The sequence below is a fragment of the Perognathus longimembris genome, chromosome 5, assembly GCF_023159225.1.
Source record: "Perognathus longimembris pacificus isolate PPM17 chromosome 5, ASM2315922v1, whole genome shotgun sequence".
NCBI classification, from domain to species: domain Eukaryota; kingdom Metazoa; phylum Chordata; class Mammalia; order Rodentia; family Heteromyidae; genus Perognathus; species Perognathus longimembris.
The window spans coordinates 87942668-88014559 of record NC_063165.1 but is presented as its reverse complement, the minus strand read 5'-3'; the positions used below and the strand labels follow the sequence as shown (position 1 = coordinate 88014559).

The following is a 71892-nucleotide window of genomic DNA, read 5'->3' as shown; positions in this document are numbered from 1 at the left end:
TTCAAGCCACTTTCCTACAGTGGGCCATACTTCATGATACTACACTCAAAATTCCAAGTGTATTTACTCCATGTTATCATCAGAAATTATACACATTTTGGCCTCAAAGTACTTACTGTCAGACGAAATCAACAGGCAACAAAGGATGGGTATGCCGGAACTACTCCACAGGGAAGCGGGATCCTATGTAGGCGACAGGGAAAGAACAAAACACAAATTCACACAGAAGCTCCTTACTAGAAAACTTGAATAAAACCGGTCTTAAGGAACTGACTGGGTTATATAAAAGGGGAGAGGTTCAGTTTTTGGTTGCTTGCCTGGGTTGTGGGAGGCCATGAAGCCCAACAGATTTTAAATTCTCACAAAAGAGATCTAAATGCCTTGGTAGGATGAAGACAATGTGTGTTAGACCTACGTAATCAAAATAAAAAAATTTCCACGCAGCCCCTCAGCCCCTTGCACACAATCACAGTGCAGGACATGACCACAAGCGGAAATGAATGCATAGCAAAGACTCAGAGGCTTGGGCAGGGGACTAGGGTCACTGAAGTGGTTCTGATCGGAACCAACTTATCAAGCAGTAAAAGATAGGCTGCTCTTCCTCACACATGCCTTCACTTCCTTCTCCAGGACCCAGGATGGATATGAAAGTATAAATGAAAACTTCACGCAGACTTGAACAGAGCCCAGGGGCCTGGGCAATGCGTGAGTTCTCAAGAGCGGGTTCGAATGTGGGCCATCCGCACTGCTCTACCTTGGGCTATAGAGACAGAACCTCTCTTCACGATTCCAAGATTCCTGGCTCTACACATTCTATGAAGACACTGTGCATTTTCTCTTCCAAATGCCTACAACTGAGGAATAAAAAAAACCAGGGTTAAGACCTGAGGTACCTGCCTAGCTTGTGGATGGGCCAAGAACACGATAGCACTGGAACTCACCAAAAAGACAGTGAGATACTTTTGTATGCCTAATAAATGTGGCTCACTCCTGTCATCCTAGCTACTCCGGAGGCTGAGACAAGAGGATCCCTGTTCAAAGGCAGCTCCGGCAGGAAAGTCCATAAGACTCTTATCTACAATGGCACAGTAGAAAACAAGAAATGGTGCTGTGGCTCAGGTGGTGGAGCACTACTCTTCAACTGAATGCCTCAAGGACAGAACACAGACACAGAGTTCAGGACCCACATCAGTCAAAGAAATGATTTGAAAAAAATAAAATTTTAAAAAATTATTATAAGACATAAACGATAAAAACAAAAATCGTTTATTTTTGGGGGGCCAATCCTGGCGCTTGAACTCAGGGTCTAGGCACTGTCCCTGAGCTTCTTTTGCTCAAGGGGAGTACTCTACCACTTGAGCCACAACACCACTTCCATTTTTTGCTGTGTATGTGGTACTGAGGAATCAAACACAGGGTTTCATGAATTCTGGCAAGCACCCTGCCATGAAGCCACATTCTCAACCACAAGAATCCTTTTGTGCTTGTCCGGGTTCTTGAACTCAGGCATGAGCACTCTACAACTTGAGACACAGTTTTCAGCTTCTACTAGGGGTTTGTTGTTGTTGAACGGTGATAAAGAGCCTGATGGTCTTTCCTAACAGGGCTGGATTCAAACTGCAATCAACAGTGATGCCAACTTCAGAATGGTTTTGAATGGCTGTCACGTCTTCAAGGGAGGTGGTGTCATTCATGCCACTTTCCTACATTGGGCCATACTTCCAGATACTACACTCAAAACTCCAAGTGTATTTACTCCATGTTTTCATCTGATATTAGACACATTTTGCACTCAAAGTACTTACAGTCAGAAGAAATCAACAGTCAACAAAGGATGGGCATGCTGGAACTACTTCACAGGGAAGGAGGATCCTATATAGGCGACAGGGGAAGAACGAAACAGTCACACAGAAGCTCCTTACTAGAAAACTTGAATAAAACTGGTCTTAAGGAACTGACTGGGTTATATTAAAGGAGAGAGGTTCAGTGTTGGATTGTTTGCCTGGGCTGTGGGAGGCCCTGAAGCACAATAAAATTTAAATTCACCCACCCAAGGGAAATATAAATGCCTTGGTACGCTGAAGAAAATGTGTGTTAGACCTACGTAATCAAAATAAAAAAATTTCCACACAGCCCCTCATCCCCTTGCACACAGTCACAGAGCAGGACATGACCAAAAGCAGAACTGAATGCATAGCAAAGAGTCAGAGGCCCGGGCAGGGGACTAGGGTCACTGAAGTTGTTCGATCGGAACCAACTTATCGAGCAGTAAAAGATTGGCTGCCATTCCTCACCCATGCCTTCAACTCCTTCTCCAGTACCCAGGATATGTTAATTAATATAAATTATATTAAAAGTATAAATTAAAAGTTGATACAGGGGCTGGGGATATGGCCTAGTGCCAAGAGCGCTTGCCTCGTATACATGATGCCCTGGATTCAATTCCCCAGCACCACATGTAGAGAAAACGGCCATAGGTGGCGCAGTGGCTCAAGTGGCAGAGAGCTAGCCTTGAGCAAAAAGAAGCCAGGGACGGTGCTCAGGACCTGAGTCCAAGACCCAGGACTGTCCAAAAAAAAAAAAAAAAAAACAACAAAGAAAAAAAGTTGATACAGTCTTGAACAGAGGCCAAGGTCCTGGGCAAGGCATGAGTTCACCAGAGCAGGTTCTAATGGGGTTCATCCACATTGTTCAACCTTAGACTATAGAGCCAGAGCCTCTATTCATGATTCCAAGCTTCCAGGCTGTACACATTTTATTCAGACACCCTGTGCATTATCTCCCTAAAATGCCTACAGAGGATGGAAATCATGAAAACAAAAGGTTGCATAAAAACAACAATGGCTAAAAGCTGAGGTACCTTGCCTAGCTTGTGGAAGGCTCTGGAACACAATACCAGTGGAATTCGCCCCCAAAAAAGTGAAATGCTTTTGTATGCCTAAAAAAATGTGGCTCACTCCTGTCATCCTAACTACTCAGGAGGCTGGGACAAGAGGATCTCCTGTCATCCTAACTACTCAGGAGGCTGGGACAAGAGGATCCAGGTTAAAAGGCAACTCAGGCTGGAAAGTTCATAAGACTGTTATCTCCAAAGGCCCACTAGAAAACCTGAAGTAGCGCTGTGGCTCAAGTGGCAGAGCAGCCTAGCGTGCAGATGAGGAGCTCAAAGACAGCCCCTGGGCCCAGAGTTCAATCACCACAGCCGGCAAAGAATAATATTTAAAGTGAATAACACACTAGGGTGTATTAAGACCTACAAATACAATGATAAAATTAACACCTTTTTGGTTGTTGTTGGTGGTGTTGGTTTTGTTTTTGCCAGTCGTGGAGCTTGAACTCAGGGTCTGGGCACTGTTCCTGAGCTTCTTTTGACGAAGGCTAGCTAATACACTTACCACTAGAGCCACAGCCCTACTTCCTGCTTCCTCTGTGTATCTGATGAATCCAACAGGGTTTCATTAGTGCTAGGCGAGCAACCTACCACTGAGCCACATTCTCAGCCCCATAAAATCTTTTGGGGCTGGTCCTGGGGCTTGCATGGGCACTCTACCACTTTGAGCCACAGCTCTGCTTCTACTGGAGGCTTCTTTATGATTGTTAATTGTCGATAAAGACCATCATGGACTTTCCTACCGGGGCTGGATTCGAACTACAATCGACAGATCTTGGCCTCCCGAGTACATAGGATTACAGACATATGGAAAAAACACTTTCCACACATTCCCTCCACTCTAAATTCCGTGCCCTATTCAATACTGGGGTCGAGGCCTATGTTCTCCAAACCAAGATTTGTTGTGGTCCACCGAGCTACATTGGACTGGACACCTAGATCCAACACCTACCATTCCAATGGTCAGCACTTAGGCCTCTCCTTTGTAGAGTGGGATCAGGAGCATGTGTGATGGGAGAAACTAGAAAAAGGCCATTTAGACCATGCTTTCTGCTCTTGCCTTCTGATACATCCATCCAGCTCCTAAGGAGACGGATCTCAGGCCAGGCCTGGGGGCAGTGATGGTCCACTGAGACCACCAAGGGACATGACTCAGAATAAAGGTCCTTGCCTGGCTGACAAGGCATGCTCCAAGAGGTAGACAAAATACCGTGGTATGCCAAGTATAATGTGGAATGCACAAGAGAGGCAGGCCGAACTTCTGCACACCGTTTCACAAATACCCCCTCACCCATGCCCTGAGCGTGCCTAGACTGGAAGCACCATCTAGAGTCTCTGCAGTGACTGGGAGCTACATCCAGAAGCCTGGTTTGGGCCTGTTATAATGTAAATTATTGAAGAAACCACAGTTTTAAGGGTTCAAATCTTCAAGTGTTTATTAGAATGCTAGCAGTCTACGGGCAGCCAATTGTTACAAAGGCCTGCTGGCCCCCAATATATTTATCAATGTTAGGAAACAGGCCAGAGAGGAAAGAAGAAACAAAAAACTACACTAACAAACCAATTCAGCCACAAGAGCTGATTTGGGACACCATGATGACCAGAGATGAGACAGGAGACAGGACACAGGATGCCAACATGGAGATGTATGGTAAGGTGTAGTGGCACCGGTGCTTGTCGGGGCCTAAATAAGGTAAAGTCAGGGGACAGGCTATCAGGAAGCTGCTATTCCCAAGCCCTGGACTGAAATGGTCTAGTCACCGATAAGGTATGTGCTCACACCTGTCTCCAGGAATTCAAGCACAACCAACACCTGACGGTCAGAATTCCCTCCCTCCACCAGGAAGACAAGATGCCATACCCTACAGTTCAACGTGCGGCCATGATGATACCGGAGAGACCTGACCTCCTTAGTTCAGGGCTTAGACACACTGAAGCCATTACAGGAAGGGCACAAATGAACAAACGAGAGAGGAAGGCCACACTTCTACACACACAACCACAAGCACCCCACACCCATGTTCTGGTCCTGCATAGTGTGAAAGTGCCAGGTAAAAGCTTGACAATGACCGGGAGCCTGCTACGGAGGCCTGGTTTGGGGACTGGCCTCACCCAAGCCACGGCACGGGAAGCAGGCCGTTATTTCTCCACACTGTCCCTCACCTGTATCGATGCCCTGGGCCTACTGAGACTGAAAGCGCCACCTAAAAGCAACCTCCCGAAGCCTGGCTTAGGGACTGGCCTCACCAAAGCCACTTCATGAAGGACACAAACAGATACAGAGAGGCAGGCCGGAAGGCAGGCAATATATACCGACACCCATGCCACGGGCCTGACCAGACTGAGATGAACGGGAGCCAGCTCCACGAGACTGGTTTGAGCCCTAGCCTCACCGAAGGACTGACTAGGCTCAACGAAACCAACAAGTAGGCAGGCCACGCTCCTCCACACACTTTCACAAACACCCCACAACCATGGCCTGGGCCTGCCGAGACTAAAAGCCCGGTAAACGCTCGGCACTGACTGTGAGGCGGCTCTGGAGGCCTGGTTTGAGGCGTAGCCTCACCAGAGCCGCTTGAGGAAGGGCCCAAAGCCGCAAACAGGACTGCCAGGCTGCGCTTCTCCACACACATTCATTCACGAGCACCCCACACCCATGCCGTGGGCCCCACCTGCCAGGAAGCTCGGCTTAGCTCTGCTTGTCTTCTGGAGTTGCCTCAAGGTCAGCTCGGTGCACCTCGGTCCGTCCTTCTCCACACAAGCGGCACCTGCAAACGCGGTCCTCCATGCTTCCCCACACAGCAAAGCGCCTGCTGCATGATGGCTGGAAGTGGCGCTGTGGCTCAAGTGGCAGAGTGCTATCCTTCAGCAAAAAGCAGCCGGGGACAGTGCTCAGGATCGTAGTTCAAGGCCTAACACTGGGGAAAAAAAAGGGGCAGATTCAGTCACAGAACTGCACACAGGGGATTTACTCTAGAAACTGCAGTATTCCTTCAATGGTTTGGAAAGCAGGACAAGACCTGGAACACACCATGCCCTTGCAACACCCAAGGGAATGTGGCCTCTAATGCACCTTGCTTCCTTCCAATCTGCTGGACTTCAGAGCTGTGAAAGAAGATCTCTATAGCTCTCAGTGTGCAGTTCCTTTTCATGACTGCCCTAGGAAAATAACACATTAAGGTTTTGTTCTGTCTACACTCTTTCCCTACCATGGGTGCATCCCTCCCTCAATGTCCCCCAGTATGGTGTGGTGGGAAGCAGGGACCAACACAGGACACAGGTAATGCCAGGGGGTCATTTAAGTCTGTCTGCCATCCCCGGCCTAAGCTCTAAATCTCAGGGGCAGTGGGAAAAGAAAGACAAGTAAGAGTTGTAACTTTCTGAAGCCGGTGAACCTCTACCCTGACGAACAGAGCTTGGTCATCTATACTGTGGAAGAGCCAAGACATCCCTTGTGAGGTCACTTGGAAATGTGACTCAGGAAGATGCATAAAAAGGCTGTTTCAACTAGTCATTGCATCTCACCTGTGTCCTCCGAGCCAGGGCTGGGCTTTTAAAGGGGGGGATCCTGAAACTGGATGTGTATCCACACCCTTCTTAAAGAGACATGTGGGGGGAAAGGGAGGAAAGAGGCTTAAGGGTCGCGACCCTTCCCCACAGAACTGAGGGTTGATGAAAGGCTCCTACTCCATCCACATAAGGGATTCTGTACAGTGTGCAAATGACCTTCTCAGGAGGCACAGTCCCACCGACACTCAGCAACAGAGGCATTGACCCACTTTCCTCAATGTGGACACGAAGCAACTGGCAAGGTCAAAGAGAGCCTGCAGCATGACAAGAATGGGAGAGAGAAAAATGAGCTTTGACTCTCCAAGCACTCTACACTTTTGACGGTGGCCAGCTTCCTCACAAGTAGCGCTTTGATGGGTGCCTGGGCTACGATGGATAGAGGAAAGAGCACGGGCCTGGAATGGGCCTGGGGTTCACCGTGTATAACACAGACAGATGGCACTCACCCCAGCAGCCTAAAACGCAGTACTCGATGCTGCCTCCCTGACTCTGGAGGAGCCGGCCTGGTGGTAAAAAATGGATACAGTCCGCCTTGGGCAGGCAGCCAGAGAGCTTCCCACCTCCCCCAGCCCACCCACCACCTTACCTGCCCTCTGCTGCCAACACATCATCCTCTGTACTCAGAACCCCTCGGCGGGCAGGCCCAGTGCCTTCCTCCTCATCCAGGCCAGAGGAATGCCAGGAGTGCACTGGCTGTAGGTAAGCAGTGTGATGGCACCCCAGGTTCCTGGCCAATTGCTCGAAAAAAGGCATTTTAGAGGCTGTGTCAACCCTGGCCAGGCATGAAGCAGAAGACAGGTTTTTGTTAACGCTTTGGCCGACATGCTGGGAAACCAGTCTGAATACAGCAGCCTGCTCTTCTCTAGGAAGCTCTTGTCATGTCTGTCCAAATCCACTACTCAAGTGTCACCGATACCCCCAAGACTATATATCCCTCAAAAGATGTCAGTCTGGTCTCAGTCCAGAAACCGGAGTCCCTTCAAGTCCCGCTCTGCTCCCCAGCCCTAGCGCAGCAGTCCGTACCTGGGTGCGAACGTTCACAGGTGCCAAAGACGAGGAAGACCTCGGATGAAGAGCTGCCCTCGGCCGTCTAGAAGCGGCAACAGAAAGTGGACACCTATGCCAGTATACACAGAGGACGGGAAACAAAGTCAGGATACTTCTGTGGAGGCACATGAGGCCCTGCCACTGTCGGGGATAATCTGAGAACCAGAGTGAATAAATGAAAGTTTTAGTGTTCCAATTAGAACCGCTTCTAAAACCTGGTGCTGACTCCATGCTAGAGGGCTGGACCCCCACAAAAAAAAAAAAGGAAGCCGGTCCCTTGTGGTACCAGCACCACCACCGAATGCTCTCCACAGACTGAACCGTCCATCACTGTACAGCTATTGAGAGGAGAACCATACATGACCAGACCACACCCTAGCATATGCCATATTACCATAAGGAAGAGTAAAGGGCCCTGAAACATGAGGCCACAGTCCACGGGAAACCACAACCCGCCCTCACCTATCTAGGTTGTTCCGAGGCATTTCTGAGAGTACAGATGGGCTTCGTTCAAAGCTAGGACCCTTGTCTTAAGCTTTAAAATTTACACTTACACAAAAGTACTCTAAAGTAGGCCTTCCAGAGAGAGGAAATGCACTTCTTTACCTAATAAGTGGGAGACACCAGATGAAGACAAATACGTGGGGAAAAAGCAGAGCTAGTAAACCAAGACCCTGGGGAGGATCTTGAGCCCACTCACAAACTGTAAACCCTACCCTATCTCATACCCCATACCAAAACACAAATCCAAACTGTACCCATGACCCTACACTCACATGTACCCTAACTGTAATACACCTTCAAGCCAACCCAACCCTACACCTACCCCTACCCCATACCCAAACATGGATCCCCATCCTGCACACTAACCTAGCCAGTACTCATACCCTAGCGTGCTCCACCTACCACCACTCCTTACAGACATCGACAACCGACCCCTTAACCACAGTCCTACTGTTAGATATGTGTACGTTATCTGAGAAGCTACATACTGAAGGATGGAGTCCTGGAGTGTTTATATGAAAATTAGCCGTCTGCAGGCAGCCAGCCAAGGCCTGCAGCCCACACAGACCCTGGACACTGTCGGGAAACAGGCCAGAGAAGGAAGAAAGAACAAAAACATACAGGCAAACCAGTTCTCTCTACCATCTTTGAGGGCTGGGTTAGGGTTGCTGCATTAGGCACAGTTATTATGTGTGTTTAGCTAATGAAAACTATCAACTAAGGCATAGGATTGCTGATTGGCTTAGGGTATGTATTAGGGCATGGTTATCCTAATCAAATTTTAATCCTAACATTAACACCAAGCCCTACGCCTGAAGCCTAACCGAAATCTCGCCTATCTTGCCAAAGTGCATTTTCAACAACATGTGGTTTAGACAGCTGTTGACTCACCAAAAGCAGACGTCCCGTTCACCCCCTTTCCATGTCATTCTCCGTTTTCCGAGCACACAGACGGCCGGGAGTCCTTCGTTGGTCTTCGCTCCTCCCCAGCTCGTGGTTCGGCGGTGCTGCCTTCGTGGCTGCGCCGGGACCCCCAGCCAGGCCAGGGCCGCCTTCTGTGCGGGCAGAAGGGAGAGGAGCTGCGGCCGGCGCTTGGAGGCGGAGGAGCGCGGCTCGGGGCGGCGCCGGCCTTGGGCTCCGCCCCGGGAGAGCCGGGCGGGTAGAGGAGGCGCGCGCGCACCTGCCGGCCCCGGGCGGGGAGGGGCGGCGCCCGGCGCCCAGAGGCCTCCGGTCCCCGGGCGGTGCGCGCACTCGGCCGTGCCCCGCCCGGCCCCGAGCGGGGTCTGCCCCGTCCGCAGACGCGTGTGCCCGACTCTCAGGCGGGCGTCTCGGGTGGGTCTGGGCCAGCACCCCGAGCCTGCGCCCCGGAACCGGGAGGACCCGGACTCGGTGCGGCGCGCGCCGCCACACACGTCCGTGCCGGCGGCTCGGGGACGCGCGGACACCGGGGAGCCGGGAAAGGGGGCTGGAAGCACGGCGAGGGGAGGGCAGATCTACCCCGGTCTGGGTGGCGATAGGGGCGGGGGTCGCCCCCTCCAGACCCGGGTCCCCACGCCCCGCCCGGCCGCGCCCGCAGTGCCAATGCGAGGTCGGCGAGGCTGCGGGTGAACACCCGTGGACTCCGCGGGAGAAGCCGCGGCGGCTCCGTGTGGGCTTCCCACCTGGAGTTCAGAGCCTCCGTGAAGAGTTAGGAGCCCCAGACAGTCACCGCCCGGAAGTTGCAGACCCCGCTAAGGAGGGGAACCTCCGCCTCCCGTCACCGCGCATTCCTTACCTGATGGCTTAGCTGTGTAGCGCGGGGAGCGGGAAAGGCGGGCGCCACGCCGACTCCGGACGGAGAGGAGAGCTTTTTCCGCAGACCGGCGCGCAAGCTCGCGGCGCACGCGGCGGGACCGAGAGCGAGCCGTACCGCGGGAGGCCTCCTATAGGGCCCGGATGTGACCTCAGGGGCGGGGAGGCCACCGCCCCCAGGTGTGCGGGTCACCTAGGTAACCTGGCGGAGACAGCCAGGTGCGGCATCGATCAGCACGTAGCCCTCGGGGGAGGAGCTTACAACAGTGAACTGATCATTGATTAACACGTAGTAACTTTGACCGACTTTTATGAAAATCAGGGGAAAACAAATATTAATACACGTGGTGAAGAAGATGGGTTGGTAATAGATAAAGAAATAAGAATCACCATGGAGAGCAGAGACTCTTTCCATTGTCAGTGACAGCCTAGAAAGCAAAGCCTCATGCAGGCATTGCTCTTCCAAGACAGGAAGGCTTGGCCTTCAGAAGACATGTCTTGTTCAGAAACATCCACAGCATCTCTCCATGGTGCTGAGTATATTTATGGTTGGAATTTTGGGGTGGTGGGTGGGGGGACTGTTAGTTCTCGAATCTGTTAATGGTTTCAAATTATCATTTACAGCACACAAAACTATCTGAGTTGTAGAAATCCGTTATCATTGGGAATGTATATAAAAAGGAAAGACAGTTAGGTTAGTTTTGATTAAGAGCTGTCAGCTGAACCTTGCAGTTTTCTACAGCTGTTTTGCTTCACAGTTGTTTACCCAGCTACATACCCTTCAAGTCAGCCAATAACAGATAGAATAACATATCACCAGGCACACTACTACATTACCAAGGACAATACCCTGCAATGAGTGATTCAGTTTCTGGAAAATTACCAGAAGCAGTAGTAGAAAGTCATTCACAGAACAAGTGTGGTAAAGCTGGGAAGGATATTTACCTTTAATTATCAAGGCCAGGCTGCAACAATGTATTCAGGTTTTTCAGGTTTTCATTGACTAATTTCCAAACTATTCCATCTTCATGAGCAGTACAAGGTTTCTGAATCAAAACACAAACCTATCTGAATAAACCAGAGCAAGAGAATGCTTACACAGAGAGGAAACTTAGTATTACAATGAAAAGCTGCAAATGACTGCTCCAGTATGCAACAATGGAAACTGTATTTTTATCATAATTATGAAAGATATGTGTACAGGGGTTACATTTGCGTAAGTCAGGTACAGAGCACACTAGCTGATTTCTTTTTAATACTATTCAGAACTTTTTTTGTTTGTGCATTGCATGGTTTGGAGTGAAAAACCTCAGAGACAGTGCCCAGGCCCAGAGTTCAAGACACCTGGCCACCACCAACAACAATAAAAGGTGATGTTTGTCTCTCTGAACCAGACTTCACTTACCATACTTTTTCGAGTTCTGTTTTCCTGCAATTGGATATAACATTTTTCTTTATAGCAGGTGAGTAAACTTCGTATCTCTCTATCCATCGGTTCACAAATCCATTATTTTCTTGCCACATTGATCCATTGCAGTGCATATGGTCTAGTTAAATGCCTCGGCTGTCAGGAGTAGTGCGGTAAAGAGTATGCACATTCAAGTGTCTTTACCATGTCCTTACTTGTAATGACTAGGTAGATGACCCAAAGTGCTATCAGTATGTCATAGGGTAGTTCTATGTTAAGTGTTTTGAGTGATCTTAAAAGTGACCTCCAGTGTGATTTCACCAGTTTATATCCCCTCCAACAGTGAATCTGGGTTCATTTTTGCCCCAGAATCCCCACCAAGTTTTTTTAGAGTTCATTTTCTCTATGCTGCCTAATCTAAGTGGGGTGAGATGCAATGTAAATATAGTTTTTTATCTAATTAAATTGTATTGTAAAGGTGATGTGCAGATGAGTAACAGTTATGTAATGTTATATACAGCAATACAATGATTGCATTCCTTTTCTAACAGTGTTACTCCATCTTCAATTTTTTCACACCAAATGAAGATTTCATTTGCCTTTTTTGGTGGGGATAGGGATGGTGAATACTTTCTTATGTTAAGAGGCCATTCTCAATTTTTCTTCTGATTAGTCTCCAGCCCTTTTTCCAGTTATTCTAGGGTAATTAGTGGGTGGGCTAGCTCCTTGTATTTTCTCGATATTAGACTATTATGAATTGGTAAAGATCCCCCATGCTGTCTGCTGCCTTTTCTGCTTAGTAACTATGTTTTTTGCTGTGAATTAACTTTTTAGTTTGATGCAATCTCCTTTGCATGTTTCATTAACAATTTGTTGAGCCACAAAGCCCTGCCCAGAAAGTTCCTGTGTGTGTGTGTGTGTGTGTGTGTGTGTGTGTCTGTGTGTGCTGTGTGCCACTCCTGAGGAAAACACTGATGTCTTAGGCACTATCTCTGAGTTTCTCTCTTCAAGGATAGTGAACAGTAGTTACCAAAACAGTTCTTCAGCTGTCTGATTTCTGACAACCTGCCCTGCTACATGGAGTATTTGGTGGCATGAGTGGGATAGCAGTGCTTGTTTCTCTTTGGCCAGCATGGCCATTTCTCAGAGCTTGTGCAGGCACAAGGTTACAGGCACAGAGTGGGGCCTGGCAGGCTTTAAGATAGCTTTGTTTAAGGAATGTACAGTTTAGCAGTCACAGCACAAGCAAGGTAGTTCTTACAGTTCAACACAAACAGAAAGTCAGCTATGGTTTAAAAGTGGAGTCAATGCATCCTAAAAGTAAGAATCACCTTCACTATGCAGGACAAAGTGGTAAATATTTTTTTGACACATACATGTAATTCCATTTCTGAAGATATAAATTTCATACTCTTGTTGGAGGGGGAACGAAGGACGAGGTAACAAACAGTAAAAGAAATGCCTAAGGTATGAAACTGTAACCTGTCTATAATTCAGTTAGACAACAGAAACTTACAATAGAAAAAGGAAAAAAAATTATACTGTCACCAACAGTAAAATTTAACATATTCCAGTACTTCAAAAATTGCCTAGAACTTTCACTACCATAGGTATACCTGATTAAGTGACAACATGATTAGTGAGAGTATAAAATAGCTCTGTAACATGTAAAGGTAAAAATAAATAATAACAAAATGAAAACATCTTGATAATTCAGCATGAGGTGTACACTGGTCCACCCCCCCACCCACATCCAGGTCCTTGGGCTTTGTTTTTTGATCGTTGTGGGGCACAAACTCAGGGCCTGGTCACAGTCCATGAGCCTCTTTGAGTTCAAGGGGAGCCTTCTACACTTGAGCCACAGCAGGAGTACACAGGCGGCCGGGCTGAGCAGCCCGCCGCTCGGAGCAGCACCCATCCATTTGGAGGATGCCGTGACAAAGCACCCCAGGAATCGGGTAGGCCCCACCCCCGCCCCGAGCAGCACGCGTGGGAAACTCGACCCCCCTTCTGACAGCCCTGCCTGCACTACCCCTGGTCCCCCTGCAACCCTGCCTGCACTAACCTCGGTGCCCCCTCACCCCTCCTCCCCTTCCCCACACTAAAAGTCAAATGTGGTTGGAAGGTCAGGTGTGCGGTGAATGAAACCGAGCGACGGCCGAGGCCTAGGGTGAGGCGCCCCCCGGACCGGCCCGCCTCCCGGAAAGGCCCCCCGGACCAGGCACCTGGCACCAAGGAAATGAACGACCCCCCGGACAGGCCCGCCCCCCGGACTGGACACCTGGCACCAAGGAAATGCACGCCCCCCCACGGACCAGCCCGCCCCCCCCCACCGGCCACCTGGCACCAAGGAAATGCACGCCCCCCATGACCGGCCCGCCCCCCATGACCGGCCCGCCCCCCATGACCGGCCCGCCCCCCCTACCGGCCCGCCGCCCAGCCCCCCTAGCCTGGAGAAGGCCGCAGCCTCGGACCCGCACCTGCAACGCTTCAGACCAGCATGGGGAACCGCGGGTCCTATGCTGTGGACAAGGCGGAGAGGGAAGAACGGCGCCGACGCTTGGTGGGGATCACGGCCTACTACCGGATCCGGCCGCCGAGGCCCGGCACCGGGAACCTCGCCGCAGAGTCGGACTCTCCGCCGCCGCCGCCGCCGCCGCCGCCAACACCGACGCCTCCGGGACAGGATAGCAGGTAGGGGAGCGCGCGCTGCACCCCCAAACACAACCCTAAATGCCACGGCGGGCACCCATCGACTCCTAGGGCCTGCACTCACCCCGGCCCATCCTTGACCCCTGACCCCTGACCTCACACATCCAGGCCCCACTGTGGCCTGCCTGGCTCCACACGGCCCCTCCTTGACCCCTGACCCCTGCCCGCACACATCCAGGCCCCGCTGCGGCCAGCCGTGCACGGAGCGGGGAGCCCGCGGCCCCTTTGGCCGGCCCGGACCTGTCACACCTGTCACTCGGCCGGCCATGGCAGACAAAACCTCAGGCTCCCTTCAACGAACCCTGCTCGCACAGACACTCACACCCCTTCTTCTGCCGGCCCCCCTTCCACCCTGCCCGCACAGACCCCGGCCCCACCTCGACCCCTGCCCCCACAGATCCTCGCCACGCTGCGCCCAGCCCGGCACGGAGGGAGAGGCCCAGGGCCGCTTCGGCCAGCCACGCCTGGAGGGACAAGTGGACGGCGCTTCGTCCTGCCGGACCCGGAGGGCTGTGAGAACGAGCAATGGCATGAGCGGCTAGAGGAGACAGCGACCGGCTGCCGCTGGAGACAGGACCCGCCACAACTGCCGAGACGCTGGCACCCCCGACCCCTGCCCGCACAAACCCCGGCCACCCTCCAAAACCCTCGACCCATGTCACGCGTACCCCCAGCCCCCCCACCCATGACCACCTATGCCTTCACGAACCCTGGCCCCCTCCTTTGCCTACCCACGCCTGCCTCACAAACCCTCCCCCCCTTCATACGTCCCTTCCTGCAGTGACCCTCACACACCATCACATAACACCCCCCCAACAACACCTCCTGCTTCACAATAAAACTGAAGTGAACGAAAGCTCGCGTCTCAATAACTGATACCTAGTGACTGAAAACACGGGATTTATCAGCCAGATATCAGCCGCGTGACAAAACACACACCCATCTTCAGTTGCGTAGTTCCAAAGTGACTGCATTGTAGAAGGCCACTGTGAGCATCAGGTGACCCTCTATGGGAAAGCTATGGGTAACGTGAGGGGCCGCTGTGGGGTTCCCATCCTTACAGATGAGATGGGCATCCCAAGTGCCTTCCCAGCCTGGAGACATTTCAGGGAAGCAGCCGGACAGTGTGGCACAGCCAATGGTGCTCAGGCACTCAGCAATGACAAGCAGTGCCTTCGGTGGCAGGGGACCTCAAGGATGTCAGGGCAGGAAGGAACTTCAGAAGAGAAGAAGCAGGGCACCGAGGCCGGGAAGGTACATAATCGAGAACATCCCGCAATACCAGGAGAAGGCAACCGTCACTGTGTTGGATTTTCACATGTCCTTCTCTTCCCTTCACCCATTACGGAAAACAGGACTCTAAACTGTCCTCTGCTTGACAGAGAAAATAACAGAACAAGATGCAACAGTGTTTCCTGTCTAGCCTTGGGATCTGGAATGAGACACAGAGAACACTTTGCTTTGGTAGCCAGTGGGGATTCAGGACAGTAAGGAGATAGGCCTATTTTAAGGCTCCATGAAGGGTAGGCATATAAGCTGACACAGGGAGGCATTGGGTATCAGTATGTCAGGGGGACAGATTTAACTCCCTTTATTAACAGCTTCAGGGGTGACCACAGGTTTGAATGACTAAGGGTATTCGTGACTAATCTCCAAGGAGAGAGCGAATGTACGCACTGGTGCAGGTGGGGCCATGCTGCGTGCTAAGTCCGAGCCAGTGCCGTCCATCACCAGTGTGCCATCCATCACCAGCTTCACTAACAGTCTGAGGCACTTGCAGGGATGTGAGAAAAACAATCCAAACTTTATTTTCCACAATCAACGACGACATATGTTAACAATTGCGGAGGAATCTCTAGGCTGACACATTTCTCAGGCATGGCCCCTGGAGCAGCTCACGCTGTTCCTCTAGGACGCCCTTCACGTGTCAGCAATGTCAAACGGAGCTGACCTCGGCACACCCAGGGGCCTACTACATGTAGAGCCCAGGGCCATACTCCCAAACGGCAGGCAGGCTATGGAGTGTTTGTGTAATGTAAAGCAAACTACTTGGGAGGCATATTATCTCTCCAACCAAACAATAATGTGTCAGTACTGCTTCCTGCGGCTTCACGCATACTGCGAGAAAGCACAGCATATTTAGCGAGAGAGAAAGACAAGGTTGTTTCCCATCTCTGTAATAACATAGAAGCTATCAGAAAACAATTTCTATGTGCTCCCTCCACTCATCTTCCTGGCCTGCTCTGTGGGGCCAGCAAGATTCAGCTCTTCCCCCCCTTAAGGTCACACTGTGATCCGATCATAGGCTGGGTGGCTCCACAGAAGCCCTGCGGGGTGAAGGTCTGGACCCTCAGAGGAGTCTGGCTGTCTCCAGCCTCTCTTCGAGTCTTTCTTGAGCACTCTCCATACTAGACTCTCTTTCTCCCATTACACTAGAATGTTTTCCCTGAATAAAGCAGTGGCTTCTAATTTTTTAAATATATACATCTAGTCATAGCCCTCTCTGTCTTCTCGGTAACAGCCCAAACAGAGCACGGTGCTGTCTTCAGAAAATGACTCTGTCCTTGGCTTCCTTCTCCTGACACCTGCTGCAGCTGTTTTCCTCATCAACATGGCCCCTTTAGTGCTTTCTTATTTCTGCTATAAAATTTGCCATCACTTCAGTCTCTACTCTTACAGGTCTTCAGATCTTAATGTTAGAATGGGTATAACTGGGAAACATGTATGTGTCGATAACATTAATCTTTTCCACAAAGTTCCGGGGAAGAAGTGGCATCTTGGTCTTTCTTACTTTCTGAAGCTGCTCATGCTCCAAGCCTTACACTTCTTCCCTAAAGCTGATAAAACCAAAACCATGCCTGGGAACTTCACTTTCATTGTTTCTGATACCTTTTCTTCTTCCTAGAAGGGCTTTGGGAATGAAAAAGATCCATAAACCAGCTCCCATCTCAAGGTCCATCCTTAATCACATGGGCAATCACCCTTTGACATAAAACATCGATTCATACCTTTGAGGATTAAAACATGATTTTATTTGAGCCATTGTTATGCTAACCACAGTCTTCCCTCTGACCTACCAAAATTGACATGCAAAATACATTCACTTCACCCCAACATCAATAAAGGGATAACATGCTACAGTGGAAAGTAAAATTACACACAAATTGCATTTATATCTCATCAGGTAGGGAGATGAGAAGAAGTTCAAGGATAACCTGGGCTACATAGGATCAAATGAGAGAAGGAGAAAAAGGGAGAAAGAAGAGGAGGAGGAAGAGGAGGAGGAGGAGGAGGAGGAGGAGGAGGAGGAAGAGGAGGAGGAGAAAGAGGATTCCAATCTCATCATGTCATCTGACAGATAAAGCTGTGGGTATGATCCATCACACTGCCCAGTTCCTTCACAATCATAAGCCTATAAAAAAAACACAGATACAAGCTATCTACTACAAAGATGTGATGTCAAAAATGACATATGCGTCCAAGCCCATGGATTGTGACCAGTGTAGTGTGCTTTAATGGACAGTGAGTAGTTCTGAACAGAAGGTACAGTGGTAGCACTATCTTCTTCTCTTCCTCTTGTAGTAATGGCCATTCAAAAGAAAGGACGAAGAAGACAGGAAGTTTCCAAAAGACTATTACACGTGCAAAAAACACAGTGAATTTCTACAACGTTGAGAATGCTGGGGTCATTAACTACACAGCATTATCGCACCGATAGCTGACCGATAGACAATTGGGTGTCATAATTTGGGAAACGGCAACTTTTTCTTATATGGTTGCTTTTTAAACAAGATAACAAAGACTCTTACAGTAGTTTAGGACACAATAAAGGGACAACAATGCAATGCCAAGAACTTTCAGAGTAAAATATAGTAGGCGTGCATTTCAAATTTTTAATGCAATTGATAAAGGATCTAAACAGAAGTTAAGGCTAAAAACGAATGAGCAACTTTTCATAAGAATTGAAAGAAAATATGGGTGGGGAGGGGACTGGGGATATGGCCTAGTGTCAAGACTGCTTCCCTCGTATACATGAAGCCATGGGTTCGGTTACACAGCAACACATATACATAAAATAGACAGAAGTCACGCTGTGGCTTCACTGACAGAGTGGTAGCCTTGAGTTAAAAAAAGGGGGGGGGGGCAGTGCTCAGACCCTGAGTTCAAGACCCAGGACTTTTTCATTTTTCCATTAAGACATTACAGTCTGCTGCCTTACACGGAAAGCCTGAGGGCATGACCCAGACCTCTGCCAAGCCTTCCTGGTTGGTATGGGTATATTTGGTGCCTCGGGGCCTTTTTTCAAGCTCTGACAATGAGAGGACACATGAGAAATCACTGGGAGGACACAACTAACATGGATGTCACGTCCCTGCTTCTCTATAGAGAGGGGATGGGGTGTGGGTATGGGGAGACCATGGCTCAGAGACATTGCAATGGCAGTGGACAGATGAGGAGGAGGGGATTAAGAGGTGCTTGACCTACCACCCTGCTTAAAGCCACCTGTGGGGGAGGAGGGATTCCCTTCTAGACAGCTTCAATCTGGCTCCTGAGCCACCAGAAGGGACAGCCAAAAGTAGGACAGTGCCTGTTTGTCCTCCACCCATGCATCAGGCCTCAAAGCCAAGACCAGCTTTTGCTTCTTTGGCTCTCTAAAGCTTGGCTCTCAAAGGCTGGCTCCCCCTGTTCACACACAAGAAAGTGTATTTCCATCTTGCAGAAAAATGGGAAAATGAGCTTGGCCTCAGGACGACCAAGTATGGCATGGGGTCCAAAGATGGCCTAAGGATGTGGCCAGAGTGCATCTACTGTTGACGACTGGCACTGTGCACAGCACTGCACGAACCCTGGCACACAACCAGTCAACATGTGGCACGCCTCACGGATGTGCCCTCCACCCCCCCAAAGGCATGGCTCCCGGACGTGAATAACAGCACCGGCGGATGTGCACGACCCCACACAAAGTCCCACCTCCTGGACGTGAATAACAGCACCGGCGGATGTGCACGACCCCACACAAAGTCCCACCTCCCGGACGTGAATAACAGCACCGGCGGATGTGCACGACCCCACACAAAGGCCCACCTCCCGGACGTGAATAACAGCACCGGCGGATGTGCACGACCCCACACAAAGGCCCACCTCCCGGACGTGAATAACAGCACCGGTGGATGTGCACGACCCCACACCAAGGCCCACCTCCCGGACGTGAATAACAGCACCGGCGGATGTGCCCAACCCCCACCCCCCAAGCACCGGCCCCCGGACATGCCCGCCCCACGGACGGAACATGACAGGGCCTTTCCTGAGATCCCTGAAATGCACGCCCCCCAGGGATGTGGCCGCCCCCGACGCCCGTCATACTTAAAAGCACCTTGGAGCATCCGATGCCCATCACACCGACAAGCCCCTTGCAGAATCAAGCCTCTTGGACATTCACGATGGCCCTTCGTCCGTCAACGCACGGGAGGAGAGACGCTCAACCATCCGTAGCCGGTACAGCAGAGAGAGACGAAGACCGTGCCTCGTCCGGCACCGCGACGAAAAACCCTTGGAGATACACCATGGCACTCACTCCATTCACGCGCGGAAGGAGAGATCCTCACCATTCCGCAGCCACAATGGGCCTTCTTCCGTCCGCAGCCACGATGTCCCTTTGTCCGTCTGCGGATGGAAGGACAGACACTCAACACTCATCAGCCACAATGGCCATTCTTCAGACCGTAGTCAAGAATGCCCTTGGTGCGACCACGCACAGATGGAGAGACCCTCACCCATGCACAGCCGGTACCGCAGAGAGAGACCACGACCCTGCCGCGTCTGGCCCCGTGGTGAGAAACCCTCCCGAACCTGCCTCCTCGGAAACGCAGGGAGAGAGCACCGTGGCCCCGCCGGCACCCCGCCGCAGGCATACTTACCAGGTCCTGCGTCGGGCGCAGTGGAAGAGAGACTCCCTCCGAGGCTGCTGGACCTTGCCCGTCGCCAGGGAAACCTGGGAAGACGAGGAACTGGAGAAAGCCTGGCTCGACACCTGCCGGTACGTACAAGCTCGTAGGCGTGAGAACGGCGCCCCAGGGCCGGCACCGGCACCTCCAGAGCCGGCCACACCCCGCCTCACGGAGCACCCCGGCCCAGCTGCCGGCCCAGCTGCCGCGCCACCGCCGCCGCCGCCGCCGCCGGCGTATTCGTGCCTGCTTTGTCAGCCGCTTCCCAGAACGCGAGAGCCGCCGCCGCCGCCGCCGCCGCCGGCAGATTCGAGCCTGCGCGGTCAGCCGCTTCCCAGAACGCGAGAGCCGCCGCCGCCGGCGGATTCGAGCCTGCGCGGTCAGCCGCTTCCCAGAACGCGAGAGCCGCCGCCGCCGCCGCCGGCAGATTCGAGCATGCGCGGTCAGCCGCTTCCCAGAACGCGAGAGTCGCCGCCGCCGCCGGCGGATTCGAGCCTGCGCAGTCAGCCGCTTCCCAGAACGCGAGAGTCGCCGCCGCCGCCGGCGGATTCGAGCCTGCGCAGTCAGCCGCTTCCCAGAACGCGAGAGTCGCCGCCGCCGCTGCCGCCGGCGGATTCGAGCCTGCGCGGTCAGCCGCTTCACAGAACGCGAGAGCCGCCGCCACCGCTGCCGCCGCCACTGCCGCCGCCACCGTCACCTCCGCCGCCGCCGCCGCCACCGCCGCCGCCGCCGCTGCCGCCGCAGACGCTGCACCTGCCAACACTGTCGGCGGCGTGGAGGCGCGATCGGCCCCTTCCAAGGACGAGAGACAGTGCCGCCGTGCGCTGGTGCTTCACCATCAACAACTACACGGCCGGCGATGAGGACCGGGTAAGGGCACTGAGAGATGATAGCAAATACCTGGTCTGCGGCCGGGAGGTCGGACGCAACGGAACACGCCACCTTCAGGGCTTCGTCAACCTGCGGAGGAAGATGCGCTTCCAGCAGGTGCGCGACCTGCTTGGCGGCCGCGCTCACGTGGAGCCCGCGCGTGGCGACGACTGCAGCAACCGAGACTACTGCTGCAAGGGTGGGGACGTGCTGATCGAGCACGGCACGCCACACAAGCGCGGCATGCGCACGGACCTCACGCGGGCGGTCCAGGTACTCCGTGACACGGGCAGCCTGCGGCGGGTCGCCGACGAACAACCAGAGTCCTTCGTGCGCCACTGGCGCGGATTGCGGGAGCTGAACCTGATGTGGAATGAGCAGACCGCGGCGCGTACGTGGAAGACCCAGACGGTCGTGTACGTGGGCCCTCCCGGCACCGGCAAGACACGAACCGTGCACGAGATGGCACCCACGGCCTACTGGAAGCCACGCGGCAAGTGGTGGGACGGCTACTGCGCGCAGCAGGACGTCATCCTTGACGACTTCTACGGCTGGCTACACATGGACGACCTGCTGCGCCTCTGTGACCGCTACCCGCTGCGCGTCGAGACCAAGGGGGGCACGGTGAACTTCCTGGCCACGCGGATCCTCATCACCAGCAACGCCCTCCCTAGCGAATGGTACAGCGAGGAGCATCCACACCGGGAGGCGCTGTACCGTCGCATCACCGAGCTGCACGTCTGGGACGGCGATTCTTTTGTCTCGCCTCCCCCCCGACACCTGTGGCCCCATCGTCTTAATTACTAAGACGCGGCCGGCCGTGGGATAGAGCCCGTTGCTTTGTTACCGTCTCTCAAACCATTCTCAGTTCATTCAGTATTCTACAGTCATTCTTCTACTCTCCGTGTGCTTCGTACTGGACGGGGTGGAGGCGGCAGAGGGCGGGGGAGGACGGACAAGAGGGACGGGCAGGGGCATTTCCACAACATACCTTCCTTTTTCAAGACTTTAAGGCATCAATAGAAACACAGCATGACATTCCAAATACAGTTGTGGTAGAGATTACAGGAAGTTCGGTTAATAAGTCAGTGTTGATATTACAATGCTGTGAGCAAGTACTGGACAGATAAAGGATGGAAGATAGGTATTGGAGGTCATGGGTACAGATGTTTGCGGTCCTTGCAGATGCCTGCTCCGTTAATGCAAGCGTGTCAGAGGGCACAGTACCGTGTAGCAAGAGTTAATGGCACGGCAGATTTGTTTACCACATGTTTTCCGTGAAACAAGAGCCAACGAGTACATAGGTATGCATTTAAAACTGGTGCCTTCATTGACCGACAGCTTACAGACTGACCTCACCTTCTACAAGCATAACGGCTGGTAAGTCGTCAGTGGGTGGACCCATTCATTACATGACCACTCTTACCACCCAAGCACCTCTCGACTGCCACCAATCACAGGAAAGTAAAAATGACACCTTGCCGGTCTGCAGTACGCATACATCATCAATATATGACCGAAAAATTTGACATTCTTTCTTAGCAGGGGAATACAGCAGAAGGCAACCATACAACCAAGAGTCCGTGTTGGTTTTGGCATCTATTAATGTTTAGGGAAATGGATGTTAATAAAGTGCTAGTTTCCTAGGAGGGGGAAGAAGAAGTACTATTTCTGTCTGTGCAATAAAATACTTGGTTACTGTGAAATTTTTATGTCCTCGAGCAATACTTAATATGTCAATGGCTTGATAATTACGGGGTTGCAGACTGTTAGTGAATTAGTTCACCTACCGATCTATTGACTGCGCCCATGCCATCACAACTTAGCCGAGTCACAGCAGAACGGAAAATAATAAACAGCAGGGGTATGACGGAGCGATTGTGTTGGTCGTGGCCTGAGTACTCACTAATCCATCGAAATGTCTTCTTCAAGGGAAACGTGTGGGTACCCTTCAAGACAGCCAGTAACACATAAAACCGCATTTCACAATGCACACAACTGCATTCCCAAGGACAATCCCATGCACTGGTCCTGGGATCTGACAACCTGCCCTATTAGGTGGAGTATTTGGTGGCCTGAGTGGGCTCACAGTGCTTGTGTGTCTTTGGACAGCATGAGTGGGCTCACAGTGCTTGTGTGTCTTTGGACAGCATGGCCATTTCTCAGATCTTGTGCAGGCCCAAGGTTACAGGCACAGAGTGTGGCCTGGCAGCCTTTAAGATAGCTTTGTTTAAGGAATGTACAGTTTAGCATTCACAGCACAAACAAGGCAGTTCTTACAGTTCAACACAAACCAAAAGACGCTTATGGTTTCAAAATAGAATCAATGCAGCATGAAACTAAAATACACCTTCACTATTCAGGACAAAGTGGTAAATATTGTTTTGACACCGACATTTACTTCCACTTTGCTGGAAGTAATTCCCTGAACATTTTTGAGGATACAAATTTCATACTGTTGGTGGAGGACCGAGGGACGAGGTGACAAACAGTACAAGAAATGTGTCCACGGGGCTGGGGATATAGCCTAGTGGCAAGAGTGCCTGCCTCGGATACACGAGGCCCTAGGTTCGATTCCCCAGCACCACATATACAGAAAACGGCCAGAAGCGGCGCTGTGGCTCAAGTGGCAGAGTGCTAGCCTTGAGCGGGAAGAAGCCAGGGACAGTGCTCAGGCCCTGAGTCCAAGGCCCAGGACTGGCCAAAAAAAAAAAAAAAAAAAAAATGTGTCCAATGCCTAAGGTATGAAACTGTAACCTGTCTGTAATTATGTTAGACAATAAAAACTTACAATAGAAAAAGGAAAAAAGTTCATACTGTCCCCAACAGTAAAATTGGACATATTCCAGTACTACAAACATTATCTAGAACTTTCAATAGCAAAGGTATACCTGATTAAGTAACAACATGATTAGTGGAAGTATAAAATAGCTGTTTAACATCTAAAACTCAAAATAAATAACAACAAAACAAAAACATTTTGATAATAAAGCATGAAGTGTATACTGGTACACACACACACACACACACACACACACACACACACACACACATCCAGGTCCTTGGCCTTCGGTGTTTGAGTGTTGTGTGGCTCAAAATAAGGGACGGGTCACAGTCCATGAGCCTCTTTGAGATCAAGGGTAGCCTTCTACGCTTGAGCCACAGCACCACTTCTGTATTTTTCAGGGTAGTTTATTGGAGACAGCAGTATCAAGGGCAATTCTTCAACAAGCTGGCATGTCACCTGGATCCTCAGAGCTCAGCCTACTGAGTAACCAAGATTACAGGCGTGAGCCACCAGCGCTAGAGTTACACTGTAAGTGCAGTGTGAGGCACTAGAAACGAGAGCAATCGCATTTGAATTTTAGCAACCCTGTTCAGTGAGCAGAAAGATTATTTCGGTTCACATCTTAGGAAAGTAGGTCATTCTTTAGTTAGACAGTCGTCACTCGGATCCTCTTTCTGTGGAATTCATTGTTCTTCTGAATTCTCAATCACTGTGACTATTATTATCAATTCATTGTTTGATTTGACAGTGATTCCAATATTTCATTTTCTTTCATAAAGTTTTTTTCTGTGGTAATTGCACTTCAACTCTGACCTTGGGTGCTGTCCCTAAACTCTTCGGCTCAAGGCTAGTGCTCTACTATTAAAGCCACAGTGACACTTGCAGCTTTCTGGGGGTTAACTGGAGATAACAGTATCCAGGACTTTCCTGCCAGTGCTGGCTTTGAACTGTGTTCCTCAGATCTCAACTTCCTGAGTAGGTAGGATTACAGGTGGCACCCACCAGCCACAGCTCATGTTGTTTTTTTTTTATTTTGGCCAGTCCAGGGGCTTGAACTCAGGGCCTGAGCACTGTCCCTGGCTTGCTTTTGCTCAAGGCTAGCACTGTACCACTTGAGCCACAGCGCCACTTCTGGCCATTCTCTGTATATGTGGTGCTGGGGAATCGAACCCAGGGCCTCATGTATATAAGGCAGGCACTCTTGCCACTAGGCCATATCCCCAGCCTCACAGCTCATGTTTTTAATAATTCTTTTGTTTGAAGTTTGTTCCTCACTCCTCCTCCTCCTCCTCCTCCTCCTCCTCCTCCTCCTCCTCCTCCAAGCCTGTCCTTTGCCTTGAACTCAAGGCTTTGGTTCTGTCGCTGAGCGTCTCTTGCTCAAGGCTTCCGACCACTTGAGACACAGCTCCACATGTAGCATTTTTGGTGAGTAGTTTAAAGGAGAAGAGTCTCATGTGCTTTCCTGCCCTTGCTGGCTTATAGGATTATACATGAGACACCAGCCCCCCAGCCTCTATTTCCTCTTTCTCTGCAGTATATGTTCCATCCACAAACGTCTGATGTTGTTATTGTTACGAGGTTGGAGGGAGGAGATTCCAGTCTCCCCAAGAGTTTACCTAGTTAAGATGGAGTCAGCTGTTCCCTACAACAGTTATCTATTGCTTTAAGGGAATTTTTTCCTGACATCAACTAATGTCAGTAGAAGGAGTCACTGACTGTTACAATACCAAAAAGAAGAAGTACATTGAAAAGTGTGGGCAAGCTACTGTACTTACATGTGTGCCCAAATTTGGATCTTCATCTGTAGCCCACTACTATTCTAATATAGATTTCATGGTGTTGTAATAGTTAAGTCCCCTAGATTTTCAGAAGTGATTCAAAATCTGAACACCAAAAGTAGAATCTTAGGGCACAACGTACCAATATAAATCTGTTACTTTTATTTTAATGTATAACTTGTATCCTAAATTACAAAAAAAAACCATTGTACAGTTGTACATTTTTTGATGGGAATGTGTCCTAGTGGCAAAAGTGCTTGCCTTGCATACCTGAATCCCTGGGCTCCATTCCTCAGCAACACATACCTAGAAAATGGCCCTAAGTGTTGCTGTAGATCAAGAGGCAGAGAGCTACCTAGCATTGAGCAAAAAGAAGCCTGTGACAGTGCTCAGTCCAAAAGTCGAAGGCCCAGGAATGCCAATAAATAAATATAAACTTGTAGGGTATGTGTGTGTGTGTGTGTGTGTGTGATTGTGTGTGTGTGTGTTTTACCAGTTCTGGGACATGATCCCAGGCCCTGATCAACTGTCCTAGACCTTTTGTGCTCAAGGATAGCACTCTATCGCCTGAATCTCAGCTATACATGTAGGTTTTTTGCTAGTTTATTAGAGATGATAGTCTCGCAGACTTTCCTGTTCTAGCGATTTTCAGGCACTTGCCTTAAAATTGCCGTTTTAGAATGATATTTTGTTTTTTTACAAAGTCATTTACAAATTTACTAAATGACTTACAGTCATTTAGTCACAATGTAAAAAAATTTTTGTTGTCATACTACATAGTTGATAATGTACTACTTCTGTGTTTATTGTGAAAGCGCTATTAACGAGAGTCTAATGAAACTGTATTTCAGGAAGTTTTTGCCATATGGGTTAAAGCTTCAAATGAGTGCCACCCGCGGCACAGTGTATTGCTCGTCCGTGGCTTCTGTTGCTGCCGAAGAGCTCCAGAATCTGCTACAGATGGTTAATATCTGTGTCTTATGTCTGCTACATTTTATGTCCTAATTCTATTGTTTCCCTGATACTGTAATCTATGGAAATAAGGACCTTAGGTCTCCTTTTTAGGAAAGTGAAACATATAGACTCCAGAAGATGGTGGCTCGTTTGTGTAGTGAAAAATAAAACTATATCCCAGTCTAAATATTTCAAGTTTTATTGTAATTAACAGTAAAGAAATGGAGTATTTTATAAATGCTCTAAAGGTCTCTGCTGACCCTCGAACTGTCGAACCCGGTGGCAGGAGCAGGCCTGGAGCTTCGGCGGAGGCTGTCAGGGACGGCGGCTGGGGGCTTCACGTGGCCACTTCCATGCATCCCGGATTGCTGTCACAGTCGGGATTGGCAGATGAGGGGGTGAGGGGAGGGAGAACAGGGAGGAGGACAGACCAGGCCAGGCGGCGCGAGCAGCCCTACACCCAGACGGCCGGCGAGCCACAGAAGGCACAGCCGGGAGCAGCCGCCCGCCCTGACCAGCCAGCCGGCCACGACAGCCCCAGGCCGAGACTAGACAGGCAGCAGAAGCAGCCAGCTGCTCGGACAGGCACGCAGCCATTGGGAGGATGACGGGACCAAGCCCCCCAGGACTCGGGTAGGCCCCCACCCACCCGATCAGCACGCGTGGGAAACTCGCTCCCCCTTGTGGAAGCCCGACCTGTCAACCCAAAGAAAGGCCCGCCCACGACCTGCCCACCTCACGCTTAGGCACCCCCGGACTAGACCGCCCCCCGACCTGCCTGCCACACGGAAAGGCCCCCAGGACCGGCCCCGCCCCGGACCGTCCTGCCGCACGGAAAGGCCCCCCCGGACCGGCCCCGCCCCCGACCTGTCTGACACACGGAAAGGAACCCCGGACTGGCCTGCCACCCGACCTGTCTGACGCACGGAAAGGCACCCCGGACCGGCCCGCCCAGGCCTCCCGGTAAGGCCCCCCGACCCAGGAAAGGTCCTCGGACCGGCACGCCCCAGGAGCCCACCCTGGGAGTGATCCAGGGGGAAGGAGCGGGGAGGGAGCACCTGGGAACCTGGCCCCCCTAGCCGTGCGCCGCATGGGGCGCACTGCAAGGGGAGATCGGCACCCCCTCTCCCAGAACCGCGGACGCTCGGCATGGGAAACTGCACCTCGGCTGAGAGGGGAGAACGGCGCGTGGTGGGTGTCCACGCCTACTTCCGGTGCTTGGTGGTGGTCGAGCCGTCGCCGCCGCCGTCGCCAATGCCGCTCCACTCCCGCCGACGCTTGTGGGGTGTCCATGACCACTACCAGTGCCTGCCGCCTGGACCTGACGGCGAAAGCTTGGTGCTGGCCGAGATCGATCCGCCGACGCCGAGGCCCAGCCCGGGACAGGATAGCAGGTATGGGAGCGCGCGCTGCAACCCCCAACCCAAACCCGAAAGCCACGGCGGGCCCCCCTTGACCCCTGGGGCCTGCCTGGCTCACCCCTGACCCCTGCCTGCACAGACCCCGGCCCCACCTCGACCCCTACTCCCACAGATCCTGGCCACACTGCGCCCAGCCCGGCATGGAGGGAGAGGCCCAGGGCTGCTTCGGCCAGCCACGCCTGGAGGGACAAGTGGACGGCGCTTCGTCCTGCCGGACCGGGACGGCTGTGAGAACGAGCAAGGGCGTGAGCGCCTAGAGGAGATGAGGAGAAACGAGCGGCCACAACTGCCCAGACGCTGGCACCCCCGACCCCTGCCCGCACAAACCCCGGCCACCCTCGAAAACCCTCGACCCATGTCACGCGTACCCCCGTCCACCACCCCCCCCCACGGACGCCTACGCCTTCACCAACCCTAGCCCCCTCCTTTGCCTACCCAAGCCTGCCTCACAAACCTTCCCCCCCTTCATCCGGCCCCCCATGCAGTGACCCTCACACACTATCACATACCACCCCCCCCACCACGAACACCTCCTGTTTGACAATAAAAATACATTTTAACAACTGATTCCATAACTGTACACAAAAATGAGAATCTTAAGGCACAGCTTAAGCGACATAAATCTGTAACATACATCATAAAATATACATTATACCTTAACATAAAAAGCAAATAATACATTTTTTGGTTATACGTTTGGGGCTGGGAATGGTGCCTCGTGAAAAGAGGGCTTGCCTTGCATACCTGAATCCCTGAACACCCACGCATCCAATTGGAGAAGGCCGGGACCAAGCCCCCCAGGACTCGGGTAGGCCCCCACCCACCCGAGCATCCCGCGTGGGAAAGTCGCCCCCCCTTCTGGCAGCCCTGCTCGCACTAACCCTGGTCCCCCTGCAACCCTGCATTCACTAACCCCGGTGCACCCTCACCCCTCCTCTCCTGCCCCACAATAACAGTCGGCCGAGGCCAGGGCTGGAGGTCAGGGCGAGGCTCAGGGTGGGGGCTGCTTCCGGGGTCTCCAAGGTTCCCTGAGTATTACCCGCCCACCTTAGAACACGGCACCAAGGAATGGCCCGCACCGCCAAAATGGCCCGCACCGCCAAGACAGGCCCGCCCGCCAGCCTATGCCTGCCCGACCCCCAGACCGGCCCGCCAAGACAACCGACCCCGGACCTGCCGGGTTCCCGCGCCCCAGACCGGCCGGCTTCCCGCAGGCCATGACGGGCCCGGCCCCCGACCTGCCCGCTTATGACAGGCCCGGCCCGCGACCCGCCGGCTTCCCCCTCGCCATGACAGCCCCGGCCCCGACCCGCCGGCTTCCCGCACGCCATGACGGGCCCGGCCCCCGACCTGCCGGCTATCCCCACGACATGACAGGCCCGGCCCGCGACCCGCCGGCTTCCCGCCCGCCATGGCAGGCCCGGCCCGCGACCCGCCGGCTTCCCGCACGCCATGACAGGCCCGGCCCGCGACCCGCCGGCTTCCCCCCGCCATGACAGGCGCGAACCCCGACCTGCCGGCTTCCCGCAAGCCATGACAGGCGCGCCCTCCGACCCGCCGGCTTCCCGCAGGCCATGACAAGCCTGGCCCCCACCTGCCGGCTTCCCGCACGCCATGAAAGGCGCGCCCCCCGACCCGCCGGCTTCCCCGCCCGCCATGACAGGCGCGCCCTCCGACCCGCAGGCTTCCCGCACCCCATGACAGGCGCGCCCCCCCACCGGCCGGCTTCACGCAGGCCATGACAGGCCCGGCCCCCACCTGCCGGCTTCCCGCACGCCATGACAGGCCCGGCCCCCACCTGCCGGCTTCCCGCACCCCATGACAGGCGCGCCCCCCGACCCGCCGGCTTCCCGCAGGCCATGACAGGCGCGCACCCAGACCCGCCGGCTTCCCCGCACGCCATGACAGGCCCGGCCCGCGACCCGCCGGCTTCCCGCCCGCCATGACAGGCGCGCACCCCGACCCGCCGGCTTCCCGCACGCCATGACAGGCCCGGCCCCCGACCCGCCGGCTTCCCGCACGCCATGACAGGCAGGCCCGCCCCCCGGCCTGCCGGCTTCCCGAACGCCACGACAGGCCCGGCCCCCCATACATGCCCGCTACAAGCCGCGGCCGCTTCAGACGAACGGTCCCGCAGACGCTCGGCATGGGGAACTGCGCCTTGGCGGAGAGGGGAGATCGGCGCGAACTCCATTCCCGGCGAAGCTCGCGGGGTTTCCACGCCTACTTCCGGTGCCTGCCGCCAGGACCAGACGGAAGCCCGCCGCCCACGCCGCCGAGGACAGGCCCGGGGAACCTCGCCGCCAACTCGGACCCGTCGCCGCCGCTACCGCCAGACTCGTCGCCACTCCACTACTGCCGACGCTCGGTGGGTGTCTACGCCTACTACCGGTGCCTTACAACTCGACCAGACGGAGGACACTTGGTGCTGGTCGAGATTGAGACGCCGACGCCGACGCCGCCGCCGCAGAGGCCCTGCCCGGGGAACCTCGCCGCCATCGAGCCGCCGCCGAGGCACGACCCGGGGGACCTCGCCGCCAACTCGGACACGTCGCCGCCACCACCGACGAGACAGGATAGCAGGTATGGGAGCGCGCGCTGCACCCCCCAACCCAAACCCGAAAGCCACGGCGGGCCCCCCTTGACCCCTGGGGCCTGCCTGGCTCACCCCTGACCCCTGCCCGCACTGATCCAGGCCCCGCTGCGGCCAGCCCTGCACGGAGGGGGGAGCCCGCCGCCCCTCGGTTGCCACTGAAGCCAGGAAACCCTGCACCTCCTTAGGGCGGCCGCGCCGGCAGAGAGCAGCCCGAGGCACGTGCTGCTGCCCTTACGGGAAGGGGGAAGCCCGGAGAGCACGGCCGGGAGAGCGGTGCGAGACAGGAAGGACGGGAGCAGGTAGGACACGGGGGCCTGTCACAGGGCAGGCACGGCTGACGAAACCTCGGCCTCCCTTCACCCATCCCCGCCCGCTGACACGCGGACCGCTGACACGCGGGCCACTGACACGCGGGCCACCGACAACCCTGCTCGCACAGATCCTCACACCCCTTCTTCTGCCGGCCCCCCTTTCACCCTGCACGCACAGACCCCGGCCCCACCTCGACCCCTGACCCCACAGATCCTGTCCCCTCTGCGGACAGCACAGCCTGGAGGGAGAGGCCCAGGGCCGCTTTGTCCAGCCACGCCTGGAGGGACAAGTGGACGGCGCTTCGTCCTGCCGGACCGGGACGGCTGTGAGAACGAGCAAGGGCGTGAGCGCCTAGAGGACACAGCGACCGGCCGCCGCTGGAGACAGGACCGGCACCGACTGCAGAGACGCTGGCACACCCGTCCCCTGCCCGCACAAACCCCGGCCACCCTCGAAAACCCTCGACCCATGTCACGCGTACCCCCGTCCCCCCCCACGGACACCTACGCCTTCATGAACCCCGGCCCCCTCCTTTGCCTACCCACGACAGCCTCACAAAACATCCCCCCCCTTCATCCGTTCCCGCTTGCAGTGACCCTCACACACCATCACATACCACCCCCCACTACGAACACCTCCTTCTTCACAATAAAACTGAAGTGAACGAAAGCTTGCGTCTCAAGAACTGATACCTAGAGACTGAAAACACGGGCTTTATCAGGCACATATCAGGCACAGGACCAGACACACCTACACCTTCAGTTTTGATTTCCAAAAGTGACTTATTGTAGAAGGCCACTGTCAGCATCAGGTGACCCTCTATGGTAAACCTCTGGGTACCGTGAGTGGCCGCTGTGGGGTTCCCATAGTTAACGATGAGATGGGCATCCAAAGTGCATTTCCAGGCATGAGAACGTTCAGTGAAGAATCCGGAAAGTGTGACACGGGCAATGGTGCTCAGGCGGTCGGCAAACACGAGCGGTGGTTTCAGGGGAGGGTGAGCTGAAGGAGGCCAGGGAAGGAGGGAACTTCAGAAGACAGGAAGCAGGACACCGGGGCAGGAAAGGTCCAGGATCGACAACATCACGCCAGACCGTCACTGTGTCTGATTTTCAAGTTTCCATCTGTGCCCTTCCAACATTACCTGAAATAGGACTCTTAACTGTCCTCAGCTTGGCTGAGAAAATAACGAAACACGATGCAACGGTGTTTCCTGTCTATGCTGGGGATCTGCAATGGGACATGTAGGAGACTTTTCGTTGGTAGCCAGTGGGGCTTCTGGACAGTAAGGAGATTGGCCTATTTTTAGGATCCATAAAGGCTAGGTATAGAAGCTGACACGGGGAGGCATTGGGCATCAGTATGTCAGGGGGACAGGTTTAACTCACTTTATTAACAGCTTCAGGGGTGACCCCAGATTTCAATGACTCTGGCTGTTCATGACTAATCTCTAAGGAGAGAGAAACTGTACGCACTGGTGCGGGTGGGGTGCTGTCCCTAAACTCTTCAACTCAAGGATACTGCTCTACTACTAAAGCCACAGTGACACATCCAACATTCTGGTGGTTACCTGCACATAACAGTATCCAGGACTTTCCTGCCAGTGCTGCCTTTGAACTCTGTTCCTCAGACCTCGGCTGCCTGAGTACGTAGGATTACAGGTGGCACCCACCGGGCCACAGCTGCAGGTTTTCATAATTCTGTTCATTGCAGTTTCCGCCCCACCCTTCCTCCTCCTCCTCCTCCTCCTCCTCCTCCTCCTCCTCCAAGCCTGTCCTTTGCCTTGAACTCAAGGCTTGGGTTATGTCGCTGAGTGTCTTTTGCTCTATGCTTCCGACCACTTTAGACACAGCTCCACATGTGGCTTTTTTGGTGAGTAGTTTATAGGAGAAGAGTCTCATGTGCTTTCCTGCCCTTGCTGGCTTATAGGATTATACATGAGACACCAGCCCCCCGCCTCCATTTCCTCTTTCTCTGCAGTGTATGTTCCATCTACAAAAGTCTGAGGTTGTTATTGTCACGGGGTTGGAGGGAGGAGATTCTAGTCTCCGCAAGAGTTTCCCTAGTTAGGATGGACTCAGCTGCTCCCTACAACAGTTACCTCTTGCTTTAAGGGATTATTTGTCTCCCAACAACTAATGTCAGTAGAAGGAGTCACTGAATCTGTTCTAATATGAAAAAGAAGAACAACATTGAAAACTGTGGGCTCTCTACTGTACTTACATGTGTGCCCATATTTGGATCTTCATCTGTAGCCGCCCACTACTATTCTACCGTAGATTTCATGGTGTTCTAATCGTTAAGTCCCCTAGATTTTTAAAAGTGATTCAAAATTGTACACCAAAAGTAGAATCTTAGGGCACAACTTAGCAATATAAATCTGTAACTTTTATCTTAATTTTCTAACGTGTATCCTAAATTACAAAAATACCCAAAACATTGTACAGTTGTAAGTTTTTGGCTGGGAATGTGTCCTAGTGGCAAGAGTGCTTGCCTTGCATATCTGAATCCCTGGGCTCCATTCCTCAGAACCACATAGATAGAAAATGGCCCTAAGTGGTGCTGTGGATCAGGAGTCAGAGAGCTACCTAGCATGGAGCCAAAAGAAGCCAGGGACAGTGCTCAGGCCAAGAGTCGAAGGCCCAGGAATGGCAATAAATAAATATAAACCTATAGTGTGTGTGTGTTTGTGTGTGTGTGTGTGTGTGTGTGTGTGTGTGTGTGTGTTTTACCAGTTCTGGGACATGATCCCAGGGCCTGATCAACTGTCCTTGACCTTTTGTGCTCAAGGATAGCACTCTATCGCCTGAATCTCAGCTATACATGTTGGTTTTTTGGTAGTTTATTAGAGAGGATAGACTCGCAGACTTTCCCGTTCTGGCGATTTTCAGGCACTAGGCTTAAAATTGGCCTTTTAGAATGATATTTTGTGGTTTTAGAAAGTCATTTATTCACAATTTTTTAAAAATTTAGTTGTCATACTACATAGTTGATAAAGTTCTACTTCTGTGTTTATAGTTACAGCGCTATTAATGAGAGTCTAATGAAACTGTATTTCAGGAAGTTTCTGGCATAATGGTTAAAGCTTCAAATGAGTGCCACCTCCCGCGGCACAGTGTATTGCTCATCCGTGGCTTCTGTTGCTTCCGAAGTGCTCCAGAATCTGCTACAGGTGGTTAATATCTGTGTCTTATGTCGGCTATATTTTATGTCCTAATTCTACTGTTTCCCTGACAATGTAATCTATGGAAATGAGGACCTTATGTCTCCTTTTTAGGAAAGTTAAACATATAGACTCCAGAAGATGGTGGCTCGTTTGTGTAGTGAAAAATAAAAAATAAAACTATATCCCAGTGTAAATATTTCAAGTTTTATTGTAATTAACAGTAAAGAAATGCAGTATTTTGTAAATGCTCTAAAGGTCTCTGCTGACCCTAGAACTGTCGAACACGGTGGCAGGAGCGGGCCTGGAGCTTCGGCGGATGCTTGTCAGGGACGGCAGCTGGGGGCATCACGTGGCCACTTCCATGCATCCAGGATTGCTGTCACAGTCGGGATTGGCAGATGAGGGGGCGAGGGGAGGGAGAACAGGGAGGAGGACAGACCAGGCCAGAGAGCAAAACAAAGAAAGAATAAGCAGGCTGTGTTTCTGTTGATATTTATTGAATATTCTCTTTTCAGGGTAGAAGGGGGGAAAAAAACCTTTGTTATCGCATGGGTTAGCGCAGGAGAAGCAAAAGGTCACACTTCCATTTCCGTAGTATCCTACGATCCCACTCGTACACATACTGACGCAAGCGTGAAAGCAGTAACAAAGAAATGTGTGGTAAAAGAAACGTGGACCCTCAGTCACAGAAATGCAGAAGGGTGTTACTCTAGAAACTGCAGTATTCCTTCAATGGTTTAAAAAGCAGGAGGAGACCCGGAACACACCATGCCCTCGCAACACCCAAGGACATGGGGCCTATACTACACCTTGCTTCCACACTGCTGGACTTCAGAGCGGTGAAAGAAGATGTCCACAGCTCCCAGTGTGCATCTCCTTATCACAGCAACTCGAGGGAAATAACACATAAGTGTCCTGTTCTTTCTATACTCTCTCCAGACCATTGGTGTGTCCCTCAGGGTGGCCCAATTTCTTCCCTCGCTTTTGTGGAAAGCAGGGCCCTTCACAGGCCATGGCTACGGGCAGGGGGTCGTTTCAGTCTGTCTGCCATCCCTGGCCAGGTATGACTGTACCTCATACCACCAAGACCAGGAACTGAAGTCAAAAATCTGGAGACACCCAGGGCAACGTTGGCTCGTGCCTGTAATCCTAGCCACTCGGGATGCTGAGATCCGAGGATGACGGTTCAAAGCGAGCCAGGGACGGAAAGTCCTTGAGACGCTCATCTACAACTAACCTACCACCGAAAAACCGAAAGTGGGGCTGAGGCTCAAGTGGCAGAGTGCTAGCCTGAAAGTAGAAGAGCTCTGGGACAGCACCCCGGCCCAGCGTTCGAGCCCGACAACCGACAATAAGGCTTAAGTGGTAGAGTACCTGGTCTGTAATCGTGAAGCCCCGAGTCCAAACCCAAAGGAAAGGTACAGATGAACACGCAACGATACGCAAAGAAATAGCACTGTGATTGTAGCTAACTCACATTACCTTGTGTCTTAGAAATTGCAGCAGCACCTACCAATACAAAAGGTATTCTATACCTTTACTTACTTAAAGGTATCTATAGCTTTACTTTATAGCGTTCATTAACACAGAAGGAGATGTTGGCTTTTTTTTTCCAGTGGATTGAACTGCATGTGTTGCACTAATTGGTCTGCAACCATTGCTCCAGAGTACTGGGCCCCACACTGTACTAGAAGTACATTGCTCATAAAATCTGTCTTCGAGACCTGGGTTCAAATCCTGACTTCCTCGTGATAATTGCATCATTTTCGGTAAGTCACTTCGGTCCTCTGACTCTGGATTTTCTCATGTCTAAAATATCAGTACCTCCATCCAAGGCTACTAGAGGGCTGGACACGCTGATGGTCTGAGAAACCTGGATTAGAGATGAGTCTCCATTTTTATTTTCATTTAAAAAAGGCAGAATAACTCACATGTTTGAAATCCGTCATTTAAGTTGCCTATGGGATAGGTCCATTGGGATGCATGTGTACCTACACGGATATAGCCCCGCTTCTGAAAGCAGGGAGCGAAACAAAGAATGCTTTCTCCCCAACAGCACTGGACACATCTCAGGGACCCTGCTCTTCCTCGGGAGACTCCAAGGATGGTGTTAGCTTCCACTCAACACATTGCCTTTTATTCTTTCTCTCTTGCCTCTTTATCCTTTGCTGAGCTTTCTCACAAGTTTAGAATCGTCACGTAAGTGCTCCAACTCATCCTGCACTGGAACACACCGGGAACACATTATAAATATGACCTATAACGTGCTGCCGTCACCAGTGTGACGCAGGTGTTCCTAACGCCTGCCTCGGGATAGTTGGACTTGTGCAAAAGTGTCCCTTAGTAAAGACTGGACCCAGTCGGTACAGTGCTGGTGGTGCACGGTGGTAATCCTAGTAATTTAGGAGGCTGAGACCCAAAGGATTTACTTTTGTGGGGTGTTGGTGGAGGGTGTCCTGGGGTTTGAACTCAAGGCTTGATCATTTTTCCTGAGCTTTTGTGCTGAATACTAGCACAAAACCGTTTGGACCACAGTGAAGTCAAGCACACGGAGCTGCAGGGAAGCAGGAGGGGCCCGAACTGGGAACCAGCCAGGCAGACGGAGAAGCCCGAGCCCGGAGCAGTCAGGTAGCCGGAGGAAGCAGGCCGTCGAAGCAGCGTGCCGCCTGGCGCCTACACCCAGACGGCCGGCGAGCCACAGAAGGCACAGCCGGGAGCAGCCGCCCGCCCGGACCAGCCAGCCGGCCACGACAGCCCCAGGCCGGGACTAGACAGGCAGCAGAAGCAGCCAGCCGCTCGGACAGGCACGCAGCCATTGGGAGGAGCCCGGGACCAAGCCCCCCAGGGCTCGGGGAGGCCCCCACCCACCCGATCAGCCCGCGTGGTAAACTCGCTCCCCCTTGTGGCAGCCCGACCTGTCAGCCCAAGGAAAGGCCCGCCCCCGACCTGCCCACCTCACGCAAAGGCACCCCGGACTAGACCGCCCCCCGACCTGCCTGCGGCACGGAAAGGCCCCCAGGACCGGCCCCGCCCCGGACCGTCCTGCCGCACGGAAAGGCCCCCCGGACCGGCCCGCCCAGGCCTCCCGGTAAGGCCCCCCGGACCCCGGAAATGCCCCCGACCGGCACGCCCCAGGAGCCCACCCTGGGAGTGATCCAGGGGGAGGGAACGGGGAGGGAGCACCTGGGAACCTGGCCCCCCTAGCCGCGCGCCGCATGGGGCGCACTGCCAGGGGAGATCGGCACCCCCTCTCCCAGAACCGCGGACGCTCGGCATGGGAAACTGCACCTCGGCTGAGAGGGGAGAACGGCGCGTGGTGGGTGTCCACGCCTACTTCCGGTGTCTGCCGCCTAGACCGGACGGCCGACGCTTGGTGGTGGTCGAGCCGTCGCCTCCGCCAGCGCCGCCGCCGCTCCACTCCCGCCGACGCTTGGGGGGTGGTGTCCATGACCACTACCGGTGCCTGCCGCCTGGACCTGACGGCCGACGCTTGGTGCTGGTCGAGATCGACCCGCCGCCGCCGAGGCCAGGCCCGGGGACAGGATAGCAGGTATGGGAGCGCGCGCTGCACCCCCCAACCCAAACCCGAAAGCCACGGCGGGCCCCCCTTGACCCCTGGGGCCTGCCTGGCTCACCCCTGACCCCTGCCCGCACTGATCCAGGCCCCGCTGCGGCCAGCCCTGCACGGAGGGGGGAGCCCGCCGCCCCTCGGTTGCCACTGAAGCCAGGAAACCCTGCACCTCCTTAGGGCGGCCGCGCCGGCAGAGAGCAGCCCGAGGCACGTGCTGCTGCCCTTACGGGAAGGGGGAAGCCCGGAGAGCACGGCCGGGAGAGCGGTGCGAGACAGGACGGACGGGAGCAGGTAGGACACGGGGGCCTGTCACAGGGCAGGCACGGCTGACGAAACCTCGGCCTCCCTTCACCCATCCCCACCACCCAACCACCCTGCACGCACAGACCCCGGCCCCACCTCGACCCCTGCCCCCACAGATCCTGGCCACGCTGCGGCCAGCCCGGCACGGAGGGAGAGGCCCAGGGCCTCTTCGTCCAGCCACCCCTGGAGGGACAAGTGGACGGGGCTTCGGCTTGCCAGACAGGGACGGCTGTGAGAACGAGCAAGGGCGTGAGCGGCTAGAGGAGACAGCGACCGGCCGGACGCCGCTGGAGACAGGACCGGCACCGACTGCCGAGACGCTGGCACCCCCCGACCCCTGCCCGCACAAACCCCGGCCACCCTCGAAAACCCTCGACCCATGCCTCCCGCGTAGCCCTGTCCCCCCATGGACACATCCGTCTTCACGAACCCCGGCCCCTTCCTTTGCCTACCCACGCCTGCCTCACAAACCCTCCCCCCTTTCATCCGTCACCGCCTGCAGTGACCCTCACACACCATCACATACCACACCCACCAACAACACCTCCTGTTTCACAATAAAACTGAAGTGAACGAAAGCTCGCGTCTCAATAACTGATAACTAGTGACTGAAAACACGGGCTTTATCAGCCATAGATCAGGCACAGGACATGACACACCTACACCTTCAGTTTTGATTTTCGAAAGTGACTGTACTGTACAAGGCCACTGTGAGCATCAGGTGACCCTCTATGCGAAAAGTCTGGGTACCGTGAGGGGCCGCTGTGGGGTTCCCATCCTTAACGATGAGATGGGCACCCAAAGTGCATTTCCAGGCAGGAGAACGTTCAGTGAAGAAGCCGGAAAGTGTGACACGGGCAATGGTGCTCAGGCGGTGGGCAAGGACGAGCGGTGGTTTCGGGGGCGGGGGAGCTGAAGGAGGCCAGGGCGGGAAGGAAATTCAGGAGACAAGAATCAGGACACAGGGGCAGGGAAGGTCCAGGATCGAGAATATCACGCCATACCGTCACCGTATCAGATTTTCGTTTCCTTCTCTTCCCAACCATACCGGAAATAGGACCCTTAACTGTCCTAGGCTTGGCCGAGAAATTCACAAAACACGATGCGACTGCGTTTCCTGTCTACGCTGGGGATCTGCAATGAGACACGTAGGAGACTTTGCTTTGGTAGGCAGTGGTGCTTTGGGACAGTCAGGAGATTGGCCTATTTTCAAGATCCATGAAGGCTAGGTATAGAAGCTGACACAGGGAGGCATTGGGATTCAGTATGTCAGGGGGACAGATTTAACTCACTTTATGAACACAGCTTCAGGGGTGACCCAAGATTTGAATGAGCCTGGGTGTTCGTGACTAATCTCTAAGGAGAGAGCAACTGTACGCACTGGTGTAGGTGGGGTGCTGTCCCTAAACTCTTCGGGTCAAGGCTAGTGCTCTACTACTAAAGCCACAGTGACACTTGCAGCTTTCTGGTGGTTACCTGGAGATAACGCTATCCAAGACTTTCCTGCCAGTGCTGGCATCGAGCTGTGTTCCTCAGATCTCGGCTTCCTGAGTAAGTACGATTACAGGTGGCACCCACCAGCCACAGCTCATGTTTTCATAAATCTGTTGTTTGAAGTTTCTTCCCCACCCTTCCTCCTCCTCCTCCTCCTCCTCCTCCTCCTCCTCCTCCTCCTCCTCCTCCAAGCCTGTCCTTTGCCTTGAACTCAAGGCTTTGGTTCTGTCGCTGAGCATCTTTAGCTCAAGGCTTACGACCACTCGAGACACAGCTCCACCTCTGGATTTTTGTGAATACTTTATTGGAGAAGACTCGCATGTGCTTTCCTGCCATGGGTGGCTTACAGGATTGTAGATGAGTCACCAGCCACCCAGCCTCTATTTCCTCTCTCTCGGCATTGTAGGTGCCATCAACAACAGCCTGAGGTTGTTATTGTTTCGAGGTTGGAGGGAGGAGATGCCAGTGTCTACGAGAGTTTCCCTAGTCAAGATGGAGTCAGCTGCTACCTGCAACAGTTATCTCTTGCTTTAAGGGAATATCTTTCCTACAAACAAGTAATGTCGGTAGAAGGAGTCACTGAATCTGTTACAATAAGAAAATGAATAACTACAATAAAAACTTTGGGCAATGTACTGTACTTACGTGTGTGCCCATGTTTGGATCTTCATCTGTAGCCCACTACTATTCAAATGTAGATTTCATGGTTAAGTCACCTAGATTTTAACAACTGATTCCATAACTGTACACCAAAATGAGAATCTTAGGGCACAGATTAAGCGACATAAATCTGTAACTGGTATCTTAAAGTATACATTATACATTAACATAAAAAATAAATAAGGGGCTGGGGATATGGCCAAGTGGCAAGAGTGCTTGCCTCGTATACATGAGGCCCTGGGTTCGATTCCACAGCACCACAGATACAGAAAATGGCCAGAAGTGGCGCTGTGGCTCAAGTGGCAGAGCGGTAGCCTTGAGCAAGAAGAAGCCAGGGACAGTGCTCGGGCCCTGAGTCCAAGCCCCAGGACTGGCCAAAAAATAAATAAATATATAAATAAATAAATAAATAAAGTAAAAAAATTAAAATAAATAAATAAATAATATAGTTACACGTTTGGGGTGGGAATGGTGCCTAGTGGAAAGAGGGCTTGCCTTGCATACCTGAATCCCTGGGCTACATATAGATAGAAAACGGCCAGAAGTGGTGCTGTGGATCGAGAGGAAGAGAGCTAGCCCTGAGCAAAAAGAAGCCTGGGACAGTGATCAGGCCAGGACTCGAAGGACAAGGAATGGAAATAAATATAAATTTGGTGTGTGTGTGTGTGTATGTGTGTGTGTGTGTGTGTGTGTTTACAGTTATCGGAGTTGATCCCAGGCACTGATCAACTGTCCTTGACCTTGTGCGCTCAAGGCTAGCACTGTATCGTCTGAATCACAGCTAGAAATCCAGCTTTTGTGGTAGTACATTAAAGAGGAAATGCTCACAGACTTTCCTGTTCTGGCGATGTTCGTGCACTTGGCCTAAATCTGTACTTTTATGATGGGGTTTTTTGTCATTTAAAACAGTCATTTAATCACAATTGGGGAAAATTGCACTTGTCACACTACGTAGTTCATAGAGTACAAGTTCTGTGTTTATTGTTAGAGCGCTATTAACGTGAGTGTAATGAAACTCTATATCATGAAGTTTTGCACATGGGGGTTAAAGCTTTACACGAGCGCAACCTCCCGTGGCACAATTTATCGCTCGTCCGTGGCTTCTGTTGCAGCTGAAGAGCTCTCGATTGGGCTGCAGATGGTTAATATCTGTGTCTTAGCTATGGTATACTTTAGGTCCTAATTCTAGTCTTTCCCTGAGACTGCCATCTATGGAGATGAGGACCTCAGCTCGCTTTTGAGGAAAGTGAAACACACAGACTCCGCAAGACGGTGGCTCGTCTGTGTATCGAACGATAAGAAATCAAACTATATCCCGGTCTAAGTATTTCGATTCTTACTGTACTTAACAGTTAAGAAATGGGAGCATTTTATAAACGCTGTAAGGGTCTCTGCACGAGAGGGCCCGCAGCTTCGACGGGCGCTCGTCAGGGACGGCGGCCAGGGGCGTGGCGTGGCCACATCCGTGCGTACCGGATCGCTTTCACGATCGAGATCGGCAGATGAGGGGGCGAGGGGAGGGAGGACAGGGAGGAGGACGGACCGGGCGAGAGAGGAAAACCAACTCCAGGCAACATTACTGTCTTTGGAGATCCACGGTCCCTCATAAACTACAAAAACCAAAGAAAAACCTGTACTCTCCCTCTCCCTCCCTGCTTTCTTTCCATCACTCTGACCACATCCCTGCTTGACCAAATAATACACTACAAAAAGAGTAAGGACATCTTACCTATTCTTCCAATGTTAAGAATTTATTAGGCAGATCGATGACATCAGAAGGTCTCCGGCTTCAATTCCCGATATATAACGTGACAGCGATAAAAACATATTTACGAAATGTATACAGACATGAAATACGTTTGTTTTTCCTCTGTTTTCCGACAGTAAGGGCACACCCTTGGTAATCCTTCCTTTATTTTCTCACACTAAATTTCAAGGATGTTACAGTTTCATACCTTAGGCATTGGATACTTTTCTTGGACCGTCTGTTACCTCTTCCCTCCTTCCCCCTCCACCCTCTCCAGACCATTGCCGTGTCCCTCGGGGTCTCCCGATCTCTTACCCTTATTTTGTGGAAAGCGGGACCCTTCACGGGCCATGGCTACCGCCATGGGGTCGTTTCACTCTGTCTGCCGTCCCTGGCCAGGTAGGACTGCACTTCGTAACACCAAGGCCGGGAGCTGAAGCCAAAAACCTGAAGACACCCGGGGCAACGGTGGCTCGTGCCTGTAATCCCAGCTACTCGTCTCGCTGAGATCTGAGGATCCCAGTTCGAAGACCGCCGTGGCAGGAAAGTACTCGAGACGCTTATCTGCAAATATCCTACCACCCAAAATCCAAAAGTGGAGCTGAGGCACGAGTGTCAGCGTGCTAGCATGAGAGCTACAGAGCTCTGGGACAGCACACAGGCACCGACTTGGAGCCCCACGACAGACAGTAAGGCTTAAGGGGTGTGCAGGTACTCAAAAAAACACGCGACGATACGCAGTGATAACACTGTGAACGTAGCCGACCCCCATCACTGTGCGTCTCGCAAATCGCGGCGGCACGTGAACGTACAGAACGTACTCTATAGCTGTACTTAAAGGTATCTATAGCTTGACTTGATAGCGTTCATTAACACAGAAGGAGTTGTATGGTACAGTGGGTCGAACTGCACGTGTTGCGATAATTGCTCCGCAATCGTCGGTCCAGATTACTGGGCCCTCCGATGTACTACAAGTACATCGATTACAGAATCTCAGAGACCTGGGTTCAAATCTTGAATTCCTCGTGCTAAGTGCGTCATTTTCGGTAAGTCACTCGGGTCCTCTGAGTCTTGATTTCCTCGTGTCAAAAATATCGGTACCTCCCTCCGAGGCTCCTAGAGGGAGGGACACACTGATGCTCGAAGACACTTGTTTTACAGATGAGTCTCCATTTTTATTATGATATGAAAAGTGAAGAATGCCTCGCATGTTTGAAACCTGTCATTTCAGTTGCCCGTAGGATAGGGCCATTGTGATCGATTTATACCTACAAGGATGGCGTATAATGCGCTGGCATCACCAGTGTGACCCAGGGGTTCCTAACGGCTGGCTCGGGATACTTGGACTTGTGCAAAAGTGCAAAAGCGTCCCTTACTAAAGACTGGACCCAGTCCATACGGTTCTGTCGGTGAACGCTGGTAATGCTAGCTTCTTAGGAGGCTGAGACACAGAGGATTAATTTTGGGTTGGGGGGAGGGGGGCAAGGTCGTCCTGGGGTTTGAACTCAGGGCCTGAGCATTTTTCCTGATTTGTGCTGAATACTAACACATGGACATTTGCACCACAGGGAAGTCAAGCATCCGGAGCGGTAAGGAAGCAAGCAGGAGTGGCCAGAACTGGGACCAGCCAGGCAGACGGAGAAGCCCGGGCCCGGAGCAGCGAGATAGATGGAGGGAGCAGGCCGTCGATGCAGCACGACACCTGGACAGGCCAGGCCGCGCGAGCAGCCCGCTTCCCAGAATGCCGGCGAGCCATGAGGCCCGGACTACACAAGGCAGCCGGAGCAGCCAGCCGCTCGGAGCCGCACGCATCCATTTGGAGGATGACAGGGCAAAGCACCGCAGGACTCGTGTAGGCCCCCACCCACCCGATCAGCCCGCCCCCCGACCGGCCCGCCGAGACAGGCCAGCCGGCCAAGAAAGGCCCGCCAAGAGAAAGACACGCCTCACAGACCGCCCGCCAAGACAGCCCCGCCTCCAGGAAAGGCCCGCCCCCCAAACCTGTCCTGCCCCCCATACCTGGCCGCCACCCACCGGCCCGCCACCAAGACCCGCCCGCCAAGACAGGAAAGGCCCAACCGACCCCGGACCTGCCGGGTTCCCCCGCCCCGGAACGGCCGGCTTCCCGCACGCCGTGACAGGCCCGTCCCGCGACACGCCGGCTTCCCGCATGTCATGACAGGCCCGGCCCCCGACCGGCCGGCTTCCCGCACTCAATGACGGGCCCGGCCCCCACCTGCCGGCTTATGACAGGCCGGGACGGGCCCGGCCCCCGACCTGCCAGCTTCCCGCACGCCATGACGGGCCCGGCCCGCGACCTGCCCGCTTATGACAGGCCCGGCCCGCGACCCGCCGGCTTCCCGCCCGCCATGACGGGCCCGGCCCGCGACCCGCCGGCTTCCCGCAGGACATGACGGGCCCGGCCCGCGACCCGCCGGCTTCCCGCAGGACATGACGGGCCCGGCCCGCGACCCGCCGGCTTCCCGCAGGCCATGACGGGCACGGCCCGCGACCCGCCGGCTTCCCGCCCGCCATGACGGGCCCGGCCCGCGACCCGCCGGCTTCCCGCCCGCCATGACGGGCACGGCCCGCGACCCGCCGGCTTCCCGCCCGCCATGACGGGCCCGGCCCGCGACCCGCCGGCTTCCCGCCCGCCATGACGGGCCCGGCCCGCGACCCGCCGGCTTCCCGCCCGCCATGACGGGCCCGGCCCGAGACCCGGCGACTTCCCGCCCGCCATGACGGGCCCGGCCCCCGACCCGCCGGCTTCCCGCCCGCCATGACGGGCCCGGCCCGCGACCCGCCGGCTTCCCGCCCGCCATGACGGGCCCGGCCCGCGACCCGCCGGCTTCCCGCCCGCCATGACGGGCCCGGCCCGCGACCCGCCGGCTTCCCGCAAGCCATGACGGGCCCGGCCCGCGACCCGCCGGCTTCCCGCAGGACATGACGGGCCCGGCCCGCGACCCGCCGGCTTCCCGCAGGCCATGACGGGCACGGCCCGCGACCCGCCGGCTTCCCGCCCGCCATGACGGGCCCGGCCCGCGACCCGCCGGCTTCCCGCCCGCCATGACGGGCACGGCCCGCGACCCGCCGGCTTCCCGCCCGCCATGACGGGCCCGGCCCGCGACCCGCCGGCTTCCCGCCCGCCATGACGGGCCCGGCCCGCGACCCGCCGGCTTCCCGCCCGCCATGACGGGCCCGGCCCGAGACCCGGCGACTTCCCGCCCGCCATGACGGGCCCGGCCCCCGACCCGCCGGCTTCCCGCCCGCCATGACGGGCCCGGCCCGCGACCCGCCGGCTTCCCGCCCGCCATGACGGGCCCGGCCCGCGACCCGCCGGCTTCCCGCCCGCCATGACGGGCCCGGCCCGCGACCCGCCGGCTTCCCGCAAGCCATGACGGGCCCGGCCCCCGACCCGCCGGCTTCCCGCAGGACACGACAGGCCCGGCCCGCGACCCGCCGGCTTCCCGCACGCCATGACAGGCGCGCCCCCCGACCCGCCGGCTTCCCGCCCGCCATGACAGGCGCGCACCACGACCCGCCGGCTTCCCGCCCGCCATGACGAGCCCGGCCCCGACCTGCCGGCTTATGACAGGCGCGCCCCCCGACCTGCCCGCTTCCCGCACCCCATGATAGGCGCGCCCCCGACCCTCCGGCTTCACGCACGCCATGACAGGCGCGTCCCCCGACCTGCCAGCTTCCCGCCCGCCATGACGGGCCCGGCCCGCGACCCGCCGGCTTCCCGCCCGCCATGACGGGCCCGGCCCGAGACCCGGCGACTTCCCGCCCGCCATGACGGGCCCGGCCCCCGACCCGCCGGCTTCCCGCCCGCCATGACGGGCCCGGCCCGCGACCCGCCGGCTTCCCGCCCGCCATGACGGGCCCGGCCCCGACCCGCCGGCTTCCCGCCCGCCATGACGGGCCCGGCCCGCGACCCGCCGGCTTCCCGCAAGCCATGACGGGCCCGGCCCCCGACCCGCCGGCTTCCCGCAGGACACGACAGGCCCGGCCCGCGACCCGCCGGCTTCCTGCACGCCATGACAGGCGCGCCCCCCGACCCGCCAGCTTCCCGCACGCCATGACAGGCCCGGCCCCCGACCCGCCGGCTTCCCGCCCGCCATGACGGGCCCGGCCCGCGACCCGCCGGCTTCCCGCCCGCCATGACGGGCCCGGCCCCGACCCGCCGGCTTCCCGCCCGCCATGACAGGCGCGCACCCCGACCTGCCGGCTTATGACAGGCGCACCCCCCGACCTGCCCGCTTCCCGCAACCCATGACAGGTCCGCTCCCCGACCCGCCGGCTTCCCGCACACCGTGACGGGTCCGCTCCCCGACCCGCCGGCTTCCCGCCCGCCATGACGGGTCCGACCCCCGACCCGCCGGCTTCCCTCCCACTGTGACGGGTCCGCTCCCCGACCCGCCGGCTTCCCGCCCGCCATGACAGGCGCGCACCCCGACCTGCCGGCTTATGACAGGCGCGCCCCCCGACCTGCCCGCTTCCCGCAACCCATGACAGGTCCGCTCCCCGACCCGCCGGCTTCCCGCACACCGTGACGGGTCCGCTCCCCGACCCGCCGGCTTCCCGCCCGCCATGACGGGTCCGACCCCCGACCCGCCGGCTTCCCTCCCACTGTGACGGGTCCGACCACCGACCCGCCGGCTTCCCGCCCGCCATGACGGGTCCGACCCCCGACCCGCCGGCTTCCCTCCCACTGTGACGGGTCCGACCCCCGACCCGCCGGCTTCCCGCAGGACATGACAGGTCCGCTCCCCGACCCGCCGGCTTCCCGCCCGCCATGACAGGTCCGCTCCCCGACCCGCCGGCTTCCCGCACACCGTGACGGGTCCGCTCCCCGACCCGCCGGCTTCCCGCCCGCCATGACGGGTCCGACCCCCGACCCGCCGGCTTCCCTCCCACTGTGACGGGTCCGACCCCCGACCCGCCGGCTTCCCGCCCGCCATGACGGGTCCGACCCCCGACCCGCCGGCTTCCCTCCCACTGTGACGGGTCCGACCCCCGACCCGCCGGCTTCCCGCAGGACATGACAGGTCCGCTCCCCGACCCGCCGGCTTCCCGCCCGCCATGACAGGTCCGCTCCCCGACCCGCCGGCTTCCCGCCCGCCATGACGGGTCCGCTCCCCGACCCGCCGGCTTCCCGCAGGCCATGACGGGCCCACTCCCCGACCCGCCGGCTTCCCGCAGGACATGACAGGCCCGGCCCCCGACCCGCCGGCTTCCCGCCCGCCATGACAGCCCGGCCCCCAGCCCCGCCGGCTTCCCGCCCGCCATGACGGGTCCGACCCCCGACCTGCCGGCTTCCCTCCCGCCGTGACGGGTCCGACCCCCGACCCGCCGGCTTCCCGCCCGCCATGACAGGTCCGCTCCCCGACCCGCCGGCTTCCCGCAGGACATGACAGGCCCGGCCCCCGACCCGCCGGCTTCCCGCCCGCCATGACAGCCCGGCCCCCAGCCCCGCCGGCTTCCCGCCTGCCATGACGGGTCCGCTCCCCGACCCGCCGGCTTCCCGCACACCGTGACGGGTCCGCTCCCCGACCCGCCGGCTTCCCGCCCGCCATGACGGGTCCGACCCCCGACCCGCCGGCTTCCCGCAGGACATGACAGGCCCGGCCCCCGACCCGCCGGCTTCCCGCCCGCCATGACAGCCCGGCCCCCAGCCCCGCCGGCTTCCCGCCTGCCATGACGGGTCCAACCCCCGACCCGCCGGCTTCCCGCAGGACATGACAGGTCCGCTCCCCGACCCGCCGGCTTCCCGCAGGACATGACAGGTCCGCTCCCCGACCCGCCGGCTTCCCGCCCGCCATGACGGGTCCGACCCCCGACCCGCCGGCTTCCCGCCCGCCATGACAGCCCGGCCCCCAGCCCCGCCGGCTTCCCTCCCGCCATGACGGGCCCGGCCCGCGACCCGCCGGCTTCCCTCCCGCCATGACGGGTCCGCTCCCCGACCCGCCGGCTTCCCGCAGGCCATGACGGGCCCACCCCCCGACCCGCCGGCTTCCCGCAGGACATGACGGGCCCGGCCCCCGACCCGCCGGCTTCCCGCCCGCCATGACGGGCCCACCCCCCGACCCGCCGGCTTCCCGCCCGCCATGACGGGCCCACCCCCCGACCCGCCGGCTTCCCGCCCGCCATGACGGGTCCGACCCCCGACCTGCCGGCTTCCCGCACGCCATGACGGGCCCGGCCCGCGACCCTCCGGCTTCCCGCCCGCCATGACGGGCCCGGCCCGCGACCCGCCGGCTTCCCGCCCGCCATGACGGGCCCGGCCCGCGACCCGCCGGCTTCCCGCCCGCCATGACGGGCCCGGACCCCGACCTGCTGGCTTCCCGCCGGCTTCCCGCAGGCCATGACAGGCCAAAGCCACCCAGGTTTCGGGTAGGCCCCACACACCATGAGCATCCCGCGTGGGAAAGTCGCCCCTCCTTCTGGCAGGCCCCTCACCCCTCCTCTGGAGGCACACAGGGCTGGAGATCAGGGCGAGGCTCGCGGTGGGGGCCGCTTCCGGTGGCTCCGAGGTGCCCTTAGTATTACCCGCACACCTTGGAACCCGGCACCAAGGAAGTGCCCGCCCCCCACCTGCCCGCCAAGGAGAGGTGCCCGCCCCCCGACCTGCCCGCCAAGGAGAAGTGCCCGCCCCCCGACCTGCCCTCCAAGAAGAGGTGCCCGCCCCCCGACCTGCCCTCCAAGAAGAGCAGTGCCCGCCCCCCGACCTGCCCGCCAAGGAGAAGTGCCCGCCCCCCGACCTGCCCTCCAAGAAGAGGTGCCCGCCCCCCGACCTGCCCTCCAAGAAGAGCAGTGCCCGCCCCCCGACCTGCCCGCCAAGGAGAAGTGCCCGCCCCCCGACCTGCCCTCCAAGAAGAGGTGCCCGCCCCCCGACCTGCCCTCCAAGAAGAGGTGCCCGCCCCCCGACCTGCCCTCCAAGAAGAGGTGCCCGCCCCCCGACCTCCCCGCCCCCCCCACCTGCCCTCCAAGAAGAAGAGCCCGCCCCCCCAAGTGCCCGCCAAGAAGAAGAGCCCGCCCTGCCGCCCTCCAGACCGAAAGGCCCGCCCTCTGACCTTCCTGCCAAGACAGCCCCACCTCTAGCCCCGCCTCCAGCCACGCCCACCAGCCCACACCGACGAAGTACCGCATACCGGAAAGCCGCACCGGGAGAGTGAGGTATCGGGAATGCACACCCGGGGAGTGAGCACCCGGGGAACCTGGCCGCCGCATGGGGAACCTCGCCGCCTCTTGCTTGGGCAGGGGAGACCGGCGCTCCCGCTCCAAGAACCGCGCCCCCTTGCACCCCTGGCAGCGCCCCCGCCGCCGCTTCTACTGGTTGCGTCTCCGCTTCCGCTGGTGGCTTGAAGACCGGACAAAGTGGCTTGAAGACAGGAGAAGGAGAAGGCGGCAGGCTCCTCCTCCACCGGGCCCGCCGCACCCGCCGCAACCGACGGCCCAGCGACGCTTCGTCCGCTTCCCACGAATGGGCCCGCCTCTGCACGGGAAGGCCCGCGGAGGCACGGGAAGGGCCGACGACGGTCGGGCCTACTTCCGGTGGCTGTGGGCCCGGGAAAGCCGCGCGCGCCTCGTGCGGCTGGGCACGCCGCCTCGGGCCTACTTCCAGTGGCTGTGGGCCCGGGAAAGCCGCGCTCGCCTCGTGCACGTGCGCCCGCCGCCTCGGGCCTACTTCCGGTGGCAGTGGGCCCGGGAAAGCCGCAAGCGCCTCGTGCGGGTGGGCCCGCCGCCTCGGGCCTACTTCCGGTGGCAGTGGGCCCGGGAAAGCCGCGTGCGCCTCCTGCACGTGTGCCCGCCGCCGCCTCGGGCCTACGCGCCTCGGGCCTACTTACGGTGGCTGTGGGCCCGGGAAAGCCGCGCGCGCCTCGTGCACGTGGGCCCGCCGCCTCTCGGGACCGGCATGGGGAACCGGGCCTCCGCGTCTTCCACGTCTTCGCAAAACAAAGACAGGGGAGAACGGCACGAACTCCACTGCCTGGACCCGGACTCTGCTCCCGCCACACCCGCACCGGATGGACCGCGCTTGGTGCGGGTCCAGATCGAGCCGCCGCCGAGGACGGGCGCGGGGAACCTCGCCGCCGAATTGGAACCCTCACCGCCGCCGCCGCCGCCGTCGCCGGAAGGACGGGATAGCAGGTAGGGGAGCTCGCGCTGCGACCCACGGCTGTCCCCCCTTCACCCCTGTGGCTTGCCCTCGCAGGCCCGACTCACCGTGGCCCCTCCTTGACCCCTGACCCCTGCTCGCACAGATCCGGGCACAGCTGCGGCCGGCCGTGTGAGGAGGGAAAAGCGCGCCGCCCCTTCGGCACTGCCGCCCGGGAGAGCGGCGGGAGCCGGGCCGGACGGGAGCAGGGAGGGGACGCGGAGACCCTCCGCCGCTCCACGACCGGCCACCCCCGCCGTCTGCGACGCTGCACACCCTTGCGATGCGGACGCGGGGGCTACCCGAATCCCCCTCGGTTGCCGCTGACGGAAGGAACCCTGCACCTCCTTAGGGCGGCGGCGCCTGTGGACGTCGGCCCGGGCCCTGTTCGGCTGACCTTACGTGAAGGGGGAAGCCTGGAGAGAACGTACGTGAGACCTGGGCGACAGGGGAAGGAGGGGAGCGGGTGGGACACGGCGGCCTGTCACAAGGCCTGCCATGGCTGACGAAACCTCGGCCTCCCTTCATCGGGCCGCCCTACACCCATCCCAGCCGCCCCTCCCACCGAAGGCTTCCCTTCAACCGTCCCTGCAGCACCTTCAACCCTCGGCCTCCCTTCACCCATGCCTGCAGCCCCTTCCACCAAAGGCCTCCCTTCACCCATCCTTGCAGTCCCTTCAACCCTCCGCCTCCATTCACCCAGCCTTGCAGTACCTTCAACCCTCGGCCTCCCTTCACCCATCCCTGCCACCCCTTCCACCAAAGGCCTCCCTTCACCCATTCCTGCAGCCCCTTCCACCAAAGGCCTCCCTTCACTCATTCCTGCAGCCCCTTCCAACAAAGGCCTCCCTTCACCCATTCCTGCAGCCCCTTCCACCAAAGGCCTCCCTTCACTCATTCCTGCAGCCCCTTCCAACAAAGGCCTCCCTTCACCCATTCATGCAGCCCCTTCCACCAAAGGCCTCCCTTCACTCATTCCTGCAGCCCCTTCAAACAAAGGCCTCCCTTCACCCAACCCCGCAGCCCCTTCCACCAAAGGCCTCCCTTCACCCAACCCCACAGGCCCTTCCACCAAAGGCCTCCCTTCACCCATCCTTGCAGTCCCTTCAACCCTCCGCCTCCCTTCACCCATTCCCGCAGCACCTACCACCAAAGGCTTCCCTTCAACCGTCCATGCAGCACCTTCAACCCTAGGCCTCCCTTCACCCATTCCTGCAGCCCCTTCCACCGAAGGCCTCCCTTCACCCATCCTTGCAGTCCCTTCAACCCTCCGCCTCCCTTCAACCGTCCCTGCAGCACCTTCAACCCTAGGCCTCCCTTCACCCATTCCTGCAGCCCCTTCCAACGAAGGCCTCCCTTCACCCATCCTTGCAGTCCCTTCAACCCTCCGCCTCCCTTCACCCATCCTTGCAGTTCCTTCAAACCTCGGCCTCCCTTCACCCATCCCTGCCACCCCTTCCAACAAAGGCCTCGCTTCACCCATTCCCCGCAGCACCTTCCACCAAAGGCCTCCCTTCACTCATTCCTGCACCCCCTTCCACCAAAGGCCTCCCTTCACCCAACCCCGGAGCCCCTTCCACCAAAGGCCTCCCTTCACCCATCCCCGCAGCCCCTTCCACCAGAGGCCTCCCTTCACCCATCCCCGCCGCCCCTTCCACCACAGGCCTCCCTTTGCCCACCAAAGGCCTCCCTTCACCCATCCCTGCCGCCCCTTCCACCAGAGGCCTCCCTTCACCCATCCACGCAGCCCCTTCCACCAGAGGCCTCCCTCCACCCATCCCCGCCACCCCTTCCACCACAGGCCTCCCTTCACCCATCCCCACCAACCCTTCCACCAGAGGCCTCCCTTCACCCATCCCCGCAGCCCCTTCCACCAGAGGCCTCCCTTCACCCATCCCCGCCACCCCTTCCACCACAGGCCTCCCTTCACCCATCCCCGCCGCCCCTTCCACCACAGGCCTCCCTTTGCCCACCAAAGGCCTCCCTTCACCCATCCCTGCCGCCCCTTCCACCAGAGGCCTCCCTTCACCCATCCACGCAGCCCCTTCCACCAGAGGCCTCCCTCCACCCATCCCCGCCACCCCTTCCACCACAGGCCTCCCTTCACCCATCCCCAACAACCCTTCCACCAGAGGCCTCCCTTCACCCATCCACGCAGCCCCTTCCACCAGAGGCCTCCCTCCACCCATCCCCGCCACCCCTTCCACCACAGGCCTCCCTTCACCCATCCCCAACAACCCTTCCACCAGAGGCCTCCCTTCACCCATCCCCGCAGCCCCTTCCACCAGAGGCCTCCCTTCACCCATCCCCGCCACCCCTTCCACCACAGGCCTCCCTTCACCCATCCCCGCCGCCCCTTCCACCACAGGCCTCCCTTCACCCATCCCCGCCGCCCCTTCCACCAGAGGCATCCCTCCGCCCATCCCCGCCACCCCTTCCACCACAGGCCTCCCTTCACCCATCCCCGCCGCCCCTTCCACCACAGGCCTCCCTTCGCCCACCGAAGGCCTCCCTTCACCCATCCCCGCCGCCCCTTCCACCAGAGGCCTCCCTTCACCCATCCCCCCAGCCCCTTCCACCAGAGGCCTCCCTGCACACATCCACGCAGCACCTTCAACCCTAGGCCTCCCTTCACCCATCCCCCCAGCATCTTTCACCAAAGGCCTCCCTTCACCCATCCCCGCAGCCCCTTCCACCAGAGGCCTCCCTGCACACATACCCGCAGCCCCTTCCACCAGAGGCCTCCCTGCACACATCCCCGCAGCCCCTTCCACCAAAGGCATCCCTTCACCCATCCCCGCAGCCACATCCACCAAAGGCCTCCCTGCACCCATCCCCGCAGCCACTTCAACCCTAGGCCTCCCTTCACCCATCCCCCCAGCCTCTTTCACCAAAGGCCTCCCTTCACCCATCCCCGCAGCCCCTTCCACCACAGGCCTCCCTTCACCCATCCACGCAGCACCTTCCACCAGAGGCCTCCCTCCACCCATCACCGCCACCCCTTCCACCACAGGCCTCCCTTCACCCATCCACGCCGCACCTTCCAACAGACGCCTCCCTTCACCCATCCCCGCAGCCCCTTCCACCACAGGCCTCCCTTCACCCATCCCCGCCGCCCCTTCCACCACAGGCCTCCCTTCGCCCACCAAAGTCCTCCCTTCACCCATCCCTGCCGCCCCTTCCACCAGAGGCCTCCCTTCACCCATCCCCCCAGCCACATCCACCAGAGGCCTCCCTGCACCCATCCCCGCAGCCCCTTCAACCCTACGCCTCCCTTCACCCATCCCCCCACCCTCTTTCACCAAAGGCCTCCCTTCACCCATCCCCGCAGCCACATCCACAAGAGGCCTCCCTGCACCCATCCCCGCAGCCCCTTCAACCCTAGGCCTCCCTTAACCCATCCCCCCAGCCTCTTTCACCAAAGGCCTCCCTTCACCCATCCCCGCAGCCCCTTCCACCACAGGCCTCCCTTCACCCATCCTTGCAGTCCCTTCAACCCTCGGCTTCCCTTCAACCGTCCCTGCAGCACCTTCAACCCTCGGCCTCCCTTCACCCATCCCCGCAGCCACATCCACAAGAGGCCTCCCTGCACCCATCCCCGCAGACCCTTCAACCCTAGGCCTCCCTTAACCCATCCCCCCAGCCTCTTTCACCAAAGGCCTCCCTTCACCCATCCCCGCAGCCCCTTCCACCACAGGCCTCCCTTCACCCATCCCCGCCGCCCCTTCCACCACAGGCCTCCCTTCGCCAACCAAAGGCCTCCCTTCACCCATCCTCGCAGCCCCTTCCACCAAAGGACTCCCTTCACCCATCCACGCAGCCCCTTCAACCCTCGGATTCCCTTCACCCATCCCCCCAGCCCCATCCACCACAGGCCTCCCTTCACCCATGCCTGCAGCCCCTTCAACCCTCGGATTCCCTTCACCCATCCCCCCAGCCCCTTTCACCAAAGGCCTCCCTTCACCCATCCATGCAGCCCCTTCCACCAAAGGCCTCCCTTCACCCATCCACGCAGCCCCTTCCACCAGAGGCCTCCCTTCACCCATCCCCGCAGCCACATCCACCAGAGGCCTCCCTCCACCCATCCACGCCTCCCTTCACCCATCCCCACCACCCCTTCCACCAGAGGCCTCCCTCCACCCATCCCCGCCACCCCTTCTACCACAGGCCTCCCTTCACCCATCCCCGCAGCCCCTTCCTACCTTGCCTTCCTCCACCCATCCCCGCCACCCCTTCCACCACAGGCCTCCCTTCACCCATACCCGCCACCCCTTCCACCAGAAGCCTCCCTCCACACATCCCCACCTCCCCTTCCACCAAAGCCCTGCTTTCACCCATCCCCGCCGACCCTTCCACCCTGCACACACGGGCCCAGGCACAATCTCGCACCCTGCACCCACAGATCCTGGCCATGCTGTGGCCAGCATGGCTTGGACGGAGAAGCCCTGGGCCACTTCGGCCTGCCACGCGTGGAGGGGACACGAATCGACGGCGCTTCGACGTGCCGGAACGTGACGGCTGTGGCGCGGAGCGACGACGGGAACGGATAGAGGAGACGACGGACGGCCGCCGCTGCTGATACGACCGGCCACGACTGCACGGACGGGGGCGCCGCCGACCCCTGCACGCACAAACCCCTGACCACGGACGATGCCTGCTGACTGCCGCCGTACCCGCCGCGGAAACGTATGCCTTCACGGACCCTGGCCCCCTCCTTTGCCTACCCGCGCGTGCATCCCAAACCCTCCACCACCCTTCCTCGTGCCACGACACGAGATCACATGACAACCACCCGGCTCGAACACCTTCTGCACGATTAAACCGAAGTTAATGAAACCTCGAGTATCGATGCGCCGCTTTCCTGTCGACGCTGGGGATCTTTATTGACACACGTGGGACACTTTGGTAGCTGGTGGGGATTCGGGACGGTAAGGACGTAGTCCTCTTACGAGGCTACGTGAAGGCTAGGTATACGAGCGGACACGGGGAGGCGTTGGGCATCCGAAGGTCTGGGTGACACGTTTTACTCTCTTTAGGAACAAAGCTTCGGGGATGACCGCAGATTGAGAGGCGTTTCTCGGGCGACGGACGATGCTTACGCTCGGGGACTGATCTCTAGGCTGATACGCTTCTTGGGCGGGGACCGCGGACCGGCTCCGGGGAGCTGCACGCCCGTGGATCGCGCCGCTGTCTTGACACGCCGTTCACGCTGCGGAAAGGTCGCGCGGACCTGCGCTCGGAACACACGCGCACCTGCTTGCTCCCTCCTGTCCGCTCCCTGGCCTGCTCTGTGCGGCGAGACGCATTCGGCTCCTCCACGGCCTTCGGGTCGCCCTGGGATCCCATCATAGCGTGGGGGGCTCCGCGGAAGCCCTGCGTGGTGAAGGTCTGGCCTGGGTTCGCTTCCACGGCGACGCGTATGTACGACGTGGCGGGAAGCGTCGCTGGGGATTGAGAGCCACGCTGCTAGCCTTGGGCACGGGACTGTCTAAATAAAATACATAAAAACGTGGGGGTCCAAGAATAAATAACATACCTTCTACAAAATTTTAAACTGAGATTGTTTCTTCGCCACACGGTCGACACGGTTAAAGGGAACCTGGGACTACAGAAAGGGTTTTGGGAAACTGAGAGCCACTGAGGGTGTGGGCGACGATGCAGACCCTCATCACGCATCGCACGGGCTCCCGGGTGACGACCTGCGCGCACACGGGATCGCACACGCGACATACCTCTTGCGGCCGGGGTCGGGAAGCGGGTACTTTGACGCTGAGGGTTGCTGATACCCGGCCCTTCTCTCTGGGTTCACTCGCTGGAACGCTCCGGCGACTCGCTCTATCTGCCGTCCTGTGACGGAGGAAACGTGAGCAGGGGCGGGACGGAGGCGGACGCGCACGGTGTCTTGGGGAGCGCGGGTGGGCGGAGACGGTGCGCCGCCATCCTGTGCGCTTTGCCCAGACTGTGGTAGGAAGGCGAGCGTGGCCTCTGACCGTGGCACTGTGCCAGGAGGCTGACACGGGCCGAGGCTCCCGGTGGGGGCCGCTTACGGTGGCTCCGAGGTTCCCTTACTATTACACCACACCTTGGAACCTGGCACCACACGGAAGTGACACCCACCCAGACCGGCCCGCCAGACGGGGAAGCACGCCAAGACAGGACCCGCGCTACAGAGAAGACACGCCCACAGACACATGACAGGCCCGCCCGCCGAGACCGGGCCGCGCGACGGACAAGCCACGCCCCCCGAGCCATGACAGGCCCGCCAGCCGAGACCGAGGCCGCGTGCCAGGAGACCAACGCACCCACCACGGAGACATGACAGGCAGCCCGCCGAGACAGGGGACGCGTGCAAGGAAAGCCACGCCCCACACAGCCATGACGGGCCGGCCGTGACAGGACCTCCCGCCGGGACCGGAGCCGAGACCGGGGCCGCGCGCCAGACAAGCCACGCCCCACACAGCCATGACGGGCCGGCCGTGACAGGACCTCCCGCCGGGACCGGAGCCGAGACCGGGGCCGCGCGCCAGCCAAGCCACGCCCCCCACAGCCATGACGGGCCGGCCGTGACAGGACCTCACGCCGGGACCGGAGCCGAGACCGGGGCCGCGCGCCAGACAAGCCACGCCCCACACAGCCATGACAGGACGGCCGAAACAGGCCCGCCCGCCGACACCGGAGCCGAGACCGGGGCCGCGCGCAAGACAAGCCACGCCCCCACAGCCATGACAGGACCACCCGCACACCCGCCGAGACCGGGGCCGTGCGCCAGGAAAGCCACACACCACGGAGCCATGACAGGCACGCCCGCCGACACAGGGGCCGCTCGCAAGGAAAGCCACGCCCACCACAGCCATGACAGGCCAGCCGTGACAGGACCTCCCGCCGGGACCGGAGCCGAGACCGGGGCCGCGCGACAGACAAGCCACGCACCCCACAGCAAGGACAGGACCGCCCGCCCAGACCGGCGCCGAGACCGGGGCCGCGCGCAAGACAAGCCACGCCCCCACACAGCCATGACAGGCCCGCCCGCCCAGAACGGTGCCGAGACCGGGGCCGCCGGCGACACAGAAGCCACGCCCCCACAGCCATGACAGGCACGCCCACCGAGACGGGGCCCGCCATGACAGGCCGACGCAGGGGAAGCCCCGGAGACGCTCGGGCCTACTTACTCCGCGGACGGACGCCACACGGGAAGCACCGACGCCAGGCGCCGCACGGGAAGTACCGAGGACGCTCGGGCCTACTTCCGGGGCCTGGGGGCCGGGGAAAGCGGCGCACGCCTCGTGCGGATAGGAAAGCATGGGGAACTGCGCCTCCGCCTCTTCGGCACAGGAACACGGGGGAGCAGGGCACGAACTACGCTCCCGAAACACAGACTCGGATGCGAACGCGACCGGGAAGGACGGACGACGAAAGGTGCGCTTCCAGATCGACCAGCCGCTCGGGACGGGCCCGGGGAACGTCGCTGCCGACTCGGACCTGTCGGCGACGCCGCCGCGCACGGGACGGGATAGCGGGTATGGGAGCGCGCGATGCACACCCCGACCGCACCACCACACACAAAAACCTATGCTGGGTCTCCCTCGACCTGGCACGCCTCGACCCCTGGGGCCTGCCCTCACCCCGGGACCGCCCGCACCGTACCATCCGCGTCCCCTGGGGCATGCCCTCACCCGTTGGGCCTGCCCTCACCCCGGCCCATCCTTGACCCCTGACTCTGGACCGCACACATCCAGGCAGGGCTGCGTCCTGCCTGGATCACCACGGCCACACCTTGAAACGTGGCCCCTGCACGCACAGATACGGGCCACGCTGCGAGCGGACGGGCACGGAGGAGGGAGCACGCTGCGACTTCGCAACGGCGGGCGTGGACGGCGGCGGGGGACGGGACGACGTGGACGGCGGCGCGATACGGGACGGGCGTGAACGGGTACTGGACGAGGCGACCCTCCGACGATCGACGGACGGACGCCACCGACGCCCACCGTCGGGAGAGATCAGCCCCAAGCATGTGCGCCTGATCTTTCATGAGGACGGAAGCCCCGACACCGTGTACAGGAGAGTGGTGCCGGACGTGAAGGACGACACGAGGTAGGACACGGTGGCCTGTCACACGGCGGGCGTGGCGGACTAAACCTAGGGCTCCCTTCGACCGTCCACGCCCGCTGAGGGGGGACACGCGGACTACCTTGCTCGCGACGACACTGACGGACCTTGTTCGGGTGGCACCCCTTCCGCCGTGCACGCACGGACCCCGGCCACACCTCGACCCCTGCACCCACAGATTATGCTTACGCTGCGGACGACGAGGCATGGACGCGCAAGCCCGGGGATGCTTCGGCAACCGAGTACTGACGGTGAGAGTCGACGGAGCTTCGGCGGGCGCGGCGGGGACGGCTGTGGCGCGGGGGGACGGCGTGACCGGCTACGGGACGGAGGGGACGGACGCCGCCGAAGACGACGACGGCGGCGACTGAACGGACGCTGGCACCGACTACGCCTGCGTGCGCGGACCCCGGCACGCTGCCGGTGACTGCCGGTTCCCCACGTTCCCCGCCCACGGACACGTACGAGTTCGCGGACCGTGGCCACCTCCTTTACCTACCCACGCCGTAATCACGGACCCTACGCCGCCATTCGTCTAACACGGACACGCGGTCGCCTTACACGCCGGCAAAAAAACATTCTGCACAATAAAAAAAGTTAACGGAACCTCGAGTCTCGATGCGTCGGTGTTTCCTGTCGGCGCTGGGGATCTGCGATGAGACACGTACGAGACTGCTTCCGTACACGGTGGGGATTCGGGACGGTAAGGGCGTAGCCCTCTTTTACGGAGACCTGCAGGATGGCTATAGAGACGGAAAATGGGAGGCGTTGGGCATCGCTACCTATGGGGGACGTGGACTACACACTTGAGGAATGAACATTCGGGCTTGACCACACATTGGAGTCAATATGCCTCTGTGGGACTCATGTCCGAGGACGGGCACGCTGTTTGCACGGTTGAGGGTCGGGACGTGATGGCTGTGTAGCCGAACACGGTGTGTGCCATGCGTCGCCACCTTCCGGGACGGGGTGAGCCGCTTGCGGGGATGTCGCTAAAACTATCCAAAATTCTTTTTAAAACGGCACCGACACGTGCTTTAACTTGGGGAGGAATCTCTAGGCGGACACACTTCGAGGGAAGGGACCCTGGAGCGGATCCGGGGACCTGCACGGCCGTGCCTCACGATGCTGTTCTAAGACGCCATACACGATGCGGGAATGACAGAACGAGCTGGCCTCGGCACACACACGTGACTACTCCAGATACAGCCCCCTGGGCATCCGAGGTGCCCTTACTATTACACGCACACCTTGGAACCCGCCACCACGCAAGTGCACGCCCAACCAGACAGGCCCGCGACCGACCTGCACGCGCCCCGGGACTGGCCCGCAAACTACCTGCCCGCCCGCCGACAAAAGCACGCGAACGTCGGCACGCTGGCACTAACGCGCCGAGACGGGCACGCGTACACGTGCACGACACACAGACCGGAACGCAGAGACGGGAAAGGCCCGACCCCCAACCTGACGGCTTCACGCACACCATGACGGACACGCACCGTGAACGGACGGCTTGACACAGGCATGACACACGACATGCCGGCTTCCCACAAGCAAGGACGGGCGCGCTCCCAGACGGGACGCCTTATGACGGGCCCGCCCCCCCAACTGCGGGCTTCCCGCACGCCATCACGGGCCTGCCACCCAGACCTGATGGCTTCACGCGCGCCGGGACGGGCACGAACCGAAAACTGACGACTTCACGCACGCCATCACGGGCCTGCACCCACACCTGCCATCTTCCTGCACGCCATGACGGGCCTGCCCACCGACCTGCCGGCTTCACGCACATGACGGGCTCGCCGCCACACCTCATGGCTTATGACAGGCCCGCACCCAGACATGACGAGTTATGACAGGCCCGCCCACACACCTGACCACTTAGGACGGGCACGCCCCCAGACCTGACGGCTTATGACACGCACGCCGGCGGCCTGACGGCTTATGACAGGAACGACACACGACGTGATGGATTACCGCATGCCACGACGGGCACGACCCACGACCTGCCGGCTTACCGCACGCCGTGACGGGCGCCACCCACACACGCAGGGTTCACGCACGCGATGACGGGCACGCCACGAGACGTGACGGCTTATGACAGGCGCGACCGCGACCTGACGGATTCACGAGCGCCATGACGGGCATGCACCCCGACCTGCCGGATTCACGCACGCCATGACGGACGTGCACCCCGATATGCCGGATTCATGCACGCCGTGACGGCCGTGCACCCCGATATGCCGGATTCATGCACGCCGTGACGGCCACGCCCTCCACCTGCCGGCTTATGACAGGCACGCGCCCTCACCTGCACGCTTCGTGCACGCCGTGACGGCCCGCCCCACGACCTGACGGCTTCACGCACGCCATGACGTGCCCGACGCACGACCTGCGGGCTTATGGCGGGCCCGACACCAGACCTGCCGGCTTATGACAGGGACGCACCACGACCTGCCTGCTTATGACAGGCACGCCCCACCACCTGCCGGCTTCCCGCAGGCCGTGACGGCCGCGACGGCTGCGACCGCAACATGCCGTCTTCGTGCACGCCATGACAGGGCTGCACCGCTACCTGACGGTACACGGACATGATGCTGTGTGGAAAGGGGTAGAGTGATAACATGAAGCGTACAGGAGATAAGGGACGGATCCCGGACGGGTTCAAACGACACGAGTTAACAGCTGGTACACATGGCCACCTTTACGGACAAAGGATGTGCTTTGACGAGTGTCGTTCGGCGTCACGCTTCGGAGCGGCGAGGAACGGCACGGTTCGTGGATGGCTAACTACGTGCGGTGGCTGACTGCGAATGTGCGCTGAGGACCGTAAGGAATACCTCCATGGGTAACAGACGATTTACATGAACACGACATGCCACTATTGAGGCATAGCTTTCAAGTACTTCCATCGACCACAGCTACCGTGAACTTTACAAAGGATGGTAGGAACTACGTAAACAAGACTGAAGGTATGTTCTCTTCTTACTGATGGGAAGGAGGACACAGAAATAACCATAGGAAATTAATGCTAACACACATAAACAAGGGGGATTTGAACATGGACATGCTGGACAAAAACCACTGTCACGTGTGGCGCTGTTGAGATATATCGTATTCGGTACGTGGGGATTCGACGGTTACTTGAATCTCCTTCAAGGTACACTTGCTTGGAACATATGTGCCTCAGGTCATTCGGTGCTCTGTACTTCTGATGTTCACAATCATGGCCTGTCACACACTCGTTGACGCTTCAGCTACTCTGGAATTTACAATAAGGTCTCGAGGACTTTTCTGTCTGGCCTGCCTTTGAGCCACCGTCCTCACATCTCACGCTCCCAAGGAGAGAGGATTACTACTGTGAACCGCTATGTGCCATGCACGAGATGGCTATAATGACACATTAGGAACTTGAACTTACGGTTCACAGTGTTAAAGGGAAAAACACACCGGCTCTGACTTTGACACGTCAAACGTCTCGTGATAACTTTCATTTGGACAGGTATCGACTGCTTCACACTATTTTATTTTTTGGTATTTTTTTTTAATTTCTTATAATTGAGCTTTCTTTTTTTCTCTAATTTTTATAATAAACCTGACGTAAAGACAGGTTACAGTATCATACGTTGGGCATTGGATACATTTCTTGTACTGTTTGTTGCCTTGTCACTCAGGCCCCCTCCCTCCCACCATTTCCCTCCCCCCAACCCCGGTGTTCACTTCACTTACACATTAAAAAGTTTTGCAAGTTTTGATTTTGTACTTATTTCTCTTTTTTTTCCCTGTGTCTCTCTAATTTGGTATTCACATTGAATTTCCGACTTCCAATACCAGTAAACACGTTTTCCAATACACTCACATAAGATTACAGACATAGTGTAGGTACAAACATAGGAAGGTGATACAAAACATCAACGACGATGGAAACTACACATACACATTGGACGTTGAAAGTACTTACAACTGTGATATATCACTTCTTTCCAGAACATGGACTTCATTTCACTTACCATCATCTTAGGAGTTTCTAAGGGTATAGCTATTGGGCCTGGTGATGCTCTGCTATGGCTTGCATAAACCTGTACTAATTATTCACAATAAGGGAGGCCATACAGTCCATGTTTCTTTGGGTCCGGCTCACTTCAATGACTATAACTTTTACCAAGTCCTTCCATTTCCTTAAAAATGGAACAATGTCATTCTTTCCAATAGAGGCATATTATTCCATTGTGTAAATGCACCACATTTTCCTGATCCATTCATCTATGGAGGGGCATCTGGGTTGGTTCCAGCTTCTCGCTATGACAAATTGTGCTGCGATGAACATTGTTGTGCTGGTGGCATTACTGTGATTTTGTTTGTCGGCTTTTGGATAGATACTCAACAGTGGGGCTGATGGGTCATAGGGAAGTTGCTTGACACTATTTTAAAACGTAACTTCGGGTGGCCCGATCATGGGACTTGCACTAGAGAACTCTGCACGGTCCCGGGCTTCTTTTACCTCAAGGATAGCACTCTCTCGATGTAGCCTAAGCGACACTTCTGTACTTTTATTGAAGTGTGGTTATGGTGATTACGGAGTGGGGATTCACAGACACAAGCCGAGCACCGCCCCCCACCTGCCCGCCAAGGAGAGGTGCCCGCCCCCCGACCTGCCCGCCAAGGAGAAGTGCCCGCCCCCCGACCTGCCCTCCAAGAAGAGGTGCCCGCCCCCCGACCTGCCCTCCAAGAAGAGCAGTGCCCGCCCCCCGACCTGCCCGCCAAGGAGAAGTGCCCGCCCCCCGACCTGCCCTCCAAGAAGAGGTGCCCGCCCCCCGACCTGCCCTCCAAGAAGAGCAGTGCCCGCCCCCCGACCTGCCCGCCAAGGAGAAGTGCCCGCCCCCCGACCTGCCCTCCAAGAAGAGGTGCCCGCCCCCCGACCTGCCCTCCAAGAAGAGGTGCCCGCCCCCCGACCTGCCCTCCAAGAAGAGGTGCCCGCCCCCCGACCTCCCCGCCCCCCCCCACCTGCCCTCCAAGAAGAAGAGCCCGCCCCCCCAAGTGCCCGCCAAGAAGAAGAGCCCGCCCTGCCGCCCTCCAGACCGAAAGGCCCGCCCTCTGACCTTCCTGCCAAGACAGCCCCACCTCTAGCCCCGCCTCCAGCCACGCCCACCAGCCCACACCGACGAAGTACCGCATACCGGAAAGCCGCACCGGGAGAGTGAGGTATCGGGAATGCACACCCGGGGAGTGAGCACCCGGGGAACCTGGCCGCCGCATGGGGAACCTCGCCGCCTCTTGCTTGGGCAGGGGAGACCGGCGCTCCCGCTCCAAGAACCGCGCCCCCTTGCACCCCTGGCAGCGCCCCCGCCGCCGCTTCTACTGGTTGCGTCTCCGCTTCCGCTGGTGGCTTGAAGACCGGACAAAGTGGCTTGAAGACAGGAGAAGGAGAAGGCGGCAGGCTCCTCCTCCACCGGGCCCGCCGCACCCGCCGCAACCGACGGCCCAGCGACGCTTCGTCCGCTTCCCACGAATGGGCCCGCCTCTGCACGGGAAGGCCCGCGGAGGCACGGGAAGGGCCGACGACGGTCGGGCCTACTTCCGGTGGCTGTGGGCCCGGGAAAGCCGCGCGCGCCTCGTGCGGCTGGGCACGCCGCCTCGGGCCTACTTCCAGTGGCTGTGGGCCCGGGAAAGCCGCGCTCGCCTCGTGCACGTGCGCCCGCCGCCTCGGGCCTACTTCCGGTGGCAGTGGGCCCGGGAAAGCCGCAAGCGCCTCGTGCGGGTGGGCCCGCCGCCTCGGGCCTACTTCCGGTGGCAGTGGGCCCGGGAAAGCCGCGTGCGCCTCCTGCACGTGTGCCCGCCGCCGCCTCGGGCCTACGCGCCTCGGGCCTACTTACGGTGGCTGTGGGCCCGGGAAAGCCGCGCGCGCCTCGTGCACGTGGGCCCGCCGCCTCTCGGGACCGGCATGGGGAACCGGGCCTCCGCGTCTTCCACGTCTTCGCAAAACAAAGACAGGGGAGAACGGCACGAACTCCACTGCCTGGACCCGGACTCTGCTCCCGCCACACCCGCACCGGATGGACCGCGCTTGGTGCGGGTCCAGATCGAGCCGCCGCCGAGGACGGGCGCGGGGAACCTCGCCGCCGAATTGGAACCCTCACCGCCGCCGCCGCCGCCGTCGCCGGAAGGACGGGATAGCAGGTAGGGGAGCTCGCGCTGCGACCCACGGCTGTCCCCCCTTCACCCCTGTGGCTTGCCCTCGCAGGCCCGACTCACCGTGGCCCCTCCTTGACCCCTGACCCCTGCTCGCACAGATCCGGGCACAGCTGCGGCCGGCCGTGTGAGGAGGGAAAAGCGCGCCGCCCCTTCGGCACTGCCGCCCGGGAGAGCGGCGGGAGCCGGGCCGGACGGGAGCAGGGAGGGGACGCGGAGACCCTCCGCCGCTCCACGACCGGCCACCCCCGCCGTCTGCGACGCTGCACACCCTTGCGATGCGGACGCGGGGGCTACCCGAATCCCCCTCGGTTGCCGCTGACGGAAGGAACCCTGCACCTCCTTAGGGCGGCGGCGCCTGTGGACGTCGGCCCGGGCCCTGTTCGGCTGACCTTACGTGAAGGGGGAAGCCTGGAGAGAACGTACGTGAGACCTGGGCGACAGGGGAAGGAGGGGAGCGGGTGGGACACGGCGGCCTGTCACAAGGCCTGCCATGGCTGACGAAACCTCGGCCTCCCTTCATCGGGCCGCCCTACACCCATCCCAGCCGCCCCTCCCACCGAAGGCTTCCCTTCAACCGTCCCTGCAGCACCTTCAACCCTCGGCCTCCCTTCACCCATGCCTGCAGCCCCTTCCACCAAAGGCCTCCCTTCACCCATCCTTGCAGTCCCTTCAACCCTCCGCCTCCATTCACCCAGCCTTGCAGTACCTTCAACCCTCGGCCTCCCTTCACCCATCCCTGCCACCCCTTCCACCAAAGGCCTCCCTTCACCCATTCCTGCAGCCCCTTCCACCAAAGGCCTCCCTTCACTCATTCCTGCAGCCCCTTCCAACAAAGGCCTCCCTTCACCCATTCCTGCAGCCCCTTCCACCAAAGGCCTCCCTTCACTCATTCCTGCAGCCCCTTCCAACAAAGGCCTCCCTTCACCCATTCATGCAGCCCCTTCCACCAAAGGCCTCCCTTCACTCATTCCTGCAGCCCCTTCAAACAAAGGCCTCCCTTCACCCAACCCCGCAGCCCCTTCCACCAAAGGCCTCCCTTCACCCAACCCCACAGGCCCTTCCACCAAAGGCCTCCCTTCACCCATCCTTGCAGTCCCTTCAACCCTCCGCCTCCCTTCACCCATTCCCGCAGCACCTACCACCAAAGGCTTCCCTTCAACCGTCCATGCAGCACCTTCAACCCTAGGCCTCCCTTCACCCATTCCTGCAGCCCCTTCCACCGAAGGCCTCCCTTCACCCATCCTTGCAGTCCCTTCAACCCTCCGCCTCCCTTCAACCGTCCCTGCAGCACCTTCAACCCTAGGCCTCCCTTCACCCATTCCTGCAGCCCCTTCCAACGAAGGCCTCCCTTCACCCATCCTTGCAGTCCCTTCAACCCTCCGCCTCCCTTCACCCATCCTTGCAGTTCCTTCAAACCTCGGCCTCCCTTCACCCATCCCTGCCACCCCTTCCAACAAAGGCCTCGCTTCACCCATTCCCCGCAGCACCTTCCACCAAAGGCCTCCCTTCACTCATTCCTGCACCCCCTTCCACCAAAGGCCTCCCTTCACCCAACCCCGGAGCCCCTTCCACCAAAGGCCTCCCTTCACCCATCCCCGCAGCCCCTTCCACCAGAGGCCTCCCTTCACCCATCCCCGCCGCCCCTTCCACCACAGGCCTCCCTTTGCCCACCAAAGGCCTCCCTTCACCCATCCCTGCCGCCCCTTCCACCAGAGGCCTCCCTTCACCCATCCACGCAGCCCCTTCCACCAGAGGCCTCCCTCCACCCATCCCCGCCACCCCTTCCACCACAGGCCTCCCTTCACCCATCCCCACCAACCCTTCCACCAGAGGCCTCCCTTCACCCATCCCCGCAGCCCCTTCCACCAGAGGCCTCCCTTCACCCATCCCCGCCACCCCTTCCACCACAGGCCTCCCTTCACCCATCCCCGCCGCCCCTTCCACCACAGGCCTCCCTTTGCCCACCAAAGGCCTCCCTTCACCCATCCCTGCCGCCCCTTCCACCAGAGGCCTCCCTTCACCCATCCACGCAGCCCCTTCCACCAGAGGCCTCCCTCCACCCATCCCCGCCACCCCTTCCACCACAGGCCTCCCTTCACCCATCCCCAACAACCCTTCCACCAGAGGCCTCCCTTCACCCATCCACGCAGCCCCTTCCACCAGAGGCCTCCCTCCACCCATCCCCGCCACCCCTTCCACCACAGGCCTCCCTTCACCCATCCCCAACAACCCTTCCACCAGAGGCCTCCCTTCACCCATCCCCGCAGCCCCTTCCACCAGAGGCCTCCCTTCACCCATCCCCGCCACCCCTTCCACCACAGGCCTCCCTTCACCCATCCCCGCCGCCCCTTCCACCACAGGCCTCCCTTCACCCATCCCCGCCGCCCCTTCCACCAGAGGCATCCCTCCGCCCATCCCCGCCACCCCTTCCACCACAGGCCTCCCTTCACCCATCCCCGCCGCCCCTTCCACCACAGGCCTCCCTTCGCCCACCGAAGGCCTCCCTTCACCCATCCCCGCCGCCCCTTCCACCAGAGGCCTCCCTTCACCCATCCCCCCAGCCCCTTCCACCAGAGGCCTCCCTGCACACATCCACGCAGCACCTTCAACCCTAGGCCTCCCTTCACCCATCCCCCCAGCATCTTTCACCAAAGGCCTCCCTTCACCCATCCCCGCAGCCCCTTCCACCAGAGGCCTCCCTGCACACATACCCGCAGCCCCTTCCACCAGAGGCCTCCCTGCACACATCCCCGCAGCCCCTTCCACCAAAGGCATCCCTTCACCCATCCCCGCAGCCACATCCACCAAAGGCCTCCCTGCACCCATCCCCGCAGCCACTTCAACCCTAGGCCTCCCTTCACCCATCCCCCCAGCCTCTTTCACCAAAGGCCTCCCTTCACCCATCCCCGCAGCCCCTTCCACCACAGGCCTCCCTTCACCCATCCACGCAGCACCTTCCACCAGAGGCCTCCCTCCACCCATCACCGCCACCCCTTCCACCACAGGCCTCCCTTCACCCATCCACGCCGCACCTTCCAACAGACGCCTCCCTTCACCCATCCCCGCAGCCCCTTCCACCACAGGCCTCCCTTCACCCATCCCCGCCGCCCCTTCCACCACAGGCCTCCCTTCGCCCACCAAAGTCCTCCCTTCACCCATCCCTGCCGCCCCTTCCACCAGAGGCCTCCCTTCACCCATCCCCCCAGCCACATCCACCAGAGGCCTCCCTGCACCCATCCCCGCAGCCCCTTCAACCCTACGCCTCCCTTCACCCATCCCCCCACCCTCTTTCACCAAAGGCCTCCCTTCACCCATCCCCGCAGCCACATCCACAAGAGGCCTCCCTGCACCCATCCCCGCAGCCCCTTCAACCCTAGGCCTCCCTTAACCCATCCCCCCAGCCTCTTTCACCAAAGGCCTCCCTTCACCCATCCCCGCAGCCCCTTCCACCACAGGCCTCCCTTCACCCATCCTTGCAGTCCCTTCAACCCTCGGCTTCCCTTCAACCGTCCCTGCAGCACCTTCAACCCTCGGCCTCCCTTCACCCATCCCCGCAGCCACATCCACAAGAGGCCTCCCTGCACCCATCCCCGCAGACCCTTCAACCCTAGGCCTCCCTTAACCCATCCCCCCAGCCTCTTTCACCAAAGGCCTCCCTTCACCCATCCCCGCAGCCCCTTCCACCACAGGCCTCCCTTCACCCATCCCCGCCGCCCCTTCCACCACAGGCCTCCCTTCGCCAACCAAAGGCCTCCCTTCACCCATCCTCGCAGCCCCTTCCACCAAAGGACTCCCTTCACCCATCCACGCAGCCCCTTCAACCCTCGGATTCCCTTCACCCATCCCCCCAGCCCCATCCACCACAGGCCTCCCTTCACCCATGCCTGCAGCCCCTTCAACCCTCGGATTCCCTTCACCCATCCCCCCAGCCCCTTTCACCAAAGGCCTCCCTTCACCCATCCATGCAGCCCCTTCCACCAAAGGCCTCCCTTCACCCATCCACGCAGCCCCTTCCACCAGAGGCCTCCCTTCACCCATCCCCGCAGCCACATCCACCAGAGGCCTCCCTCCACCCATCCACGCCTCCCTTCACCCATCCCCACCACCCCTTCCACCAGAGGCCTCCCTCCACCCATCCCCGCCACCCCTTCTACCACAGGCCTCCCTTCACCCATCCCCGCAGCCCCTTCCTACCTTGCCTTCCTCCACCCATCCCCGCCACCCCTTCCACCACAGGCCTCCCTTCACCCATACCCGCCACCCCTTCCACCAGAAGCCTCCCTCCACACATCCCCACCTCCCCTTCCACCAAAGCCCTGCTTTCACCCATCCCCGCCGACCCTTCCACCCTGCACACACGGGCCCAGGCACAATCTCGCACCCTGCACCCACAGATCCTGGCCATGCTGTGGCCAGCATGGCTTGGACGGAGAAGCCCTGGGCCACTTCGGCCTGCCACGCGTGGAGGGGACACGAATCGACGGCGCTTCGACGTGCCGGAACGTGACGGCTGTGGCGCGGAGCGACGACGGGAACGGATAGAGGAGACGACGGACGGCCGCCGCTGCTGATACGACCGGCCACGACTGCACGGACGGGGGCGCCGCCGACCCCTGCACGCACAAACCCCTGACCACGGACGATGCCTGCTGACTGCCGCCGTACCCGCCGCGGAAACGTATGCCTTCACGGACCCTGGCCCCCTCCTTTGCCTACCCGCGCGTGCATCCCAAACCCTCCACCACCCTTCCTCGTGCCACGACACGAGATCACATGACAACCACCCGGCTCGAACACCTTCTGCACGATTAAACCGAAGTTAATGAAACCTCGAGTATCGATGCGCCGCTTTCCTGTCGACGCTGGGGATCTTTATTGACACACGTGGGACACTTTGGTAGCTGGTGGGGATTCGGGACGGTAAGGACGTAGTCCTCTTACGAGGCTACGTGAAGGCTAGGTATACGAGCGGACACGGGGAGGCGTTGGGCATCCGAAGGTCTGGGTGACACGTTTTACTCTCTTTAGGAACAAAGCTTCGGGGATGACCGCAGATTGAGAGGCGTTTCTCGGGCGACGGACGATGCTTACGCTCGGGGACTGATCTCTAGGCTGATACGCTTCTTGGGCGGGGACCGCGGACCGGCTCCGGGGAGCTGCACGCCCGTGGATCGCGCCGCTGTCTTGACACGCCGTTCACGCTGCGGAAAGGTCGCGCGGACCTGCGCTCGGAACACACGCGCACCTGCTTGCTCCCTCCTGTCCGCTCCCTGGCCTGCTCTGTGCGGCGAGACGCATTCGGCTCCTCCACGGCCTTCGGGTCGCCCTGGGATCCCATCATAGCGTGGGGGGCTCCGCGGAAGCCCTGCGTGGTGAAGGTCTGGCCTGGGTTCGCTTCCACGGCGACGCGTATGTACGACGTGGCGGGAAGCGTCGCTGGGGATTGAGAGCCACGCTGCTAGCCTTGGGCACGGGACTGTCTAAATAAAATACATAAAAACGTGGGGGTCCAAGAATAAATAACATACCTTCTACAAAATTTTAAACTGAGATTGTTTCTTCGCCACACGGTCGACACGGTTAAAGGGAACCTGGGACTACAGAAAGGGTTTTGGGAAACTGAGAGCCACTGAGGGTGTGGGCGACGATGCAGACCCTCATCACGCATCGCACGGGCTCCCGGGTGACGACCTGCGCGCACACGGGATCGCACACGCGACATACCTCTTGCGGCCGGGGTCGGGAAGCGGGTACTTTGACGCTGAGGGTTGCTGATACCCGGCCCTTCTCTCTGGGTTCACTCGCTGGAACGCTCCGGCGACTCGCTCTATCTGCCGTCCTGTGACGGAGGAAACGTGAGCAGGGGCGGGACGGAGGCGGACGCGCACGGTGTCTTGGGGAGCGCGGGTGGGCGGAGACGGTGCGCCGCCATCCTGTGCGCTTTGCCCAGACTGTGGTAGGAAGGCGAGCGTGGCCTCTGACCGTGGCACTGTGCCAGGAGGCTGACACGGGCCGAGGCTCCCGGTGGGGGCCGCTTACGGTGGCTCCGAGGTTCCCTTACTATTACACCACACCTTGGAACCTGGCACCACACGGAAGTGACACCCACCCAGACCGGCCCGCCAGACGGGGAAGCACGCCAAGACAGGACCCGCGCTACAGAGAAGACACGCCCACAGACACATGACAGGCCCGCCCGCCGAGACCGGGCCGCGCGACGGACAAGCCACGCCCCCCGAGCCATGACAGGCCCGCCAGCCGAGACCGAGGCCGCGTGCCAGGAGACCAACGCACCCACCACGGAGACATGACAGGCAGCCCGCCGAGACAGGGGACGCGTGCAAGGAAAGCCACGCCCCACACAGCCATGACGGGCCGGCCGTGACAGGACCTCCCGCCGGGACCGGAGCCGAGACCGGGGCCGCGCGCCAGACAAGCCACGCCCCACACAGCCATGACGGGCCGGCCGTGACAGGACCTCCCGCCGGGACCGGAGCCGAGACCGGGGCCGCGCGCCAGCCAAGCCACGCCCCCCACAGCCATGACGGGCCGGCCGTGACAGGACCTCACGCCGGGACCGGAGCCGAGACCGGGGCCGCGCGCCAGACAAGCCACGCCCCACACAGCCATGACAGGACGGCCGAAACAGGCCCGCCCGCCGACACCGGAGCCGAGACCGGGGCCGCGCGCAAGACAAGCCACGCCCCCACAGCCATGACAGGACCACCCGCACACCCGCCGAGACCGGGGCCGTGCGCCAGGAAAGCCACACACCACGGAGCCATGACAGGCACGCCCGCCGACACAGGGGCCGCTCGCAAGGAAAGCCACGCCCACCACAGCCATGACAGGCCAGCCGTGACAGGACCTCCCGCCGGGACCGGAGCCGAGACCGGGGCCGCGCGACAGACAAGCCACGCACCCCACAGCAAGGACAGGACCGCCCGCCCAGACCGGCGCCGAGACCGGGGCCGCGCGCAAGACAAGCCACGCCCCCACACAGCCATGACAGGCCCGCCCGCCCAGAACGGTGCCGAGACCGGGGCCGCCGGCGACACAGAAGCCACGCCCCCACAGCCATGACAGGCACGCCCACCGAGACGGGGCCCGCCATGACAGGCCGACGCAGGGGAAGCCCCGGAGACGCTCGGGCCTACTTACTCCGCGGACGGACGCCACACGGGAAGCACCGACGCCAGGCGCCGCACGGGAAGTACCGAGGACGCTCGGGCCTACTTCCGGGGCCTGGGGGCCGGGGAAAGCGGCGCACGCCTCGTGCGGATAGGAAAGCATGGGGAACTGCGCCTCCGCCTCTTCGGCACAGGAACACGGGGGAGCAGGGCACGAACTACGCTCCCGAAACACAGACTCGGATGCGAACGCGACCGGGAAGGACGGACGACGAAAGGTGCGCTTCCAGATCGACCAGCCGCTCGGGACGGGCCCGGGGAACGTCGCTGCCGACTCGGACCTGTCGGCGACGCCGCCGCGCACGGGACGGGATAGCGGGTATGGGAGCGCGCGATGCACACCCCGACCGCACCACCACACACAAAAACCTATGCTGGGTCTCCCTCGACCTGGCACGCCTCGACCCCTGGGGCCTGCCCTCACCCCGGGACCGCCCGCACCGTACCATCCGCGTCCCCTGGGGCATGCCCTCACCCGTTGGGCCTGCCCTCACCCCGGCCCATCCTTGACCCCTGACTCTGGACCGCACACATCCAGGCAGGGCTGCGTCCTGCCTGGATCACCACGGCCACACCTTGAAACGTGGCCCCTGCACGCACAGATACGGGCCACGCTGCGAGCGGACGGGCACGGAGGAGGAGCACGCTGCGACTTCGCAACGGCGGGCGTGGACGGCGGCGGGGGACGGGACGACGTGGACGGCGGCGCGATACGGGAC

The 71892-nt window shown here is 58.7% G+C and overlaps 1 protein-coding gene across 1 annotated transcript; it reads left to right on the top strand.

Moving 5' to 3' along the window:
• Positions 1–47839: 47839 nt before the first annotated feature.
• On the top strand, positions 47840–54264 carry LOC125351165 (basic proline-rich protein-like). Its single transcript, XM_048345876.1, has 7 exons — positions 47840–47920; positions 48071–48239; positions 48334–48472; positions 48579–48698; positions 48788–49678; positions 49792–50112; positions 53967–54264. Exons 1-7 carry the CDS (start codon positions 47840–47842, stop codon positions 54262–54264), a joined length of 2019 nt encoding a protein of 672 aa, XP_048201833.1.
• Positions 54265–71892: the final 17628 nt, after the last annotated feature.

Coding starts and splice junctions, on each gene's coding strand:
- LOC125351165 (XM_048345876.1), top strand. CDS start 47,840: ATGACGGGCCCGGACCCCGACCTGCTGGCTTCCCGCCGGCTTCCCGCA. Junction 48,699..48,787: donor CGGAAAGCCGCACCGGGAGA/GTGAGGTATCGG, acceptor TTGCTTGGGCAG/GGGAGACCGGCGCTCCCGCT. Junction 50,113..53,966: donor GGGGGAAGCCTGGAGAGAAC/GTACGTGAGACC, acceptor CCCTTCCACCAG/AAGCCTCCCTCCACACATCC.